This window comes from Marmota flaviventris, chromosome 14 (genome assembly GCF_047511675.1).
Source record: "Marmota flaviventris isolate mMarFla1 chromosome 14, mMarFla1.hap1, whole genome shotgun sequence".
NCBI classification, from domain to species: domain Eukaryota; kingdom Metazoa; phylum Chordata; class Mammalia; order Rodentia; family Sciuridae; genus Marmota; species Marmota flaviventris.
Window position 1 is genome coordinate 33,731,649 of NC_092511.1, and position 58,259 is coordinate 33,789,907.

Sequence of the window (58,259 nt, forward strand, 5' to 3'; positions counted from 1 at the left end):
ATTGCAGTAGCAGCACACCTGAAATTCCTGTGGCTGAGGCAGGACTGCAGGTTCAGGGCCAGCCCCAACAACTCAATGAAACACTGTCTCAAAATAAAAAATAATAATAATTAAAAAAAAAAAAAACATAGTAGCTCAGGGGTAGAGGGCTCCTAGGTTCAGTTTCCAGTACACAAAAATAAACAAAACTGCAGGGCTAGGTTTTGGTTTTGGAGATCCAGGTTTTAGCTGCAGCTCCCTCTCTTGCCCTGGGTTTCTACCCATAATAGTCAAAAGTCTGAATGAGCTGATGGCTAATGTTGCTTTAATGACCATTCCTGGTAAGCGCCCCCTCCCCCCTTTTTTTATAAATACACTTAGGTTCTCTGTTCTATCTACCATTTCCCAATCTTTCTCTCCTCCACTCCCAATAATTATAATGTGCACAATAAATTATTCATAAATCTATGACTTTTAATTTTTTGTTTCTAAATGACTTCTTTTTATCAACTGGTTGAAAAGGCAAAATTCTAGCTCATATTGTTAAAATTTAGCACTAAATGATCACCTTGCACATTATCTAGTACTAAAATTCTAGTCAGATTAATATGGTATATTACTCAATAGTCTTACAAAAAAGAGTTTTACCGTAACTGATTTACAATGGTGAAGATCAGGTCAAATAATTATGTATTCATTGCTTCTAGCTAGCTTAAAACTGACTTAGCTACTCAGCAACTAAGAGTACAGTAATGTTCCTTTTTTAATGATGACTTTGGTATCAAAAGGCTACATAAATATACTTTCATCTGGTGAGTCTCATTAAACTCATGAGGTCTGGGGGGAAAGTTAAGAGTAGAAGATGACAAATATGGGTTATAATATTGATAATATCAACTATTTCTATTTATCATTTTTATGATGGGAATATTCTTGTTTGGACATCTGAATGTTAGAACAATTATCACCTAGTAACAGCAATGAATTCTAATATTATCCAACAAAACGCTAAACAATACAAGCTCTCTTCATTCTTAAATACTTTCTTGTAGTCATTTCAGTAAAGAGATAAAGAAACCCAAAATAGAAAAGGGCGAACATACTCAAGCTTCCATGAAGCGATACGATAAGGTAAATAATAGGCATAAAAATAAAGCAGAGGATAGATAAATATGGAAAAGGTTCTCAAATAATATTCACACTTGTATCCAGCTCCATTATACAGCTTAAATTTTGGCCAAAATTTTAAAGTATTTGTTAAACAGTTCCTGCATGTGACATATGTTTCCAGGATACTTCTGACATTGATACAAGAAATTATAAAACATTTAGAAATGAAAATGTTAGTCTCAAAAAATAACACTACAAGTTCCAAGCTTCTTCAGAATTCGTTAAGATGGAGAAACATTTGAAAAATAGTACCTTTCTGTTTCAAAGTGTCCAAATAATGTACTTAAAACACACACACACACACACACACACACACAAAACAGAACTATGTAATTGTTCAAGGCAAGGAAGAGACAAATCAAAACCAAATAAATTCCTAAAGTTTGCTCTAGGATCATTGCTCTTCCTTTGCAGCCTCAATCCTATTTACTCCGTAATAAGTAAACTGTTTCATCCCTTCAGCTGGGAAGGATAATTTTTATCCTACCAAGATGATGCCAATGCCCCTGCAGTGCTCACCCAGCAAGAAACACATAAATATGAAGCAGCGTCAACTCTTTACACTTGGTTATCAAACCAAGTGTCTGCAAGAATTGATTGGCAATGCATTAATTCAGGAACTCGGCAGAGAGGCTCCTACTATATCTAGCTGATCTAAACTTGAGCTCATGATAACACTGCACAAAGCTATGATAGATGAAAGTGATAGGTAATGCCAACAGAACAATCCCACTGACAACACAAACTCCTCCAAGAATTCTTCCAGGCACTGTGATAGGATACATATCTCCATAGCCAACTGTAGTCATAGAGATAATCACCCACCAGCAGGCAGCGGGGATGCTGGCAAAGTCCTTGTTGGATGTTTCCAGGTCCAACCCATGTTCAAGAAGCTGAGAAAGTGCACTAAAGATTGCCATGGCAACACAAATGAAGACAAGTAACATAACCATCTCTCGGTAACATCGCTTGAGAGTCAAACCAAGTGTCTGAAGACCAATGAAGTGACGGGCCAGCTTAATCACCCAAAAAATCCTCATCATTCTGAGCACCCTCAAGGTGACTCCAGCCCTTTGCAGCTGAGAGTTCTCCCCTGTAAATACTGTCATTAGCACGGAGATGTAATATGGCGTGATTGCCAGTAAGTCAATGATGTTCAGGGGTCTCTTGACAAACTCACACTTGTTTCTGGAGACGATGAACCTCACGATGCACTCTGCAGTGAACCACCCTATGCAGATAGCTTCAATTATCCTGTCGAGAGAACAAAGGAAGAATTGATCATTTTATTTTTAAGCATTTTAATAGCTCTTGGATTTCTTCAGATAGTACTACACTGACATACTAATTCAGTTACTTTTCCAGAAAACATGAAGAACAGACAGCATTACCAACATCATCAGACCCACCAGGACGTAACAGAAGGACAAACAGCACAGTTCTCATGAAAACTGAACTTGATAAAGTTCTTATTTATATTAATGTTATATGTAAATACAGCATTTAAATGATGGCTTTTTACTTGCCTTTAATACCTAAAAACCTCTCGTTTCGTGGTTTGAAATTAAACTGAGCTGGCCACAGCGTAAAATGTCACTTACTCTCTGGGGACAGCAGTTCTTAACTGCGGTATCAGTTATGAGGCAGGTCAGAATGGTGTTGTTCCTACCCACAGTGGACATGCTCGCTGTCTTTTGATTATTTCTCTCTTGATAGATTAGAGCAAGTTCAAGATCATGTCCTAAAATGCCCCTCTTCCTCTCCCTCCAATAGTCTTATGCGTGCCCAAGTACCCTCAGCAGGGGAGTGTCTGCCCACAGTGCTCAGCTCAGCTCAGTAGGAAAGGGCTGAGGACTCCCACACTGGGGCAAACCACCATCAGGAATTCCCCAAAGACCACAACTACTTTTTTTTTTCCTAAATTATTTTTATGTAGCATATGTTTTAAAAATATAAGTCCACATTTTGCCTAGAGCCATATTTACCAACCTTTCCACATCACTGCACACATTGAAAATAATTAATATTTACACAGCCTACCGGAGCCAAAGGGTAGAATTCTTTAAGCAGAAACCACCATCCTGAGGGCTTTGGCCACCCTGGTCCTGACCCTGTATGCTCTAAGCCTGAGGAAATCAAATCTCAGCCTGCCAGTTAGGAAGCTCTGGCATGAAGAAAGAGGTAATTCAGGAGCAATTGTAAATTAATTAAAAATTTTTAATTGAAAATTAAATTATTACTAGCATATCATCATTCATTTTTTCCACATAATTCTTTCTTACCTAGACTTAAACACCAGAAGTCCAATGAAAAGAGAGAGAGAGCAAAAAAAAAAAAAAAAAAAAAAAAATCAGAGTAAGTAGAATAAGTCTAGGTATGGCAATACACTGAAAAGAATTACTCTAGTGCATTCTACAGAACCCAGACTGTACTGGACGTTACTCATGGAAATGAGCAAACACAACTAACCAGGTTTCCTTATCGCAGGGCTTTGCAGTGCCATAAAACTTAACTTCGTTTATTTATTAACTTTTCCTTGTTTTTTGCACAGATATTCACATTCATATTCACATTATCGGTTTCTTAAGAATTCTTCCAGGGACTGGGGTTGTAGCTCAGTGGTAGAGCACTTGCCTAGCATGTGCAAGATACTGGATTTGATCCTCAGCACCATGTGAAAATAAATAAACAATCAAATAAATGAAATAAAGGTACTGTGTCCATCTACAATGTAAAAAAAAAAAATACTTCCAGCATTATAATAAAATTGAGTGTGGAGGGTGGGGGGGATTGTTTCACTTAAGTATTGAATAAAGAGTTTCTTCATTTCTTAAATATGATAACACTATTCTATTGAATGTTTGTGTTGTGATTTATTTAACAGGCTCACTTGATAAACAGTTATGAAGTCTGTTTTTTTTTTTTTTTTTTGAGAGAGAGAGAGAGAGAGAGAATTTTTTAAATATTTATTTTTTAGTTCTTGGCGGACACAACATCTTTGTTGGTATGTGGTGCTGAGGATCGAACCCGGGCCGCACGCATGCCAGGCGAGCGCACTACCGCTTGAGCCACATCCCCAGCCCCAGTTATGTAGTTTTTAATCTCTGCGTACCAAAAACAATGGTACAATGAATATTCTTGTTTTTACATCATTTCATACATAAATTCCAGACTTTGAATAATGTACTGGGTCGAAGGAGATAATTTTGATAGATCTTGCCAAACTACCCCCACAGATGTTATATACTAAACTGCCCTCCTACCCACAAGACAGGTCAGACTTTATTTCCCACAACCTCACCAATGGAAAGTATTATTGAATTTGGTGATCTCTGCCACTCTTACAGATGAAAAATGCTATTGTATGTACCAAAGTAAATTAGTTCACTGTTGTTGTTATTTAAAAAAAAATACCCACAAGCTCGGCAGTTTAAAACAACAGAAATTTACTTTCTTACAGAAGCTGGAGTCCAGAAATACAAAATCAGTATCACTGGACTGAAATCAAGATGGCAGCTACGCCATATCTTCTTTGGAAGTTCTGGGAATTCACTCTTTACCCCTTCCAGCTTCTGGTGGCTGAAGGCATTCCTTGGCTTGGAACCACATCACTCCACTCTTTGTCACCATGGTCCCACTCTCCCCTCCTCTTCTTCTCTGTCACATCTCCGCCACCTCCTCCTTTTAAGGATACAAGCTATGATGGCACTAGTTACCGACCAGGATAATCCAGGATAACCCCAACTTCTGAAGATTAATCACATCTCTATATAATTCCTTTAGCCAAGGAGGAGTTGTGCTCCATTTGTGTCCCATGTGTCAAAATGCATTCTATAGTCATGTATAACTAATTAGAACAAATTTTAAAATAAAATAAAATTTAAAAAAAATCCTTTTGCCATATAAAGTAACACTCACCAGTTCCAGGGAATTAGGTCCTTCTTATCTTTTTGGTGGTGACGGACTAGCTAACCACACAAAGTAACCAGGAGGATGCATGCCACAGCCCAGATCATCTAACATCCTTTCTGGTAATGACGTCACAGCTGGCCCCACAATTCCTCTATCATGTTTACTGTGTGCTGCTCTGCTCATGGACTCTGTGGTTGGCAGTAGCTTCCCTGTCCTCACCAGGCTAACAAGAAAGGTCATTGCCACAATGGCCTTCATGAATATGGACGCTTAGAAAACTGGGAGAGTCATAAAACTTGGTAGACCTAAAAAACGGGAAGCTACAATTTTCCAAATTACAGTTTTAACAAGTGTTAATACCTTGCCTCACTTCTCCTGGTAAAGCTCGAATATTCCACGTATTACCCATGTTTCTAAATCCCTTGCAACCCAGTATGGTCATATGACCAGTTCTGACCAATGGGCAGTGAGCAAAATGACTTAGCATTTCTGGGCAGATGCATAGAAGAGTGGGTGTGAGTTCTTTGTCTTGCCATGGCAACCTGGAAGGCACTTATGCTACATGGCTGGCTGTAAGATGATGGGGTTCCTATCAGCCAAAGTCCATGAGTGACTGTGCAGAACAGAGCAAAGACACTTTCCACCCAATCCAGATTGGACACAATATGTGAGCAAAAGGTAAATCTTTGTTGTGTTAAGCCACGGAGACTCCTAAATTGCTTGCTACTCTAGGTGATAAACTGGTAACTACAGAGAGTAGAAAATTGTGTGCTCAGAAGGGACCACAGAAGCACACTTTACTGCAAGAAGACCATTCCCAATCTGCAAATCTAAAGTCTAAAATGTTGCAAAATCCAAAACTTTTTGAGCATTGACATGACACTATAAGTGAAAGATTCCACACTTGATGTCATGAAGCAGTCAAGAAACAGGCACACTACAAATACTGTATAAAATAACCTTCAGGTTATGTGCATAAGGTGTATATGAAACATAAATGAATTGTTTTTTCAGGTCTTGGATCCCATTCCCAAGAGATCTTATTATGTGTGTACAAATATTCCAAAAACTAAAATCTGAAATACTTCTGGCCCAAAGCATTTCAGATAAATAGTCAATAATAATAATAGCTGTCTTAGGCTAGCTTGTGATAAAATGTACCAGCTCTCTGGCTAACATACTCTTCTCTAGCCAACATGAGCAAGGAGGGGCACTGGCCTTGATGTCAAGAGGCCCTGTGTTCTTTCCCCTCTAATGGATGAGCTTTACCCATCAAGTGGCATAGTTGTGTGGGTCCTACCAGCTCTAAAATCCTAAGATTCTATTAATTACATAAGAGTAAAATTTTTTAATTGTACCAAAAATACCAGAACGCTTTCTAATTATTTCCACCAGCAGTCAAAGTTGTTCAGATTAAAAAGGAAGAAATTCAAATGATGTGGAATAATCTCTCAGAAAGGAAATTTCAAAGAAGCACATCTTTAATGAAGTCCTAGGTGTTCCTCCTGCCCATCCCTCAAGTCAGATGCAGTGTCTTCAGAATTCACACCAAAGGGATGAATCAGTGAGAAACCCCAGGCATCGCTTCCACCTAGGATTATGCCAAGGCAGTCTCCAAAAACAAACACCACTCAGCCTGCCAAACTCCCCATGTTTCCAAATGGCTCTCTTGCCAGTGCCACCAACGACTGCTGAAAGTGAGTACTGTTTACTGAGCACTGCAGAAACAATGGGGTACTCCTGAAGGTTACTTCTACAGAACACCAACAGGAAAAAAGAACTGAAGAACATAACAAGGAACACCATATTCCTTGGAAGTGCAGTCTGCTTGCTTTTGCAGTCCAAACATACAGAAGTTCCTGAATGCATGACTAATAAAAATGTTGACAATTGGGACTGGGAGTATAGCTCAGTTGGTAGAGTGCTTGTCTTGTAAGCCCAAGGCCCCGGGTTCAATCCCCAGCACTGAAAAAAGAAAAAAAAATGTTGACAACTTACTGCAACCTCTCAGTTGGGCACTAGGCGAAGCACTGTATAGACATCATTACACTGAATCCTTTTCAAGAATTCTCTGAGCCAGGTACAATGGCACACCACCTGTAATCCCAGCAACTTGGGAGACAAAGGCAGGAGGATCTCAAATTTAAGGCCAGCCTCAGCAACTTAGTGAGACCCTGTCCCAGAATAAAAAAATAAGAAGGGACTGGGGATGTAGCTCAGTGGTAAAGCATCTTTGGGTTCAATCTCCAATGCCAAAAATAATTAATAATAATAATAATTTGTGAAGTGTGCATTCCCCTAATATCTCCATGCTACAGATAACAAAACTGAGACTGACAGGTTAACCATCTTTTTCTGGCACAACTAAGAAACTGCGATGACACAGGTAATGAAACCCAGATCTACAGGCCTTGAAAACTATGGGGAACATCTGAAAATATTAATAGTTTTCATAGTGGTGTCCATTTATACTGATTGTAATGGTAAATTGTATCTGTCAATCTCTGGGTCTCCAGGGTTGATGTTAGAACAGCATTTTTCAGAATACAGATTCTTAACTCATTAGTGGATCAAAAACTTCTTTTTCAAAAATAGAAAGGGAAAATACTAGAAAAGCTTACAGGTAGAGTACTTGCCTAGCATGTGTGAGGCCCTGGGTTTGATCCCCAGTACTGCAAAAAAAGAAAATATCAGGGCACATGAAAGTACAGTTTTATGAAAGCTTCACTTCAGTTAAGTGTAACTGTGTTCTAGTTCATTACCATGGTTTGAGTGTCCCCTCCAGATATTCATGTTGAAATTTAATTGACTTTCAACAGAACTCAGAAGTGACAACTTTAAGAGGTGATCAGGAGATGAGGGCTCTGATATCACGAATGGATCAATGTGGCTCAATCCACTGAGAAAGCGGGTTAATTATCATGGAAGGGAGCTCCTTGAAATAGGGATAAATTCACTGGGCACATCTGCAATCCCAGCGACTTGGGAGGCTGAGGCAGGAGGATTCCAAGTTCAAGGCTAGCCTCAGGACATTAATGAGTCATCCCTGGTTCAATCCTCAGTAGCAAAAAAAAAAAAGGGGGGGTGATAAATTCAACTTAATTTGGGTTGAGGTTGTAGCTCAGTAGCAGAGCACTTGCCTAACATGTGCAAGACCCTAGATTCAATTCCCAGCACTGGAGGGTGGGGGAGGAATCATCCCAGTTTTCTGCCTCTCACATGTTCACTGGCCCTTCTGCCATGCCATGACACAGCATTAAGGTTGTGCCAGCTGCTGGGCTATTCCCCTGGACTTCCCACACTCAGAATCCATGAGCCAAGTAAATTGTTTATAAATTACCCATCTGGTATTCTAGTATTGCAGCAGAAAATGGACCAAGACAGATATGATACAAAAAGTGTCCCTTTCTGCAGGTCCTGGAGGACCTCAACATTGCTTGCAATCATTGGCCATTACTAATTGCTGGCTGATCCCTCAAGACATAAGACATTTCTGGGAATGACTCAGGTTTATAAACAGGCTACAGTAAGGAGCAAATGCTTTCAGATTAACCAGTATCAGTCTCCATGCTCTCCTACTACCTCCAAAAGAGGAGGCTAGGACACAAAAGGCCATTAACTATGCAGCATAAGGTAAAGATCAGGTCCTCTGGGTTCTCTTTTCATCTTCTACCCCCAACATTTTATTATGAAAACTTTCAAAGAGAATAGATTCATTAATATTTTAAATATACTGCACTTGCTTATCACCAATTGTTCTCTTTATCTGTCCATTAATCTCCTTTTTTACGCAGTTCAAAATAAATTGCAGACATCAGTGCTCTTTCCTCTAAAACTTCAGAGAGCATGTCATTAACTGGAGTTCAATAGTTTAGGTTTTTTCTCTTGATGTAAATTTTATATACAATAAAATGTATAAACCTTAAGTGTACATTTACAGAGTTTCGACAATACATAACCTGTGCCCCAAACATTTATCAAAATATAGAACATTCACATCACCCAGAAAATTCTCTGCCTGATTCATCTTTAGATGTCCTATCCTTGCTTCCCAAATCCATCAAACACTTAGCTTAGCAAGTATGCAGCAGATGTTTGCCCAGTACCTCGTAAATGACTTCAACAGAATGCAAAGGCCTAGGATGTGGGCCACAGCACAGCCATGGTGGGACTGTAAAATGGTACATCCATTATGCAAAATGGCACAGAAGCTTCCAAAAAATTAAAAATAGATATATCATATGATCTAGCAATCTCACTTCTGGGTATATAAACAATTGAAAAGCAGGGCCTTGAAGGAACATTTGTATACCCATATACATAACAGAATATTTACAATAGCCCAGATGTGGAAGCAACCCGAATGTCTATTGATGGATGAATGAATAAAGAAAATGTAATATAAACAAACAATGAAATATTATTTGGCCTTTCAAAGTTAGGGTACCTCTGGTGGCGTCCACCCACAATCCCAGTGGCTCTGGAAGCCAAGGCAGGAGGATCACAATTTCAAGGCCAGCGTCAGAAACTTAGCAAGGCCCTCAGTGAGATCCTGGGTCAAAATTAAAAAATAAAAAGGGCTAGGGATGTGGCTCGGGGCAGAGCACCCCTGGTTTCAATCCGTAGTACCACCAGAGGGCAGGGAAAGGGCAGTGATGGGATTCAAATCCACATCCTCAAGGGGATGAGACTAGAGCCTCAATCTGCCACTTCAGACTGCTCAACCACATACTCACTAGATCAAGGACAAAAAATGGTGCTGACTTTGCCATTAATTATTCTATCTTTACCTCAAAAAAGAAAAAAAAAAAGAGGCAAGGTGATTATTCTTGTCTTTAACCCCAAGCAGAATCTGATAAAATTCCATATTATGAGGACAACTAAGAAAATGATTATAAGGGTTGGGAATGTGGCTCAGCAAAGTATTTGCCAAGCATGTATAAGTTCCTGGATACGATTCCCAGCACATAAAAGAAGAAATTATAGAAATAGATAAAAGGTAAATATTTTTACTGAGTAACTGACTTTAAAAAACTAAAAGTAGCTGTGTGTGGTGATGCATACCTGTAATCTCAGCTACTTGGGAGGCTGAGGCAGGAGGATCAAGTTTGAGGACAGCCCAGGCAATTTAGTGAGAACCATTACCCTGTCTCTAAATAAAAATTTCTCTTTTCCTTCCTTCCTTTTTTTTTTTTTTTTTTTTTTTTGTTACTGGGGAGTGAACCCAGGGACACTAAACACTGAGCAGCATATCCCCAGCCCTTTCTTCTTTTTTTGAGATAGAATTTCACTAAGTTGCAGAAGCTAGTCTTGAACTTGAGATCCTCCTGTGTCAGCCTCCTGTGTCAACTGTTAGGAGCATGTGCCACCACTCCTGGCTTCTAAGTAAAATTTTAAAAGGTCTGGGCCATAGCTCAGTGGTAGAGTGTGTGCCTAGTGGGCACATGGTCCTGCATTCAATCACCAACACTGCCAAGAAGAGATACATAAACCTTAAATTACAATAGAATTCAACCTAATCATGATCACACTGTAAAGGGCCGGGGGGCGGTGGGGGGGGGGTTGGTGCTTAGAACATTGCCTGGCACATAAGTGCTCATTAAAGTGTTGCTGTCATTATTATTATTACTACAATTATTATCATAGCATTACTACAATTATTATCACTATCCCTGAGCTCATAAGAGTCATCCTTACACAAAGAAGATTAAGTTCAATGCCTTTCTGAGCACAAAGAGAAGGTGCCATGGTTTAATCGTTTGTCCCCTCAAAACCTCATGTTGAAATTTTATTGTTATTATGATGGCACTGACGTAAGACGTTAAGAGCTGTAAGAGGTGTTTAGGCCAAGAGGACTCCACCCTCACAGATGGGCTAATGCCAAGTTGCAGGACTGGGTTTGTTATTAGAGGAGTGGATTCACCCCCTGAGCGTCTCTCCCCTTCTCTTTCCTCTCATTCATGTGACACTTCTACCATGGGATGTGGCAGCAAGAACGTGCCTACCAGATACTGGTCCCTCAATCTCTGACTTCCCAGCCTCCAGAACCATTAGCCAATAGATTTCTGTTCATTATAAATTACCCAATCTGCTGGGTACAGTGGCACATGCCTGTAATCCCAACAGCTCCGTAGGCTAAGGCAGGAAGATCGCCAGTTCAAAGCCAGCCTCAGCAATGGCTGGGTAGCAACTCAGTGAGACCCTGTCTCTAAATAAAATACAAAAAAGTGCTGGGGATGTGGTTCGGTGGTTGAGTGCTCCTGATTTAATCCCCAGTACCCCAAATAAATAAATAAATAAATATCCTAATCTGTGGCATTCTGCTATAGCCACAGGAAATGGACTAAGACAGAAAGTGAGAATGAATATTCCATCTTTTCAGTCTTTCTTCTTTCAAGAATTCTGTATATACTCTTACATTTCCAACTGCAGCACAAATTGTTGAAACCACTTACAAGAGCAACCGGCAGAATCTATCAAGCTTCATACTATTCAGGAGCCCAACCATATACTCTAGAAATTTATCCTACATATGCACCCATATATTAACAAGAACATGTATGACAAGATCCATGATAATACCCAATGATAAAAACATATAAATGTCTGTCTATAGGAAATTGATTATACAAGATTGATTATATAAATGTATTTCTCAAAGGTATTTTGGGTTGAATCATACAAAATTGTCAGTTAAAGTTTAGCATTTTGGAGGGTGGTGTCCAAGTCTCTGAATGCCACCCCAGTAGCAATAGTCATATTCTCTCTTCTATTTACCATTGCAACCAATAAAGGCTGTTCTCACAATTTTTAAAAACTCAACTATTTTATATGATTCAATCTTACATTATGAAAAGGAACGTGGTACATCACTGTGCTTTGGTATGGAACATTCTTCAAGATGCATGGTTAGCAAGGTGCAAAACAGTACATATAGTATCTATAATTGTGTGCATACAGTGTGCTAAAATTGTGTGTGTACACATGAGAGATATTCAAGAAACTGTCAACACCAGCTGCCTCTAGGGAGGGAACCTCAAGCCTGATGCTAGATGGAAACTCACGTTTTTAAATTTATTCCCTTTTGTGCTGTTAAATGCTTTACCATGCACACATATTACTGTTCCAATTTAAAAAACACTTTTAAAGAAAGAGTAAAAACCCTGCCCAACCAGAAGAGCAATCATCATGATCGAGTTACCAGCAGCTTGAAATCAACCTGTAGAACCCCAGGATTACCACAAAAGGAAAAGCCAACCACAGCCCTACCCCGAGCTTTCAGACTTAAATGTGCCTGGTGTTTCCAATCACATTTCTAATAGGCAAGTACACTGTAATAATACGTAGTGTAATAAAAATTCTCAACAAACTGCACATCAACATCCACCATATTTCCTGAAGTCTCTCTGATGTCCTTATAAGAGTTTTCTCCATGACAATCAATTACATAAGGAAAAGGTAGGATCTTTTTTAAACATGATTTTTTTCTTGCATACCTTAAAGGGGGAAAAAAAGAGAACTCTATCATTTATCTATTTATCTTCCAGTCTCTACTGATGAGAATAAAGAAAAACACATATTGAGCACTTAGTCGAATGCTAGCTTTCTCTAAACTTGTATGTATTAATTCATTTCATTCTCACAACACTGTATGTGACAGGTTTTGCTATTACTCCCTCCTATAAATGAGGCAAAGAGAAGTAATATGCTCATGTACCACAGCTAATGAAGGGGAGAGTAATATGTACTCATTGATGACTATGTCATACATGAACTCCCATCTGGGATGTATTTTCTTTTTTTTGTGGGGGAGGTTTATGAGGGATTGAACTCAGGAGCACTCAACCACTGAGCCACATTCCCAGCCATTATTTGTATTTTTTTTTTTTTTTTAAGAATCAGGGTCTCACTGAGTTGCTTAACACCTCGCCATTGCTGAGGCTGGCTTTGAACTGGTGATCCTCCTGCCTCAGCCTCCAGAGCTGCTGGGATTACAAGCATGGGCCATCGCCCAGCTTGTAGGCATTTTCTTGTAGCCATAGCCAATGCGTGCTTACTCTTTTTGGTTCCTCGCTTTACATTATTTTGTTTACTCATTCCTGCTGCGTTAGTCAACTTTCAGTCACTGTAACAAATACCTGGTAACTGATGGAGAAAAAGGTTTCTTTTGTCTCAAAGTTTAGAGGTTTCCGCTTGTGGCTGGTGTGCCTTGTTTTGGGGGGGGCTTCAGCAAGGCAGCACACCATGGTGAGAAGCTCATGGCCAGGAGTTGAAAAAAACAGAGAGAGGAAGGGTTGCAGTCCCATTATCCCCTTCCAGGCCCAGCCCCAATGACCTGAAGATGTGCCACCAGGCCACACCTCTTAGGGATCCAACACTTTAACCCATGGGCCTGTGGGAGACATTTCAGATCCAAACTACCCCCTGTGTTTGGGTGGCCATTTCTTTAGGGTGCTATGGCAGGGTGAGGCTAATGGTGAGCAGAAAAGCATCCGTTGGCTGCGGCGAACTGGGCTGTTCTCCCGGAGCTTTTAAGGGGCGGCTGCGACTCTGCCGCCTCTCTTCTCCCTTTAACCGCCTCCAATGGGTTGCCCTTGTTTTTTTCACTCTCCTTTTAAACAACAGGAACATGCTGCTGTCTCCCTCCTCCAAGAATCCTGCCCAGTTTCCCCCATTGTTTTTTCTGTCCTCTGTTTTAGCCACACAAGCACCAAATCCACATTCTCTTTTACTGGTAAACAGGGACCAGGGACCCTCTATAAAGAACGACCAAGTTCTTGATTGCACATCTAAAGGCCACAGCACCTGGCCTAAGGTGTCCAAGGTCTGTGAAGACCAGGCCCACCTATCCTGCATAGATCTTCACCAAGATCAGAATGTGTCTGTGAAAAAATTACAGGCAATTAATACAAATAACCCTTTTCTTCTCTGACTCCTTGTAGTATAACCAAATCCATTTTCTGCCCAAATATATGTCAAGTGCACAGTGATTCAGCCTGAGGTAGCATCTTGCTTGAAACTCTGTGTGGCTAGGATGTCTTAGCAGAGACCCGAAAACCTCAGAAAGCAGCATTTTTTGTTTGCTTGCTACTCCCCAGCCCTATTATTTTTTTAAATTTTGAAACAGGGTCTTGCTAAGTTGCCGAGGCTGGTCTCAAACTTGTGATCCTCCATATGAAAAAATGTGCTCTATATGTGTAATAAGAATTGTAATGCATTCCGCTGTCATATATAAAAAAGAAAGAAAAAAAAAAAACAACTTGTGATTCTCCTACTTTAGCCTCCCAAGTTGCTGAGATTCCAAGCATGAGCCACCATGCTTGGCAAGAAGTGGTTTTGATACAGTCAATCGTCAACATAATAGGCTTTTTTATTTTTCAATAAACTTCTGAGGTGGAGAATAAAGACTATTCAACATACAAAGGAGACAAGCAAGCACAATGGCGCATGACTGTAATTCCAGCTATTTGGGAGGCTGAAGCAGAAGGATTTCAAGTTTGAGTGCAGCCTAGTTAATTTAGTGAGAACCTGTCTCAAAGTACAAAGGGTTGAGGATACAGCTCTGTGGTAGAGCACCCCTGGGTTCAATCCCTAGTACCCAGGAAGAAAAAAACTTTTAGGTGTATATTATTACTACCCTTCAAGGCCCACAAGTTTGTCATCACCAATGTATTATCCCTACTATACAGATGAAGTCATAGGCTAGTGGCTCGTCAGTGGCATAGTCGGGGTACTGGGACTGCAGCAAAGACATTTCTGTTGGGGGAGAGACTGAAAGGAAGCGGTCTAGTTAGGGAACTTCAAAATACTCAAAAACCAAAATAAAAGCCAAAAACCAAGCGATGCTAGTGGAAAACAAGAGGAGGGGCTGATATCAAGAAAAGCAGGGAGCACTGTGTCTCAAGATGCTCAGGAAACAGCCCCACTTGGATCACAGTGAGATGTGCAGTGGGAAGAGCGGGAGACTGGGAAAGGCAGCTGGGTGTGGACCTGGAAGCTTGCCAGCAAAGGGTTTTGAAGGTCAAGTTGCAGCTCTAAAAGCAAAGGGAGCCCATTGATGATTTGGAAATGGTGATTCATTCACTCAGTATGCATTTCCACATGTGGCTATCCATACCAGACCTGCATGTGGGAGGAGGCCACATATGCTGTGGGAATATACACGGGGCAGCAGTTTATGGGATGGCTGGAGGGTGCAGTGAGTCAGGAGGTCATGACAGATGTCAGAGAAATGGAACCCAAACTGGCAGGAGATAATGGTAACGGAATGAAATGAAATAAAGTGATGGGAGAGAGAAGCCAGAGGACTTCAACAAGACTCTGCAACTGGCTGGCTCTGGGGGTGCACAGTCTTGGCTGGGAGCATGTGAGCACAACCCAGCCTGATGGCACAGGCAGACAGTCAGCCACTACCTGTACCTCCCACAGACAGGCCCCGAGGGTCAGAAGGAGCCAGGCAGAGCTTCTCTAAATGAAAAGACAAGTGAAGAAAACAAAAACCACCCAGAAAAAAGTCTTATTTCAAGAGAAGGCCACTCTGACAATTCTCTTGATTTTCTTAACAGATAGAAAGACAGAAATCACCTTTTAGGAGCTAAATTACCTAAAGAATTTCATCCATCTAGAATCAATTAGAATGCATTGGTGTTCATGCTCATTCCCTCTAACAGAAGCCTGGGGTTGTTTGCCTTAGTCCTAGAAGGCTCTGCGTGCCTCAGGCTTGGTCAGGAGTGTTGTCTCTTTCTGACTGACCCAGATATCGGGGATGTGTCTCTTCACAGAGTTAAGGATTGAGTTTGCAGAAGACTACCATGGTCTAGGTAGGCATGTGGATAGGGAGACACAAAATCTGTGGGGGTTTTTTTGGTTTTGGTTTTGGTACCACGGATTAAACTCAGGGGCACTTAACCACTGAACCACATCCCCAGCCCTTTTTTATATTTTATTTTGAGACAAGGTTTCACTGAGTTGCTTAGGGCCTCCCTAAGTTTCTGAAGCGGGCTTTGAACTCACAATCCTCCTGCCTCAGCCTCCAACACCTCTGGGATTACAGGCATGCACCACCCTGCCTGGCTGAAACCTATGGTTCTGATTCTCATTAAACAACTTCCTAGAGGTGAGAAAAAAGAAACCCAGAGCCACCAGCACCTGGTCTCCCAGGCCCTGGTCCCCCATTCCAGGTGGCCCCCTTCACCCTACATGTGCAGCAACCTTCCTGCTTCTTCACACCACCCCAATATGCAGGCACTGACCTGAAAAATGTTGCAAGAAACTCAATCCTGTCCTGAAACTTCATTTGTTGCCACTCCATACATCACTAACAGATGGTTCTACACCATTTCCATTTAACTGGCAATTCATTCATAAGAGAATTATGAGACTAGAAGGGATATTGAGAGCCATCCCCCTCTTAAAACTAGATCATCTTATAAAAGTTGATATCAAGCCAGGGGTAGTGATGCACACCTGTAATCTTAGCTACTCCAGAGACTGAGGCAGGAGGACCACAACTTCAACATTAGCCTGGACAACTGAGTGAGACCCTGTCTGAAGATAAAAAGAGGCTGGAGGCCGGGTACAGCGGCACACTCCTGTAATCCCAGTGGCTTGAGAGGCTGAGGCAGAAGGATGGCAAGTTTGAGGCCTGCCTCAACAATTTAGGGAGACCCTCAGAACTTATTGAGATCCTTTCTCAAGATAAAAAAATAAAAAGGGTTGGAGACGTAGTTCAGTAGTAAAGCACCCCTGAGTTCAATTCCCCTACCAAAAAAGAAAAAAACAAAAACTGAGAATTTTAAAAGGATATCATTAACAATAGCAACAAAAGTTATAAGGTCCCTAAATGTAAGTCTAACAAAAGATAAAGACAAATTTTTAAAAGAAAATCATGCTGAGAGTTATTAAAGAACACTGGAGTAAATGAAATTATATACTATGCTCACGGATAGTAAGACTAATGTAAACACACCAACTGTCTCAAATTAATCCAGAGTCTTAATGCAAAAAAATTTAACATATTATAATCAAAATTCCCAAGAAGGGTTTTCATGGAAATTGATAAGCTGATTATATTATTATACTAATTAAGACAGTATGGTATTGATGCTCAAATAAAAGGAGCAGTTAGAAATGAAGAGTAAGGAACCAGTATGTTTACAGTATGATTTTCTTTTAAAAATCTGTCTATATCTTTTGTTAGATTTACACTTAAGTACTTTATAACTTTTGTCACTATGTCAATAATATCCTTTTAAACAGGATTTACATACTCACAGAAACTAGATATATGGCAGATGAAGCTCCCCCAGATTAGTGTGATTCATATTGGACTATTCTGTAGTGCTGAGGAAACTGTTAGCCATGGAGAGGGGAAAAAAACCTTTAAACCCCTCACTGAATAAATAATTAAGATCAAACTTGAAAAGTAAAAGCTAACTCAAATTTTTATAAATATATTCCCTTCCTTTCTTTCTTTTCTTCCCCAGTACTGGGAATTGAACTCAGGACTTTGAGCATGCCAGACAAGTGCTCTTCCACTGAGCTCCATCCCCAGCCTTTTAAAATTTTATTTTGAATCAGATCTTTACAATCTTGGAGACATGGGTTATTTCTTTAAATTAAAAATCACATCAGCCATAAAGGAAGATAAGGATAAGTGTGTCTATGTTAAAATCCACAGAGGCTAGTGGTGTAATAATAGAGCACATGCTCAATAATGCACAGACACCAAAAAATAAGTAAATAACTAAATAACCCCAATTTCTATACACTAAGCATCATAAACAAAGTGAAAAGTCCACCCACAATTGGGAAAAAAAGATATTTCAATACAAATAACTTTCAAATCAGTATAAAGGGTGGATAAACAACTATTAAGAAAAAGAAAAATGTTCCCAGGCACTGTGGAGCACATGGGTAATCCACCAAACTCGGTGCCTCTGGCAGGAGAATCCTAAGGATGAGGCCAGTCTGAGCAACTTGGTGAGACCCTGTCTCAAAATGAAAAATAAAAAAAGATACAGAATCAGCTCAGTGGTAGAGCATCCCTGAGTTCAAACCCCAGTACTGAAGAAAGGAAGAGGATGGGATAGAAAAAGAAGAGAAAAATGGACAAAAACTATGAACACAGTTCACAAAAAGGAAATCCAGCCAAGCACAGTGGCACATGCTTGTAATTTCAGCAACTCAGAAGGCTGAGACAAGAGGATCACAAGTTTGAGGCTAGCCTCAACAACTTAGTGAGACCCTGTCTAAAAACAGAACAAAACAATACTCTGGGCACAGTGGGGCACACTTGTAATCCCAGCAACCTGGGAGGCTAAGGTAGAAGAATGGCAAGTTCAAGATCAGCCTCAGCAATTTAGTGAGGCCCTCAGCAATTTAGTGAAACCCTGTCACAAAATAAAACAGAAAAAGGGGCTGGGGATTAGTTCAGTGGTAAAAGCACCCCAGAGTTCTATCCCTAGTACCAAAAAAAAAAAAAAAAGGATATCCGTATGGCAAAAAAGATATATGAAAAGATGCTCAACTTCACTACTAAGCAGGAAAATGCAAATTATACTTACAATGAGGTATCACTCCCACCAGATAAGCTAAAATTAAAGAGACTGATAATATTTAGTGCAGAGAGGACATGATGCAGTTGAAACTCTCATACATTGCTGGTGGGAATTTAAAATGGTACAATCACTTTGGAAGACCATATGAGTATAGTAGACCCTGGAATCTGTGAGTTCCACATCCATGGATTCAATCAACTGTACATCAAAATTATTCATAAAACAAAACATTGTATCTATCCTGACCCTACAGACTTTTTTTCTTTATCATCATTCCCTAAGCAATAGAGTATAACATCTATTTACATAGCATTTACATTGTATTAGGTATTACATAATTAATCTAGAGATGATTTAAAAGATACAAAAGAATATGCATAGGTTAAATGCAAATACCACACCATTTTATATAAGGTGCTTGAGCATCCACAAATTTTGATATATACTGGGGTCCTGGAACCAATCCCCATAATACCCAAGGCTGATGATATTTTAAAAATTAAGTGGGTATGTTGGTGCATACTTATAATCCCAGCTACTTAGGAAGACCCTGTCTCAAAATAAAAAATTTTTAAAATGGTGGGTATGTAGCTCAGAAGTAAAGGACGCCTGAGGTTCAATCTCCAGTACCCATCCCCCTCCACACCAAAAAAAAAAATATACACCTTGTGACACACACCTAAGACCACTTTCTTGGGAGGCTGAGGCAGGAGCATACCAGCCTCATTCCAGGCCAAGCCAACCTATGCAACTTAATGAGATCCTGTCTCAAAATAAAATAAAAAAGGGACGGGGATGTAGCTCAGTGATAGGATGTTTGCCTAGCAATTGCAAGGCTCTGGGCTCAATTCCCAGTACTGGAAAACAAATTGAACATGTACCTACCTATGATCCAACAATTCTACTCCTAAGTGTTTATCTAAGGGTAGGTGGTGCAGTGGAATATGTCCACAAAAACACTTGTACATAAATGCTCATAGCTCATAGCAGTTTATTCATAACTAAAAATAAGAAGCTCTTCAAATGTCCATCGATTAACAAATGATAAACTGGTAGTACATTACACAATGGAATACCATTAGAAGGAATAAACTTACATAAAAAACTTATGATTGCCATACAATCCAGCAATTCCATTACTAGGTGTCTAACCAACACAAATGAAAATGTATTCACACAAAAAAACTGGACATGAGCAGGGTAGAGTGGCATACACCTTGTAATGCCAGAAACAGGGGAGGCTGAGATAGAAGAATCCCAAGTTCAAAGCCAGTTTCAGCAATTTAGTGAGGGTCTAAGCAACTGAGAAAAGCCCTATCTCAAAAGGAAAAATAAAAAGGGCTGGGGATGTGACTCAGTGGCTAAGTACCCCTGGGTTCAAGCCTTAATAAAAAAAAAAATTGAATATGAATGTTCCTAACAGTCAAAATAGTCAAAAAATAAAAATGAATCAAATGATAAATGGATAAACAAAATATGGTATAATTATACAATAATTATTCAATCATAAAAGGAATAAAATACAACATAGTTGAATTTTTAAAGTATCATGTTAAGTGAAAAAAGCCAGAGATAAAAGGTTCCACATTGTATAACTGCATTCATATGAAACCTCCGGACTAAGCAAATCCAGAGAGGCAGAAAATAGATAAACGGCTGTCAGGGGATGGAGGGAGGGAAGGGAAAGGAAAATGACTGCTAAGAGGATCTCATGAGTCCACGAGTCTGAGACCAGCCTGGATAATACAGCAAGAAGCCTTCTCCAAAAAGCTAAAAATAAGTAAAAATAAAAATGGGGGCTGGGGTTGTGGCTCAGAAGCAGAGCACTTGCCTAGCACGTCCAAGGCCCTGGGTTTGATCCTCAGCACCACATACAAATAAATAAACAAAATAAAGGTATTGGGTATGACTAAAAATAAATAAATAAATAAATATTAAAATAAAATAAAATAAAATGCTAAAGTTTATTATGTGAATTATATCTCAATTTAAAAAAGAATAAACCAATGATACAAACAGCACATGGGTGATTTTTTTTTAAATATTTATTTTTTAGCTTTAGGTGGACACAATATCTTTATTTTATTTTTATGTTGTGCTGAGGATCAAACCCAGTGCCTCACGCATGCCAGGCGAGCACGCTACTACTTGAGCCATATCTCCAGCCCCACATGGATGATTTTTTAAAAACGTGATGCTAGCTGGACATGGTGGCACACACCTATGATCACAGCAGCTCAGGAGGCTAAGGCAAGAGGATCCCAAGTTCAAAGCCAATGTCACTAACTTAGCAAGGGCATAAACAATTTAGAAAAACCTTGTACCAAAATTAAAAATACACAGGGCTGGGAATGTGGCTCAGTGGTAAAGTGTCCCTGGGTTCAATCCCTGGTACCAAGAAAACAAAAAGACAAAACTAACCTATAGTGACAGAAATCAGTGGCTACCTAGGGCAATAAGGCAATTTTGTACCTGACTGGAATGGTAATCATATTGGTATATACACTGGTCAAATGTCACCAAACTGTAAATTTTGAAATGAGTGCAATGTATTTCAAATAAATTATGTCTCAATAAAATTAATTTAAACCATTTGTGGTGGTGCATACCTGTAATCCCAGTGACTCAGGAGGATCACAAGTTCAAGACCAGCCTCAGTAACTTAGCAAGACCCTGTCTCAAAATGAAAACTAGAAACAGCTTAGGATGTAGCTCAGATGTATGGCACCCCTCGGATCAATCCCAGTAGCATAATAATAAAAAATCATAACACATTTTAAAGAAAAAATGAGATATTATTTTACATCTATCGTATAAGCAAAGTTTTAAATTCTAGCAACACATAGAGAGAGCAAGGAAACCAGCAACAAGATTTATTCCTTACCAAAAAGAGTATAAATCAGTACAACTAACCTGGAGAACCAACTAGCAGCATCCAGGAGAAATACACATACCTTCGGATATAGCAACTCTCATCTTGAGTAGATACATTAAAGACATTCTCCTATGTGTGCACTGAAATATGAACTAAGCTATTCACTGCAGCACTACAGTAATAGCAAAATTTCTACAGACAGAAGAACAAATAAATCAATACCTTCTTATTACAGTTAAAATGAAAGGACTACAGCTATAGAAATCAACATCAGAATATAAAGCTGACCTAAAAGGACAAGCTGTAGATTCTACTGGTGATACCATTTATAAAAATGGCTGAAAGTACTAAAACGATATCATACTTTATGTGCAGATGCACTGCTGTAGTTTGGCTCTGGAATGTTCCCCAAAGACTCATGTGGTAAAGGTTTGGTTCCCAGTTTGCACTGTTGGGAGGTGATAAGAACTTTCAATGTGACGCCTAGTGGGGGATCTTTTGGGTCACTGGGGTACGAACTCAGAGGGGGTAACAGGACCCGAATCCCTTTCTCTTCCTCTCTGCTTCTCTGCCATGGGATGAACAGATTTGCTCCAGTACAGATTTCAGTCATGACCTACTGCCTCATCACAGGCCCAAAAGCAACAGGGCCAATCCCCCCAAATTAAGAGCCAAAATAAACCATTTCATTTCTCCCCACCCCCTTTCTCTTTCTCTCTCCGCCTGCCCCTCTCTTTTTCTTTGGCACTGGGGGATTGAATCCAGAGATGATCCACCACTGAGCTGCTGCAGCAGCTACAGCACTTCACTATTTTTATTCTGAGACAGGGTCTCCCTAAGTGACTAAGGCTGGCCTTGAATTTGAAATCTTCCTGCCTCAGCCTCCCAAGTAGCTGGAATTACAGGTGTGCACCACCACACCCAGCTACCTTTTCTCTTTATTAAGTTGATTATGTCAGGTATTTATTATAGTAATGGAAAGCTGAGTAACACACATATAAATGTATAGACATGCATATATTAAAATATATATATATTTTTTTTAATATTTATTTTTTTAGTTTTTTGGCAGACACAACATCTTTGCTTGTATGTGGTGCTGAGGATTGAACCCGGGCCGCATGCATGCCAGGCGAGTGCGCTACCGCTTGAGCCACATCCCCAGCCCCTTAAAATATATTTTTAATACATGGAAATAATCACATCAGAGTTAGGAGATGGCAATTTCTATGGAAAAGGAAAGTATTTTAATAAGAAAGAAACACCTCGTGGACTGTATTTTTTTTTGGGGGGGGGTTGTTTTATTTCTTCTTTTGGGTGGTACACAAATGTTCACTGTACTATAATCTGTATTTTTCACATGCCTGAAAAACTTTATAATGGCTTTTATGCATAATTTCTTCTTCTAACTTTGTAAAGCATGAGTTTCTTTCATTTCACAGATTGATTTGTTCTTCTCAAGTTTTGGGTAGTTGTATTCAAGGAAAACATTCTGATTGGCATAAGGAATTCTTCATTTTTCTAAATGCTTAAGTCTTGTTTTATTTCCAACAGTCTTTTGTATTTAAGAAAAAGTCCTCAGATCATTTACTATAATGGGCTCACCACCAACATTTAAATAAATTATGAGTTAATGGAGAAATAGGGGCAATTTGTTTCAAAAGCCCATTGTATACTGTACTGTGAACTGCTAAAATTTAGTTTTTATCTTTCTAGGGATAGGGGAAAAAATCTTTTTCATTTACTTGGTTCTTAAATGACATATATGACAATAAGTACCAATTAAATTCAATTTGGTCCTTAATTTGGTTCTTGAAATGTTGAGTCAAAATTCCCCACGCATCATTTCCACGCCCAGAGACAGGGCTGCTGCTGCACAGAAAGCGATGAAGCTTCAGCCACGCACAGCAGCTCGGGGGACCAGAACAGGCTGATCCCAACCCCCTGGCACTCTGTGGCCTGCAAGGAGTCCAACACTTGACTTCTCCATCGCCTGTGATCCTGAGATGCTCATGGTTAAACTCAGGAGGTTTTGTACACAAAAGTTACCACTGAGCACAGGGAGGGAGCTCCACCGTATTTATTCTGCTCACTCACATCTCATACATGCAGGAATTGTGCCCAAGGCAGAGGTGCTCACAGGTGTCATGCAGACAAAATTGACAATGTCTGTTCTTCCTCAAAATATATCGTATCCTACAATCAGATCCTTAGTGATCACCAAGGCAGACACAGGAGAAGCAAATGAATGAAGGGGTGGGTAAAACCCTGGCATGATCCTAGGAAGAGGAGCTGGAAATAGCCAAAAATGTGATGTCATCTTCTAGGCTTTTCAGTATCGTCTAGGGTTTGGATGCTTCTGTGACACACTGTCCTCACCCATAAAGCTAGTCATTGAACATGTCACTCAGGGAGCTGTTGTGTGATCTGACACTCTCTGGCTGACCATCCTCATCTCTTAACACTTTGTGACATTATCACAACCTATAGCAATGTGGTTCCCCAGTCTTGCCTGGGTCTAGCAAGCTGAGGCACAGTAGTCTCCAAACGTTGCTGATCCTTGAAAGAACTGAGAAAACTACGTCATTTTCAAATAGACTTTTTCACCTTGCATGTGCTAAGCAGATGCTCTACCACTGAGCTTTACCCCAACACCTCATTACGTATTTTAAAAATTTACATTTATGAACACCAGCACAAATTTCATCAGATAAGTTGCTAAGTGTTAGGAAGGCATTTCTAACTTTTTCTTGAAAGCTTGAATTTTTTTCATCAGGAACAAACACTGTCCATTATTTTCGTCAGATTCAAAGACTCATCCTGTCTGTTTTTGAGAAGATGCCTACTCTACTCTCAAGTAGGAATAAACCCAGTGTGTTAGTCATTCTTGCAATAGAAGTGAGTAGTGTGTCATGAAGAGAGCCACTAGTTCAGTTCACGACTCAGCCAACTGCACAAGTACTTTACCCGGAGAAAGTCACGATATTCCAGTATGCACAGAAGTGCTTTCTGCAATTTCCCATTTCATCACACTGATTATTATAAAAATATACACTGGAGCTGGGGTCATGGTTAGAGCACAACACTCCAAGTTCAATTCCCAGAACCACCAAAACACTTTTAATTGAAAAACAAAACAAGCAGGGCACAGTGGTGCACACCTGTAATCCCAGCCACCAGGGAGGCTGAGGCAGGAAGACTGCAAATTCAAAACCAACCTCAGCAACTCAGTGAGGCCCCCTAAGCAACTTAGTGAGATCCTATCTCTAAATAAAAAATTTAAAAAGTGGAAGTTGGGGATGTGGCTCAGTGATTAAGCATCCCTGGGTTAAATCCCCAGTACCAAAAAAAGAAAAGAAAGAAAGAAAAAGCTAGGTACATGTTGCACACCTATAATCCCAATTATTCAGGAGGCGGTGGTAGGAGAATCAAAGGTTCAAGGCCAGCCTCAGCAATTTAGTAAGATCTTCAGCAACTTAGCAAGATGCTTATTCCAAAATAAAAAATAAAAAGGGCTGAGGCTGAGGATGTAGCATAGTGCAAAATGACCATGGGTTCAATCCCCAGTACAAAAAAAAACAACATAAAACAAAATAAAAATATAACTACCCTCAGCTTTGCATCTGTACAAAGACACAGCCAGTGGGGTGACTTCACACGCAGGCTCCAGAATTCCACTGTTCTGACAACTAAGAGAGTACTAGACCAGTTGGGATCATCGTCACACCATGATGGCAGAGGCAACTTAGGTGATTCCAATATCTCCTCCCACAAAATGAACAAGGAAACCCTGGAATTCAGCTGCCTGGACCCAGGACTCAGAGGCAGTCCTCTGAGTGTCAAAGTAAAACCGGATTCTCAAAGTTTCCATGAGACGGCTAAGGAAACCACTCGGCTACCCGGCCTCCTGTTACATCCTACACACTATCCTCACGCCTGGGCCAGAGTGAGCATTATTTTTCCCCTTGGTGCTAAGGACCCAGGTCCTCACACACGTTAGTCAAGCACTCTACCAGGGAGCTACAACCCCAGCCCCTAGAGCAAGCTTTTAAAATTAAGCCAAACTGGGAGTGGTATCAGGCAGATTACAAATTGAAGGCAAATGTGGACAACAGAGAACAACCTCCCCCTCTTTCATGCCCCTTACTTCAAAAAGAGGAGGAAGCAAATTAAGTCTTTTGCTCAAAACTCACATTCAGATATACACCCAGATCTTTACTCTTTTCCCTTTTCAAAAAGAAGAGCTGGGACTAGATACGGTGGTACACATCTATAATCCCAGTGGGTCGGGAGGTGGAGGCAGGAGGATTGAAAGTTCAAGGCCAGCTTCAACAATTTAGTGAGACCCTAAGCAACTTAATAAGACCTTGTCTCAAAATTAAAAAAAAAATAAATAAAAAGAGCTTGGTGTGCAGCTCAGTGGCAAAGTGTCTCTGGGTCTCATCCCCAGAACCAATAAAAAGAAACAAAGAAAGAAAAAAAAAAAAAGAAAAAAGGATAACACACACACACACACACACAGAGAAAAAAAATTAAACCACTGGGATGAGAGATATAATTCAGTGGTAGCGAGCTTGCCTAGCATGTATGAAGACCTGGGTTTGATCCCCAGTAGCTTAAAAAAAAAAATCCTGCTTGTAGATTTTATAGGTTGAAGACAACTTGTCTTCTTACAAAAATGAAAATGCCGTTGTATCTGCGTGGTTCTTTCACACACCTCATTCAATTTAATATATATATGGGGTGCCTGCCCCTGTGTAAGGCGTTAAACCATGTGCCGCAAAGCACAGAATTTCTGTTCTCAAAGAACAGACTAAAAGGAATCTAAACCATCCAAGCAACCTCAAGACAGTAAGAAGGGGCTTAAACCTGGAAAGATAAAGCTAAGGAAGTTTACCTTCTAGTTGAGGGTTGGTCTTTATTCTCTCATTCACCCTTTCTGTGGGATATCCCAATTTACTAAATGAGTCAGCTAATTAACTGCACAGTGTGTGCCTCTGTGTCTGTCTGTCTCTGTCTCTCTCTCTCTCTCTCACACACACACACACACACACCCCTCCTGACTCTGAGCCCTGGTTCTTTCCACCACAGATTTTCCCTTTTGACATGTGTTGCCTGGGAAAGTCAAATGACTGCTTCAATTACATACTTCCCATTGCCAGTAGAGTTAAGAGCCAAGGAGTCCTCACTACTCACAAAGAGGGTCATTTAAATGTATATATTGTTCCAAACACTCCAGTAGAACCCACCAGTTGATCAATTAATTTATTCAAACACAAATGTTTTGTCTGTTACTTTCTCTGATTCATCTGCTCAGCCAAAATGCCTGGGTCCCCTCCTTAACACACTGTATCCTCCCCCAAACACACCACTAAGCCACAATGGTGAAAGCAGTACAGATGGTGACGGTTGCACAACTCGGTGAATACACTGAAAACCACTTAATTGTGCACTTTGAAGGTGAATTTGGGGACTAGGGATGTAGCTCAGCGGTAGAGCACTTGTCTCACATGTCCTGGGCCCTGGTTTCAATCCTAGAACCACATTAAAAAAAAAAAAAAAGAAGAAGAAGAAGAAGAAAGGTGAATTTGGGGACTGGGAATATAACTCGGAGCACTTGCATAGCATGCAGGAGAGCCTAAGTTCAATCCTCAGCTCTGCAAAATAAAAAATAAAAATAAATAAATAAAAGAACAGCCCTGACTTTTTATTCATACTTTAAGGGGCTGGTATCAAATCCAGGGCTTCGTGCACGCTAGGGATGTTCTACTACTAAGCTACATACCCAGTCCCTTCTATCAAAAAATGTGAATGTATAATCCTTTTAACTCAGCTATTTCTCCACTTTGGAATTTAGCTTACATATAGAATTATTCCCATTTCCAAAGAGATACGAAAAACAATGTGGTCTGCACCACTTTATAGAAATTGAGACAAATTAATCAAAATGGGAATCAGAACTAGGGCAACTCTTACCCACTCATGCGAGTCTGGACATATTAGTTAATCTATCTAAATCTTAGTCATAAAATGGTAATAAAAGCAGCATTATTTCATAGGACTGTAATGAGACTTAGATGACATAATTATGTAAAAACTTAAGTGACTAGCATATATTTAAGTATTCAATAAATATGCATTACGGCTAGGCACAGTGGTATATATCCTTATAGCCCCAGCTACTCAGGAGGCTGAGTGAGGCAGGATTTCTTGAGTCCAAGAATTCAAGACTAGCCTGGGCAATACAGCAGAAACTGTCTCAAAAATAAATACACATGGGGCTGGGGTTGCGGCTCAGTGGTAGAGTGCTTGCCTACTATATGTGAGGCACTGGGTTTGATCCCCGGCACCACATTAAAAAAATAAAATAAAATAAAGGTATTGTGTCCATCTACAACTAAAAAAAAATAAGTACAAACACATTTGTGTACATTTATACAAGCATAGATATGTATGCACATATGTGTGTGTGTGTGTGCGTGTGTGTGCGCGCGCGCTAATGGCTTTTACAACCATTACTATTATCTCCAGGACAGACACTTATTAAATGAATGATGCCCCATCCATACACTGGAATACTATTCAGATATTAAAAGAATGAGAAATATATGAACTCATATCAGAAAGAGTTCCAAGATGTACATGAAAAAGGCAAATTGCTGAATGTAATTATACAATGATCTTGCTTAAATTATATATTTTAAAAGAAAATATTTATAATATAAATATATACATATGTATGTATGTTTATATATATGTATGAAAATGTGTGCACATATGTGTTTGTGTGTGCATGTAATATCCAGAAACTGGGTGACAGGACGGAGGAGAGAGGGGCATATTAACTTTTTACATCAAAACATTTTTTTTCCCAATGAGCAAAGTTTTAACTAAAAGACAATATTATCAAAAAATGATTTGCTTACCAAAAGCACTTTGGTTAGAAGACATTAACAAAACAAAGTTTCCATTGGACTCTAAAATTGGCAGAGGATTGAAAACCCCATACATATTAAAAGAAACAAGTCTACTGTGAAAGAGCAGGATTTAACCGAGGTTCTGGGTTATGTTCAATCTTATCAGAGATCTATTAATTACTGAGTTCTGAAAATAGCCATCTTATCTGCAGAATAAAAGCACTGAGACTTTCACATTCAGTTTCAAATACTGCTTTTTATTTTTAACACACTTTAAAACCTACTTGATTTTTATAATATTGAACGAAAAGGCAATGGAAATAATACAATTGATTTTTAAATTTCCATCATCCAGCTTTTCATGTTGATTATTTAAATTTCCTTAACTTGAGCTTAAAATAACAGTGTAAGAAATTTAAACATTTAAAAATCTCCTCAAATTCTCATCACCCCAATACAAAGTAATACAAATTAAAGAACAACATTCCTACACAAAACAACTTTCAGAAAGAATTTCTGAAGATCTGATCAAAACCATCACAAGACTGCATGCTAGAGATTAAGAACTCAAATAAACTTCTACTGAGACTGTCTGAGGGGACAGAAGTCCTGAGGCAAAAGGGACCAGGCAGTGAAAGGGATAGCTTTATATCTGACCTGTCTTTCAGAGGTCATAACTTCTCAAAGGCAACAAGCAAAGAGCATCTTTTTATGAAAAAAGGTAGCAATGCTTAGTAATTTTAAAGGATGAGTTGGGTGTGGTGGGCCACACCTGTAATTCCTGAGGCTTGGGAGGCTGAGGCAGGAGGAGCCCAAGTTCAAGGCCAGCCTCAGAAATTTAGTGAGGCCCTAAGCAATTTAGCAAGATCCTGTTTCAAAATAAAAAACAAAAAAAGAGCTGGAGATGTGGTTCAGTGGCTAAGTACCCCTGGGTTTAATCCCCAGGACCAAAAAATAAAAAAAGGATGATTTGTCTATATGTCTGTATGTTAAAAGGCCAAAAAGAACATTCATCTCATCAGTGTCAGAATAATCCTCAGATGTTACTGGAAGGCAAACTGCCTGGAGAATCTAGTTTATCTTTTCAAGCGGATAAAACTTTAAGCACATCACCATTCTAAGATTAATTAGTTAGGAGGACTGTTTATCAAGGGAGGCTGTGCATACATATGACCACTAAATGAGGTGTAAAGATCTTTGACTCGGGGCTGGGGATGTGGCTCAAGCAGTAGTGCGCTCGCCTGGCATGCGTGCGGCCTGGGTTCAATCCTCAGCACCACATACAAACAAAGATGTTGTGTCCGCCGAAAACTAAAAAAAAAAATTAAAAAATTTTTAAAAAAAAGATCTTTGACTCAAGAGAAGATCTTCTCAGTGAGACGGTTTCAGGTGTACAGTAAGGAAGAGGGTCTACGATCTGTCTCCCACCAGCCCTCTGGGTATCCCTCTTCCAGAGCCTCCTCCTCACAATACCCTAAAATGGGAAGCAGACCTTATACAAGAGAGCTACTTGTGGGCCAAAGTGGTCACACCAGAGGGACCCCAACATCTGTGAGCCCTGGGGCTGCTTCACTCAACCCACAACATCTCTCATACTTTCCTAGTCCTGATGGCTGAGTCATCATAAAAATCCACCACTGACCTGGATCCAGTCGCTTCTCACCATCTCCATTGCTACATCCCCTACATCTCTTGCCTTCCAGGTCTTGCAGCATCTGCTGTTCACCTCCTGTACATTTTCTATCCAGTAGTCAGTGGTGTTTTAAAAAGACATCAGCTTATTGGGCACCGTGGCTCACACCTATAATTCCAATGACTCAGGAGGCTGAGGCAGGAGGATTGCAATGTTAAAGCCAGCCTTAGCAACTCATATCATAAAGAAATTTCTTAACATTTAAAAAAAAAAACAACTTTTAAACAGAAATTCATTGGGGATTGGGGATGTAGCTCAATGGTAAACATGCTTAGTATTTTGAGGCCCTGGTTTCAATCCCCAACATCACATTAAAAAAGAAAAAAAGGGGCTGGGGATGTGGCTCAAGCGGTATCGCGCTCGCCTGGCATGCGTGAGGCCCAGGTTCGATCCTCAGCACCACATACAAACAGAGATGTTGTGTCCTCCGAAAACTAAAAAATAAATATTAAAAATTCTCTCTCTCTCTCTCTCTAGAAAAGAAAAGAAAAAACCTTTAAGATGAATGACTTCTCTTTTTTTTTTTTTTGTATGGGGGATGGAACTCAGGGACACTCGACCACTAAGCCACCCCCTCATCTCTATTTTGTATTTTATTTAGAGACAGGATCTCACTGAGTTGCTTAGTACCTCGCTTTTGCTGAGGCTGGCTTTGAACTCGATATCCCCCAGCCTCCATGACTTCTCAATACATGTAAAGATGCATGATCTTATTCAAAATTAAACAAAACACACTTAAACTACTAGATATCATTCTTCACCTTCAGATTGTGAACATGATCTCTCATACATTGTAGGTGGGAGCATAAATTGATACCATCTTTTTGGAGTAGTTTGGAATTATCTATGAAAATTATAAGTGTACATGTCCTTTAACTCAATGATTTAACGCTCAAGAATTTATTCTAATGTACACTTGCAAATGGAACACAATAATGTCAGTCAGACACGGTAGTACTCGTCTGTAATCGGGGGGACTCAGAAGGCTGAGGGAAGAGGATCCCAAGTTCAAGGCCAGACTCAGAAATTTAGTGAAACCCTGAAACCCTCAGTAACCCTGTCTTAAAATGAGAAACAAAAAGGGTTGAGGATGTAGCTTGATGGTAGAACACCCCTGGGTTCAATCCCCAGTGCTTCAGGAGGGGGGGGGGGAAGCAAGCAAAATTATATGCATATACAGTATAATCACCAAAGCAACTCATATGGACAAGAAACAACACAGATGCCCAGCAATTACAGGACAGCCATATAAAGTAAAGAAAGCAGTGTGTACCATGAATTGGAGAGGGGAGAGACTGGACCCAGGAAGCTGCACAAGAAAATCAGGACGTTCCTGATGGAGTACACTGGCACACACCTGTAACCACAGTTACCAAGGAGGCTCAGACCAGAGGATTGCAAGTTCCAAGGTAGGCTGGACAACTTAGTGAGATGAAATCTTTTTAAAAAGGGCTGAGGATGTAGCTTCATGGTAGAAGGCTTGCCTAGCATGGGTAAGACCCTAAGTTTGATTACTATCATGGAAATTTTTTTTTTTTCTGAAGAAACCATGTTCCTTATCCCTTTTGTACAATAAGTACTTGATAAATACTGTTTCTTGATTTGATAGACTTTTTCTTACTCTAGTACAGGATCCCATCTGCCAAGAGTTCTGGCACCTGAAGTCCACTGCCTTACCCCAAACGGCTCTCCAAACTATACAACAGAAAATATATGTCTGGGGCTGGGGATGCAGTTCAGTGGTAGAGTGTTTGCTTCACGTGTGAGGCCCTGGGCACAATCTCCAGAACCACATATAATTAATATAAGGGTTGACAGAGTAATAAAAATGGTATTAAGGACAGGCATGGTGGCACACGTGTAATCCCAAGACTCAGGAGGCTGAGGTAAGAGGATTCCAAGTTCAAAACCAGCCTCAGCAACTTGGTGAGGCCCTAAGCAATTTAGCAAGAACTTATCTCAAAACAGAAAAATAAAGAAAGGGCTGGGGATACAGCTCAGTGGTAAATTGCTCCTGGATTCAGTACCCGGTACCAAAAGAAAAAAAAAATTTTTTTTCTGAAAGGTTCTATTTTGAAATATAAACAATAGATATTTATTGTACCTGAAAAGTAATTTTTTTTTCTAAAAAATGCCATAAGAAATAGCGTAAGCAAATTCACGTGCCTTCCTGGGCTGTCTAATCTAAGCTGAGCAGCTAGAACACATTAATATGAGAAAATAACTACCATGCTAGGAAGTATATATTATAGATGCTAATTAAGCAGTGCAAACAGGAATTTCTCAAGAAGTTCAGGAGGATACACAGTAAAGGCTTCAAGAGAAACAACCTGAGTTGGGCTTGATGAATGATTCAATTTCAAGAGGCCAGAGATTGCAGAGTAAAAAGACACTGAGAACCAGCAAGCAGGCCAGGGTGGACAAATGGAACCTCAAGTCCCAGGGAATACATACAGCGCCTGGAAATCCACTGAATCAGCCCCCGATTCGTGTGTCTTTCCAATATCCTGGAGTAATTCTAATTCTTCCTAGAATGTTCCAGAGTTGTCATGTATTCTCCATTCTTACGGCCACAAAGCAATCAGGTCCTCATTCCCTCCCTCTACAAAAAATCTCCACATTCTACTTACCAGGTACAATCACCACCTCCCTCCAATTCATGGTACACACCACATTCATTATATTGATTGATTGATTGATTTAGGTACCAGAAGCTGAACTTAGGGATGTTTACCACTGAGCCAAATGAAATCCTCAGTCCTTTTTATTTTTTATTTTGAGACAAGGTCTCACTGAGTTACTTAGGGCCTCACTAAGTTGCTGAGGCTGCTCTGAACTCCAATCCTCCGGCCTCAGCCTCCAGGGTTACTGGGATTACAGGCATAGCCACTGCACCTAGCTACATTCATTACTTTATATGCATAACCCACACACCACAAACCCTACAAACCAGCCAATGACTCACCATTGCAGCCAATGCCTGCAAAATAAAATTATTCTCCCTCACATCTGCTCTCTAGCCACCTTTCACTCTATCATTGAATTCTCACTCCCTGAACACATTATACAAGTTTCACACTTTTGCTGTTCCTTTCACCTGGAAGCGTCCTTATTTTGTTCCCAGGTAGAGCACAACTGGCACATGGGTTATACAGGCTGCATAAGCTAGTTTTTATATAAATGACACCCCACCAGTGTGGGACAGTGCAAAATCTCTGCAGCCTTCCAATGAAGGCTTGTTCCCTGTCCTCCCTGACTTTGAATGCCTTCTCAGAACAATCTCAAGAAATCTATGGTCTCTAAGTCCTACACATCCAACTTTTCTTTACAACACAAAGTTACAATATTTGAATCAGTGCCTTAATACAGCTTATACTGAAAAGATATTTGCAACTAATGATGGGATAAATCAAGGTTGTGATAAAATTGTCAAGAGCCTTGGGTTGTGTCAATGGTAGAGCACTGCCTAGCATGTGTGAGGCACTGGGTTCGATCCTAAGCACCACGTAAAAATAAATAAAGGTATTGTGTCTATCTACAACTAATTTTTTTTTAATTGTAGAGTCTGGAGGCCAAGAAAGGAACTTTATTTGATAAATCTCAGCTATGATCGAATGACCAGAATGATGTTTTAGAAAGACTAATTTCAGCCCAACATGGTGGTACACACCTGTAATCCCAGCGGCTCTGGAGACTGAGACAGGAGGATCTTGAGTTCAAAGCCAGCCTCAGCAACAAGGTGCTAATCAACTCAGTGAGACCCAGTCTCTAAATAAAATACAAAATAGGGCTGGGGATGTGGCTCGGTGGTGCCCCTGAGTTCATTCTCAGGTACCCCCCCCCCAAAAAAAAGGGGTTTGAAAGACTACTTGAAGGAGGCATGTGAGGGGCTTTCTCTGAAATGTGTCACATTCTCAGTCAGTCATCCTTTGGTTCATCTGTTTGGGATTGTAGATATTGGTTTGATATACCTACACTTCTAAAGGGAAGCTTAAAACTGGGCCATTAAGCCAAGAAAAACATGCATTTGCCTAAAATATCTGGTGTCTAGGAAACAGTTCTGACTTGAATAATTATATACATACATGAAATACATATATACAAATTAAGCATTACTCTTCTTCCTTCACTTCTTTTGCATCCTCCCTCTTTTCTCTCTGCCTCTTCCCCTTTTTGGTTTCTTCTGATGCTCTCCCTGAAATTACCATTCATCCCTCTCACTTCTTTCCAAATGCTGTACATTAATAATCTGCAGCCTACCTTTCCCTAAACTCCCAAAACCCCTCGGCTCCCTCGAAAAAATTATTATTCGTGTATTTCAACTGTGTTTGCTTATATATTGGTGTAGTCTACTCCCTGCGTATCTGTGCTAATAACTCAAGTCTCCTGTTTCCTTTGCTAATACAGCTCAAGTCTTCACTGATCTTAGAATTCTAGTTACTAGTGAATCATTTCAAGGCTGGCCATTTATGGTTCATTTTCCTGCAACCCTCTTTGGGGGGGGGGGGAGTCTAAATCAAGGGCTCTTATGTATTTAGATATATAAACTACTTTTATTGTTCTGTTGGAGTACCAAGTAATTCTTATCTGCAAATTGAAAACAGTTAGAACATAATAAAATAAACAAAGTAAGTTTCCTAATTTATTTATTTTCAAAGCGTGTATCTTGGATTTCATGCCAAGATGACATATCAGTAATAGACTCCATAATACTAGACAATTTTATTTACTTAGATTTATGGAGAAATCTTTGCTTCCCCAGGAAGAATATTATGTGAAAGTAATCCACTGCAAAATCAAGAAGCATGGCACCATTCCTAACATCCACGGGCCTATCAGGAAAAAAAGATCACAGGGTGCAAACTTGAATTTAAAAAGTGACTAGGAAAAAATAAAATAAAATACAAAAGTGAATGGAGGGAGAATCTTAAAAGGGTTACCAAACAAAGGTAAAACAGAATATACAACTTGATTTTTGTGCCCAAAATGGCTGTCTCCCTTGAAAGTCCAACTTTAGTATGCTTATTCCTCCCACTAAATATGCAAAATAAACTCACTTGTACTAAAAACAGAAAAGTGTTATCACCATTAAGAGGTAAGCCTCATCTTAGGAATCAGATTAAAATATTCTCCTTTCATCTAGTAAAGTGGAAAGAACAAAACAAACTACACAGATACTGTTTCTGGGTTTTAGGCAGTTTTGGTTTTTCTCTTCTCCAGAGGCAAGGGTTCTTTCCCTCCCCATTACTGAAGACCCTCTGAAAGTCACAGTGTGTTTCTTTGGTACCAGATAGACAGGAGCTTCACTAACTTCATCCCTGGTAGGGAAAGAAGGCAGAAAAGGGCACAGACATCCATTATTTAGAGTCTGTCGTTAAATTAGCCTCCTTTATCATATGGCAATTCCATTACAGCACACATTACGCCGGGGGCAGGGTGTATAGCATGTGTGGGCAGAGCACAGCAGACCACATTTCGCCAGAACAAGATTTCATCTTTTCAAACACCACCAAAAATTGGCAAATAGTTGAAACTGCTATTAAATGCTTAGGGTTAAATGACTGCATAATAACAACAAAAGTTTAGAGAAAATTAATTAGCAGGTCTCTATCTGCTCAGAAGTAAACTACAAAGATAAGAGGTTTGAGTATCTCCGTCTGCCCCTACCCAGGCCTGGGGATCTCGCCCTCAAGCTGAGTCTCTAGCAGAGGTATCAGATCTGGTCAGTGCCCAGAAAATAGGGGTGACGACGGGGCCCAACCCTTCCCTTAGTTGGCGCGCGTGGGGCCTCCCTGGGCCCTGAACCCTGCCTGGTTCATCAGGCAGACAGGACGGAGACGCGACGGACGGACGGGACGGACAGACGCTACAGGACGGACGTGCAGAGAAGCAGTGCGTCCTACCCGGAGGGCTCCCTCCCAGGGACGGCGGAGTACCTGCTCCGGTCATCCAGGCTGCGGTTGTCAGCGGCTGCTGCGCGCCAGTCGGGCAGCGTGCTGGCGCACAGCACCACCATGGACACAATCACGAACACCACGGACACGCTGGCCAGGATCTGAGCGGCCAGCGACGACGTGGGCTCCTCAAAAGTCCTCCGCATGCGCTCCAGCCAGCGCCTGGAGGGAGCCGCCTCGGCCCCGCCGGGTCGCACCTCGTCGCGGCCCAGCGCGCCCGGTTCTTCCGCAGAGTAGAAGGTGTAGGTGTCGGACATGCGGTCGTCGAGGCGGCGCTGGCAGCAGTACTCGAGGTGCGCGCCCTCCAGGCCCCAGTAGATCATCTCATTGTAGAAGGAGAGCTCGCACATCCGCGGCGCGAAGCGCAGCTTGCCGTGGCCGCGCACGTAGAGCAGGATGAAGCCGAAGGCCTCCGAGTGCCGGTCGAAAAAGTACTCGTTGCGCTCACGGTCGTAGTCGTCGCACACCTCGAGCACGTCGCGTTCCGAGCGACAGCCGTGCAGCCGACTCACACGGCGTAGCGGGAAGTCCTTGAGCAGCTCCCGAGACAGCGAGTACCGGGCGCCGCCCACGTTCAGTACCACCGAGGCCGCCCCGCTGCGCCCGAAGGTCATGGCTGGCTGCCCTGGGGACCCTCAGCTCAAGGGTCGCCCGGCCGCCGCGTGGGGCCTGCCTGCCTCGGGCAGACCGGGGAGAGCGCCGTCGGGGCCCGCTCTCCCTCGGGGCTCCTCTCTGCCCCGCACCGGCCCGGGGCCCCTCAGCTTTAACCTCCTCGGCAGCCCAGCGTCGCTGCTAGCAGCGCGCCTTCCGCGCGGCAGTACCTGCGGGTGGCCGGGGAGTCCCCTCCGGCGCCAGCGCTGAGCCCCACTGGCTGGGAATGAGTCTGTGTTGGCGCCGCCGCCCCTCGCGCCCGGGGATGCCCCCTGCGATGCCGGGGTGCCCTCTCCAAGGCGGCGGCGCCGTCCTCCCTGAGGGGCGCGGGCGCCGAAGGGAGGCGCCGTGCGGAAGACTCCAGGTCCCGGGAGGCGCTCCCGCCCGCCGCAGCTCGGGCAGCTGCCCCGCAGCCGTCCAGAGGCGAGAGGCAAAGTGAGCGGGTTCGGCGGCGGCGAGGAGCCGGCTCGGAGAGGCGGGGGCGGGGCCTCCCTCGCCGGCCTCCTCCTTGCCTGCCGGCTCCGCGCCGCTCACCTCCCTCCGCGCGCCGCCCTCCTCTGCCCGCCCGCGTCCGCCCGCACCTCCCGGGCGCGCTCGGGCTGGGATTCCCCGGTGCCCCGCCCTGGACCTCGGGCTCCCAGCCTCGTGACGCTGGCTCCCCGCTGCACTCCCGCCTGCCGCGGCCAGGAGGGGTCCGCAGGGCGGGGATGCCAGGAGCCGGGAGTCCCTGGTGTAGGGGAAGCCAAGCCCAGTGGCCAGGTTGCCTGCTGCCACATCCCACCCCTGGCCATCGGGATGACTTGGGCGTCTCCCAAGGGCCTCATTTAACAGCCCCTGAAAGGAGGAGACAGGAGGGTAAGGAGGGGTGCAGAGGTGAGGTCTGGGGTGCAGGGTCTGAAGAGAAGGGACAGACGGCGTTTGGCCAGAGCTCTTTCCAGAAATTGTCCCAGCTTCTGAGACCGCCCCAAAATGATTCCTCAGAGAAGGCACACCAGCCGATGCTTTTCCTGCAGACTTTGCGCTTCCTCTCCCCGCGCAGGGCGACCCACGTGCCGTGTGCTCGAAGGCGGCCGCACATCCCAGCCCCCGCGCGATGCCGCCCGCGGAGTGGCCCCGGCCTCCGCTCTCCCCGGCACCTGTCCTGGGAAGGCACCAACGTGTAGCGCGCCTGGACCCTCTCGTGAAGTCTCTCATAGAGTGGGGTGAAAGTCTGGGGAGGATTCCCTGGCAAAAACAGAATTTCTCGTTGCCTTCGTCGGCATCCTTTCCATAATGTCTCGATTTCCCCCGTGCACCCCGGATCCGGCTGCAGCACCGGAGCTTGAAGAGCCCCTTAAGGCTCCGCTGAGCGAACAACCCCAAGCTCTGCTGGATGCCCAGGGAATGGGTTTTACTTAGTAGGGATTATTTTGAACAGCTACCAGCAATTCACTCGACATCTGACACCGGCAGCCCAACCTGCGGAAGGCGAAACAGGTGAGTCGTAGGGCAAATTATGTTAGATGCAAAACATGCTGAAAGAAAAAATAAGGGTGGGGAAGGATGCGGTCACCTGACCATAGAGTAACCCTGCTGGTTACAGGGAAGGGTTTTACTTTGCCCTCCACTTTTCAAAATTTTGTAGGATTGTCCCTTGCCCGCTAGAGGTCACCATAAAGAATCATTTTGCTCTGGTTCTCGTGTAGATTCCTAGTGAAAAGGCAAACGCCTAAAATTTGGAGTGCTGTGTGGTTCTTAAAGAATGGAAATCTCTGTAAGTTATTTATCCCTAGACCTGGATAATTTATCTTAAAAGCACTTAACGTGATTAAAAGCTCGAAAACAAGAGGTTTTTTTTTTTTTTTTCATCTGCTAAATAGCTTCTAGACAAGGTAAACATACTCAAAGAAGTGAATCTCAAGTCCGAATAGAAGGAGGTGATGGCCCTGAACTGGCAGAAAGAAACACCAAAGGATTCCAAGTAGCAGAATCTCAGTAGGTGGAGGAGTAAAGTCTAAAGAAAGCGAATGAATTTGCCTGGCTGAAACAATGAGGAGCTCAACTGCGGTATTAAGACTTCATCCTGTAAGCAAGGGATCCCCTCAATTTTAATAACAGAAATAGCTTGATGAAAGCTTTATTTCGGGAAGAGGCCTTTGCCCTGTGGGTGAGTCTGAAGAGAAGGCCATTTCAGCAACCCAGGGATGGAAAAATGGAAAGGTCAGTCATAAGAAATGCAGATCAAGGATTTAGCAGAGTTTGTTAATGGGTTTGTTTTAGGACATGGGGATGGAGAAAAATTTGCAGGTGTCATCCAGAGATGAGGCTGGCTTCACACTAGCAATAGCCATTTCATCAGGAAGTTGTTAAAAATACTCTTTAGAAGCATCACAAGCAACAGAAGAAGAACTGTGCTGGTTATTTGCTCAAACATTACTGTATTAATTTCCTGTGTTTTCTATCCAAAAATCCCTTGACAGTCGGTGGATTGAAGTAGTTGAAGAAATGTCTCATTTTAAATTAAATTTGAGCTTAGGAAACAAATTAATTTGACGACAGTGCAATTTGTGTCTCCTAAGTATATTTTCATAAAATGTCTTACAGAAATGGGTTTAAATCATTTCACTTGTTTCAAAAGTATTATTCTTTTTTTAAATTTTTTTTTAGTTGTAGATGAACACAATACTTTTATTTTATTTTTATGTGGTGCTGAGGATTGAACCCAGTGCCTCACACATGCTAGGAAGTGCTCTACCACAGAGCCACAACCCAGTCCCAAAAGTAATATTCTTGTTGGATTTTAACATCTACCCCTGCATCGGCAGCAATATCCTAATCATTTTCTTAAACAAATAATACAGAAAGATGCAGAGATGATTGATTTGTCTCAATATAATCTTGTTTAGAAAGCATTCTTGCCATGTGAGGTGGCAAATGCCTGTAATCCCAGTGACTGAGGAGACTGAAAAGAAGGATTGAAAGTTTGAGGTCAGAGGCTAAGGCAGGAAGATTGCAAATTCAAGGTCAACCTCAGCAGTTTAGCAAGGCCCTAAGCAATTTAGCAAGATCCTCTTTCAAAATATAAAATTTAAAAAGGGCTTAAGATGTGGCTCAGTGGTTAAGTGCCCCTTGATTCAATCCCTGGTACCAAAAAAGAACAGGTCTTCTAGTTCCACACTAGTCACTTTGTCTCCAGTGCATTGACTACAGTCAAAACCTACCGGCTGGGGTTGTAAACGGCTCAGTGGTAAAGCACTTACCTCACATGTGAGGCACTGGGTTCGATTCTCAGCACTGCATATAAATAAATGAATGAAGTAAAGGCCCATCAACAACTAAAAAAAATATTTTGGAAAAAACCTTTCTACCACCTCTCTTTGCACACCAGCTTTTTCCTACCTCTGTGATCCTATATAATGCCATCAGACAGTTCTTCCTTCTATTCATTTTCATCTAAGCATTCCCCAGTTCAAAACCTAAAAGGAGCCAGGTGTGATGGTGCATCTGTAATCCTAGTGACATGGTAGGCTAAGGCAAGAGAATCTCACGTTTGAGACCAGACTTAGCAGCTTAGCAATACCCTGCCAAGAAGTTAAAAAATGAAAAGTTCTGGGGATGTAGCTCAGTAGTAGAGCCCTCCGAGGTTCAATCCCCAGTACCTGGAGACAAGGGAGGGAATTAACAAGTAAAATAAAAAGACTATATTGATCTATGAAATTATGAAATATCCATACATTAAAGTCCAAATTTGCTATTAGGACTCTCCCTAGATTCAAACCTGATTGTACAACTTATTTGCTAAGTGACCTTTGAGTAAGCTCCTTAACGTCTTTGAGCCTCAGTTCTCTCATTCATAAAGATAAGTGGCCAGGCATGGTGGCACATGCCTGTAATCCCAGCAGTTCAGAAGGCTGAGACAGGAAAATCACGAGTTCAAAGCCAGCCTCAGCAACTGCGAGGCACTAAGCAACTCAGTGAGACCCTGTCTCTAAAAAAATACAAAATAGGGCTGGGGATGTGGCTGAATTCAATCCCTGGTACCAGAGAGAGAGAGAGAGAGAGAGAGAGAGAGATAAAGATATCTTTAGCAAGGGTATGAAGCATGAAATGATGATGTGAGGTCTGTAGCTATAATCCTGCATAAGTACAGGTATATAGTTCATGGCATAACACTGGGAGAATCTCACTTTATGTATGTTTTAGCCAAACAAGCCATGCTCACTTATTTCCTGGGTTCTAAACAAGTACAAATTGGATGAGTGAATTGATTCATCTAAAAATGTGACCAGCCACAAATAAGTAATCTGAAACATGAAAAACTCATTAAAGTTGTAGCTCTTACACTGCTAACTCTGGGTGGAACATGAATTCCCCCATCACTTTGCACAGCAGACTAAATACCCTGGCAGTCCCAAAGCTTTAGAAATTGAAATTCCTTGTGGGCACTACAATTCCATGCATCTTACTTATCATCTCTGTCTGCTTTAAAAAGCCCTTGCTCTGTTGTTAATTCATATTTCCAAGTACGTGTGTTTACATCAGTTTATTTCTTGGTCTCTACAGAATCAGTACATACATTTTTTTAAAAAAGCAGTTCTTTGAATGGAAATATAACCTTAATATTTCTCCAATTATATATAAAAGAAAGACTCTAATGGCCTAGCCCATAATGCATAGTTACCCTGTATAAGGTAAAACTACCATTTTCAAGGACAAAGCTTAGATAGTACTTTCCTGAAAGAATTCTAATTTGGGCTGGGGTTGTAGCTCAGTGGTTAAGTGCTTGCCTCCCATGCTTGAGGCACTGGATTTGATCCTCAGCACCACATAAAAATAAATAAATAAATAAAACAAAGATATTGTGCCCATCTACAACTAAAAAAATATTAAAAAAAAAAAACAACAGAGAATTCTAATTTGAGTTGGGCATGGTTACACCATCCTGTAGTCTCAGCTATTCAAGACCAGTTAGGGTAACATAGCAAGACTCCACTCAAAATAAAAAATTCTGGGGCTGGGGATGTGGCTCAGGCGGTAGAGCGCTCGCCTGGCATGCGTGCGGCCCGGGTTCGATCCTCAGTACCACATACAAACAAAGATGTCCACCAAAAAAACTAAAAAATAAATATTAAAAAAAAATTATCTCTCTCTCTTTAAAAAAAAAATTTAGAAAAATAAAAAATTCTAATTTGAAGAGGTATTAACAAAGTTTTAGTTATGCAAGATGAAATAAGTCCTAGAGATCTACTATACAACATAGTGCCTACACTTTAATGTATATTTAAAAAATGTGGTCAGGTGTGGTGGCACACACCTGTGATCAAGTGTTACAGGCCAGCCTGGGCAACACAGTGAGACCCCATCTCGAACAACACAAACATAACAAAAGAACAAGAGTTTATTCACTACATCTCAGGAGAAAATCAAGGGATACTTAGGACTTTGGGCTTCTATAGCATATTAACAACAATAAATTTGTAAAGAAGTAACAAAGGAAGAGGGGCTAGACTTTTAGGGGTGACAGACTATAGAGAAGTAAATATATGGAGGAAACTAATAGAAGATAAGAATTTTATTTTTTTTAAAGATTTTTTTTTTGAGAGAATTTTTTTAATATTTATTTTTAGTTATCGGCAGACACAACATCCTTGTTTGTATGTGGTGCTGAGGATTGAACCCGGGCCGCATGCATGCCAGGCAAGCGCGCTACCACTTGAGCCACATCCTCAGCCCCAAGAATTTAGTAAGGATGTCCCAGAGATTCCTCTGGTGCCATCTCTGGGCTGATGAGAGTTTAGGGTATCTGGTATCTCAGTGACTGTATCTCCCTGTCCTTTCTGGTAGAGAGAGGAGTACACAGAGTGTGTGTGTATGTGTGTGTGTTTTGTGTGTGTGTCTGTCTGTCTGCCTGCCTGCCTGTCTGTCCTGCTTCGCATTTTGCAGCTCAAAATAATCTTAGGTCAAAGCGGCATATTTTGGGGTGGCGTATTCTGATTCCCTACATAGGTCATAGTGGCAATTAAGCATTGCCAGCCAAGCTGTCCTAGTTCAGTGGCGTCATTCCATTAACTGCCTTCTGAACCATCCCAGCACCTGGACCACATTCTTAAAGGTGAAAATCCACCAGAAAGGTATCAGCTCCATCTCTCACCAATGCCCTTGGCTTTCTCTCTGCTCCAAGACATTTTATGCTCTTATGCAAGGAAAGAAGAGACTCTCTGTCTTAATCATCCAGCTTGGAGAGCATCACTCTATAATCATTAATGGCAAAAACATTATCCCCCCAAACCTCACTCTAGTCTTCCAGAGTAGGACTGAAATAGCTCTTCTCCCACCAATCTATATCTCTTGTTTCACCTTTTTAGGTGACACCAGGCACTCAGCTTCCCACAAAAATACTCTCTTTGTTACCCTCATTTTACAGATGAGAGGGTGAGGTTAGAGGACTTGCTGGAGGGGCTGGGGATGTAGCTCAGTTTAGAGAGCTTGCCTAGCATGTGCAGGGTCCAAGGATCGATCCTCAGATGATGACTTGCCCAGGTCCCAAAGCTAGCTAGTAAGTGTTGCAGTGCAGTCTTGAAACCCCAAGATGGCAGGTTCTTTTGCCTCGAGTTCTGATTCACCACCTACTTTCCTATCTGCCAAGTATCAAACATCTCTGGGGCCCAGCACAATGATGCACACCTATAATCCCTGCTACTCAGGAGGCAGGAGGATCTCAAGTTAGAGCCCAGCCTCACCAACTTAGCCAGAACCTATCTCAAGATAAAAAGAGCTAGGGATATATCTCAGTGGTAAAGTGCCTCTAGTTTCAACTCCCAATGTCTTTTTTTTTTTTTTTTTTTTTGGTACTGGAGATTGAACTTAGGGGCACTCAACCATTAAGTCAAACCCCCAGCCCTATTTTTGTATTTTATTTAAAGACAAAGTCTCACTGAGTTTCTTAGTGTTTGCTGAGGCTAGCTTTGAACACGCAATCCTCCTGTCTCAGCCTCCCGAGCTGCTGGGATTACAGGTGTGCACCACCTCAACTGGCATTCAATTCTCAATATCTTAAAAACAAAACAAAGGCAAAAACCATATCTGGGGAGGGAGGAACAAGTTAGGTGATAACAGAGGATGTGATCAGACAAATCTAGAATATTCTACAAGATAACTAATCTTAAGAAAAATCACTTTCAGCCAGGCATGGTGGTGTACGTCTATAACCCCAGCAGTTTGGGAGGCTGAGGCAGGGCAATTGCAAGTTCAAGGCCATCCTCAGCAATTTAGCAAGGCCCTCAGCAACTTAGCAATACCCTGTCTCAAAATAAAAATAAAAGCTGGGATTGTGGCTCAGTGGTAGAGTGCTGGTCTAGCACATGTGAGACATTGGGTTTGATCCTCAGCACCATGTAAAAAATTTAAAAAATAAAATAAAGGTATTGTGTCCATCTACAACTAAAAATATTTTTTAAAAAATAATAATAATGGGGCAAGTGGGTAGACATACAGATGAAACAAGACTGGCCACAGGTCAATTGTCGAAGTTGGGTGATGAGGATTTCTTTATATTAATCACTCCAGTTTTGTGGGGGTTTTGTTTTTTGGGTTTTTTTGGGTACTGAAGATTGACTTCAGTGTTGCTTTAGCACTGAGCTTTATCCCTAGCCCAACCTTTTTTATTTTTTATTTTGAGACAAGCTCTTGCTAAATTGCCCAGGCTGGCCTCAAAATTTCCATCCTCTTGTCTCAGCCTCCTGAGTAGCTGAGATTACAGGAATGTGCCACCCAGCCTGGTCATATAGAACTGTTTCTAAACTAAACAGTTCAACAAAAAAGCCAAGATCCTAAGCTGTGGGCTAAATTATTCCCTCTTTATATGAAAAATAAATAAATAGACCAATAGATGAATGGCGAGATTTCCTTTTTGGTGCTGCTGGGGATTGAACCCAGGGCTTTGCATACATTAAGCGCATGCTCTATCATGAAGACACATCCCCAGCCCAAATGGTGAGATTTCTTAAGGGACTCATAAAATAAATTTATGGATAGTTGTTTCTTGGTCAGGAGACTGAGAATGTTAGGATAGTTATAAGACCTACTTGTTATAAAACCTTTGTCCTTTTTTAAAAAAAAAAAAATGAAAGGATATGTTTTTGATTTTTATTTTTTTAAGTAGTTTAAAAAAAATCTCAGCACAGGTTCTCTTTGCACATTACCTTTGTCCTCAGGCCCATTCTTTTTTCTCTGGTTTTTGCAGTGCTAGAGAGCAGGCCCAGGGCCCTGTGCATGCTAAAGAGGCACTCTGCCTCTAAGCTACACCCCCAGCCTTCTCTGGCCCATTTTTGCTGTATCTTGCATCTCCCTCTGCACAGTTACACCTAGGGCCTTGGCGCCTGCTACTCCCTCTGCCTGGAACATTTTGTCCCAGAGCATATGTGACTGATTCCTTCTTATCAGTCAAGTTTCAGTTCAAATGTTACTTCAGAGAAGATTTCCCTGGTCACCCATTCTAGCATATCATCCTTTTTTTTTTTTTTTTAATTCCCTTAACCCCACAAGAAAACCTAACTTGCCCAAACCCATAGAATGTCCAATACCAACTGTGAACTCTAATATGAACTATGGATTTGGAGTGATTAGGTTGTGTCCATTATCACTCTGGTGTAGATATTGGTTATGGGAGAGGCTATGCATGTATGGGGTAGAGAGTATATAGGATATTTCTGTATCTTCCTCTTAATTTTGCTGTGAACCTAAAATGGCTCTTAAAAATAAAGTTAATCTTTAAAAAATCATCTATTGTTGGGCATGGTGGCACACGCCTTTCATCCCAGTGGCTCAGGAGGCTGAGGCAGGAGGATCTCGAGTTCAAAGCCAGCCTCAGCAAAAGCGATGCACTAAGCAACTCAGTAAGACTCTGTCTCTAAATAAAATACAAAATAGGATTGGAGATGTGGCTCAGTGGTCAAGCGCCCCTGAGTTCAATCCCCAGTACCAAAAAATAATAATGATTTATTCACCTTTACTTGTTTGTCATCTGTCTCCCAACCAGACTGCTCATCTCCTTTGAAAGCTGGGACCCTGGAGCCAGTTCACACCCACCCCAACTTCTAGAACAGTGTCTGGCTCCTTAACCCAGCTCAATAACTATTTTTTGAGTAAAGGAATAAATGATGTTACCATTGATCTCAATACTGTTCTGAGTGCTGAACTGGCAGTATTTGTGTATGTATAAAATGAGGCTGGAATTGACCATCTGGGGAAATTCAGGCTTGTTTTGAAAAACCACTTCAATTTTGGCACATTGGTGGAGATCTTGGCACTGCTTTCTCCTGTATCTATGGTATCTGTCAGCTTCTGGTGTTTAAAAGCCCTGCAGAAGTCCTACACATTGAGTAGAGGTCTGTGTGTTCCCCTGTCACTCCTTACCTAGAAGATGCTCTAGTCAGAAAAGTTGTTGGGACCAGCCCCAGTTGTTTCCCGGTCTCCCTCACCCATTCTGACTGTTCCTGGAGGAAGGAGTTGGTGCAGAAGCAGACCAGGGGTGCAAGGAACAGATGTCTAACATTGAATTGAACACTTAAAATGGGCAAATTGTGGGCTTTATCTCAATAAGGCTCTTACATTACAAAAGGAAAATTATTCTATCCAAAAAGAATCAGATATGGATTCAAGAGGCTCTTTGTTACGAACTGTGGAAACTACAGAACTCGGAAACTATAGAAAATAAAAAGAGGAAAGGAAGAAAATTCAGAAGGAAATATATGAAGCTGTTGCCTCCGTAGTGGATTGACATCCCCTAGACCCAACCGCCTGCCTGGATGCTCAAGGTCAAGGGAGACACCTTCCAGCAAGGCAGTCCTTGAGCCCAGACAAGAAGGAAGTGGGAGAGCCTGGCAGGGAGAGAAGGATTCCCCCACTCTGCCCCTTATCCCATGGCAGGGCATATGCAAACAGGGAACATTCTATTCAGAAAAAAAAAATCAAAGACATTTTCAAAATGAAAGTTCTCCCGCTGTGTTCTATCCGTTCTGCAAAGAGGAGAGCTGCTTTTACCAACACAAATGAACCAAAATTAACTAGTTTAGAAGTCAGCTTCCAAAAACACCTGCTGTTCTTACCCTTCTGTCCCTCTCCCAGTCTGTTTCCAGCCCCACCATCCAGCCCGCCTCCCCCATGCCCAGTGCTATGATTTCTGTCTCAGGAAAGATTGGGGCCAGAGTTACTGAAGGGAAGCGTATGGCGTTCCTGGAAATGATCTTCCCATTGTAAATGCAACCAAAATAGCCTTGGCTCCACACTTAATAATTGATATACTCTTCAAGAGCAATTGCATTTTTCTCCAAGGTGCAGGATTTATAATACTGTTTTTATAGTATTGGATTGAAGAACCCAGTTCTTAACTGGAGATAAAATCATCCAAAAGTAGTGTGTGTGATCCTATTACCCTTCTATGTCAAAAAACCTCAGGCATTTACCTCAGTTTCCTCGGAAACACCTTAGCAAAAATAACTCTGAGGGAAGAGGTGAGAGGTACAGCCGTCTGGATTACTTACAGATGTTTTTGTTTTGTTTTGAGATGGGGTTTCCATATGTTGTCCAAGTTGACCTTTAACTCTTGGGCTCAAATGCTACTTCTGCCACAGCCTCCTCAGTGACTGGGACAGATACACTGGTGTACCCAACTGACTTGCCTTTTTTCATAGTGGTTTGGATATGGGGCATGGTGGCTCATGACTGTAATCTCAGTGGCTCTGGAGGCTGAGGCAGGAGGATCGTGAGTTCATAGCCAGCCTCAGCAACTTAGAGAGGCCCTAAGCAACTTAGTGAGACCCTATCTCAAAGTAATAATAATCATACATTTTTTTTTTTTTTTTTAAGGGCTGGGGATGTGACTCAGTAATTGAACTCTGGCTTCAATCCCTGGTACCAAAAAAAAATTGTCTTACTCATAGTGGTTTGGAGAAGATACAGTTAAGTTGCTGTGAGCTATGAACCTGTCTCAGGCCTGGGTCAGAAAAACAGAGCCTACAGCCCAGTTAAAAAAACAAACAACAAAAATAAGAGGAAATGAGAGCCTATTGTAGCTCTCCCTGCTTTCAAGACTCTTCTTCTAGAGCTGTGACCCCATGCAATTGTGTGGCCAAGTCACATCAGCTCCTGTCCCCTAAAAAAGCACCTTCCTCTGGCTACAGGACCCTGCCCTCCACTTAAGATTTGATAGTACGTAGCTGGGTGCAATGGCCCAGGACTATATGTAATTCCAGCTACTCAGGAGGCTGAAGCAGGTGGATCACAGGTTTGAGGTCATCTTGGCCAATTTAGTGTGACTCTTTCTCAAAAATAAAAATTAAGGATGGTAGCTCAGTGGTTGAGTGTTTCTGAGTTCCATTCCTAATACTGCAAGAAAAGAAAAAGCCATCCAAATAGGATTTTTCTTTCCAGAGGAAAGTAATCACAAAAATCTTTGTTAACAAAGGACACTGAGAAGCCTTTGCTACCCTTTCACTAGCTCCTATTGTGATGGATGAAACTGCAAGAACAATTAGAGCAGATGTCAGTGTAAATCTCCAAAAACAAAAAAGAAAATAGGCTTCCCAAGTTTGAGGCTGCCAAGGCATTCCCTCCTCTAGGTATGGAGCATATTTCATTTTGACAGCATCAGGGGATTAGGAAACACTCAACAACTGCACCGAGGTCTATCTCAATAGCAACAGATATTTCTAGAAAGGGAGAGAAATGTATGTAACTTCCATCGCATCAGCATTAGTCTATTCTTTCAATTTATAGTTCACTGTGCTTTCACCCTAGTAACCAACTCAAGAGTGATATTTATATTCCTTGTAGTTTAGATATTACTGAAACATCCCCTGACTTATAGGACCCTTAAGGAAACTCCAATTTTAATGATGCCAATAAAACCAAAAATTGTGAGAACTCCAGGTGTATAAGTAATATTGCCATGTCATTTGAATCAGTCCCTATAGGGTCCCCAGAAGAATGTTCCCTCTGCCCACCCTTCTACTAACTTGCTAAATCATCAGCTAGGCAAAGGAGACACTGCTCTTTCTAGCGACTCCTGCTGTGGCATATCATCTATGCTTTGACAGTGTCCTTTACGGTACTTTTTGGAATAAAATGAGAACACTTGGGATACTTGAGAAAAGCTAAGACAGTCTCTGAGCTTAGGTTGGTCGATCTCAGTTTAATAAATGTCCATAGGACTGAATATCTCAGGCACCAAAAGAGAACCTTCTCACTCAGTGATGACCCCTACAGTCAGGCTTTGCTTCCCATCTCCACACTTCTAGGTGGATTAAAAACACTACAAAAGGGGGAAAGAAATAGCAGATATTCTAAAACAGAAGTCTGCAAACTATGATGCCCCCTCCTTTTATTTTCAGTGCTGGGATTCAAACCCAGGATCTAACATATACTAAGCACATGCTCTACTACTGAACTACAATCCCAATGATCTTAGCTTTTTGTTGTTGTTGTTGTTTATTTATTTATTTAGCCATACTGGGGACTGAACTTAGGGCATTCTGCGTGCTAAACAAGCACTCTGCCACTGAGCTAAGTCACAGACCAGTTAGTTCAATTTTTTTTTTTTTTTTTTTTTTTTTTGTTCTGGGGATTGAACTCAAGGGTGCTTTACCACTGAGCTACCTCCCCAGCTCTTTTGATTTTTTTTTTTTTTTTCCAGACAGGGTCTTGCTAAGTTGCTGAGGCTGGAAGTGAACCTGTGATCCTTCTGCCTCAGCCTGCTGAGTCCCTGGGATCACAGGGATGCAACACTGTACCTAACACCGTTTCTATGCTGTGTAAATCAGAACAAAATTATGCTTTTACATTTTTCTTTTTATATACATGCCTGTGTGTGATTGTTTTCCTTGATTTGTTTTTTGGGGTGGTAGACAAGTGCTCTATCACCAAGCTACACCAACAGCCCCTGTGTTTACTTTAAAAGTTCATTCTTGGGCTGAGGTTGTGACTCAGAGGTAGAGCGCTCGCCTAGCATGTGTGAGGCACTGGGTTCGATCCTTGGCACCACATAAAAATAAAATAAAGACGTTGTGTCCACCTATAACCAAAAAATAAATTATAAAAAAATTTAAAAATAAAAAAAAAATTCATTCTGTAAAAGCTCATTGTGTGCTTATTAAACTGAAGGGGCAGGGGGTTTTGGCCATACTTTTAGGATGGCAGGAGTACAGATAAAATATAAAAAAGCACCAGAAATATTGCTGTCTTTTCCTTTGATCCGGGCTTTTCATTAGGCACCAAAGATGGACATATCTTCATAGAACTCAGGCCTTTTCTGGTGTAGGGTCCCACCTCAGCCTAGTTCCCTATGTGTCTACGGAGACTCTTGGTCACTTTCCTCAATGATGGTTTTACAAAATTCTCATGTTTACAGGTATACAAACTCAAGGAAAATGTTAAGAGTTTTATTTTACAAAATGTCCATACCCATACGTTAAGAAGGAAGGAAATGGCTGCAGGAACTTAAGTCTAGACTTGAAACAGTATATGTGGTTGAGGAAGCTGGGGTGACAACCCAAGCACATCGGTTCAGCCAAAGACTATTTAAAGAGCTTTAAATAGAGAGAGAGCTAGGCATGGTGGCACACACCTGTAATCCCAGCAGCTCAGGAGGCTGAGGCAGGAGGATTGGAAGTTCAAAGCCAGCCTCAGTAACTAAGCAAGATTGTAAGCAATCTATTGAGACCATGTCTCAAAATAAAGAATAAAAATAAATTAACAGGGAGACAAGATGAATCTCTGGTACAGAATAATTATCATCATTTATGTAAATTCTCTGCTGTCAAGGAGGTGGAGCTTAACTCCCCACTTTTTACGTGAAGGTTGTTCATAGTGACTCCTTCCAAAGACACAGTACGGAAAAGTGGGGGGAAAAAGTGTGAGATGCAGTTGTGTGCCTCTATCCCAGCTACTTAGGAGGCTGAGACAGCACAATCCACTGAGCCCAGGAGTTCAAGGTCAGACTGGGCAACATAGTGAGAATCTGTCTTAAAAAAAATAAAAGGGAGCCAGGTACAGTGGTGCCCACCTATAATTCCAGTGGTTTGGAAGGCTGAGGCAGAAGGATCACGAGTTCAAAGGCAGCCTCAGCATCTTAATGAGGCCCTAAGCAATTCAGCAAGACTCTGTCTCTAAATAAAATATAAAAAGGAGGGACTGGGGTTGTGGCTCAGTGGTAGAGTGCTTGCCTTGCACGTGTGAGGCCCTGGGTTGAATCCTCGGCAACACATATTAAAAAAAAAAAAAGGTATTTGTCCATCTACAACTAACAAAATAAATAAAATAAAATATAAAAAGGGATGGGGATGTGGCTCAGTGGTAGAACACCCCTGGATTCAATCCCCAATACCACAAATAAAATAAAATTGAAAATTAAATAATGGAAAGCCTGAGGTAGCAAAAAAGGGAGTTCTCAAGGTTAGGCAAAGCAAGAAAAAGAAGACAAGATGATGAAGAGGAGGAGGAGAAGATTATATGAATAAATTGGTTTTAGCATTATTTTTTCCCACCTATAAAGCATTTAACATTCCCACACATACAACATTGATTGATTGATAGATCGATTATCCTGGGAATTGAACCAAGTGATACTCTACCACGGAACTACCTTCCCAGCCCTTTTTTATTTTATCTTGAGACAGGATCTCCCTATGTTGCTCAAGCTGGCCTCAAAATTGCAGTCCTCCTGCCTCAGCCTCCTGAGTCACTAGGATCACAGGCAGGTACCCACACCCTGCAGACTATCACAGGGTGTTACCTCTTTCTCTTCCTCCTCCTGCCCTTCCTCTTCTTTTTTCATTTTACAAAGAAAAGAGTTTTGTTTTGGCTTACAGCTCTGGAGATTCAAGTGCAAGATCAGACAGAAGGTAGATACTGATTTGTTCTCTGAGGGTGATGGCCCTCTGGCCTGCAGAGTCCGAGACAGCCTGGGACACTGCATGGCAAGTGATGGGAGCATGTGTGCCCACCTATCCTGAGGGCTGCTCATAAACCAAAAGACTCTTCCTTGGCACAGCAGGACAACTTTTGTTCCCTGTCATTTCCTCCTTCGCCCTCATAGTTTGTGTCACCACCACATCCCAGAAGCCCCGAGCAGCTATTTCTTTCTGTGGCTAAGGATGCTATCTCTATAAGCTTCCATCATCTGGCTCTTCTTTGGGTCTAATATTTTGTGGGACTCCCCTGCGTATGCACATAATTAAAATGGTTTTGTGCCTCTTAATCTGTCCACTGTTTATTTCATAAATGCAATTATCAAACCTTCAGAGGATAGAGAGGGAGTTTTTCTTTCTCCTACATAAGGAAGGGGACATAGCAAGGCTGCACATCCTGGGCACTCTTTCAATGCACTGGTTCATCTACCAAGTTCTCACCAATGGTAAGACAGCTAAGGCCCTGAAATTAGTAGGGTCTTCTCCACAGGCTCTCCTCCTCGCTCCCTGCTGCTGGAACCTGTTGAAGGCAAAGACCAGCCTCAATGAGGGAGATACCATGAGGCCACAGGGGATAGAGGAGCCACAAAAGGAAGGAACCTGACTCCTAAATGAACTAAAAAAGCAGAGTTGTTAATTGAGAGGCTGAAGCAGGAGGATCACAAGTTCAAAGCCAGCCTCAGAACTTTAGCAAAACCCTGTCTCAAAAAATAAAAAGGGCTGGGGCTGGGCGCAGTGGTGTATGCCTGTAATCTCAGCAGCTCTGGAGTCTAAGGCAGGAGGATCGTAAGTTCGAGGCCAACCTCATCAATTTAGCAAGGCTCTAACCAATTTAGTAAGACCTTGCCTTAAAAAAAAATTTAAAAATACTGAGGATGTAGCTCAGTGGTTAAGTACCTCTAGGTTCAATCCCTAGGCCCCAAAACTAAAAATAAAATAAAAAGAGCCGGGATGTCACTCAAAGGTAAGCATCCACAAGCCAATTCACCAAAGAAAGGAAGAAACAAGGAGTTGGTCAATTTCCTTTGGTATATCACACATGCCTCATCTTTGCGGAAACTTCCATTTCTTCCCACGTTATGGCACAGAAGCCATGCTGAGGCTGGTTCCACGCTCTTGAACCTCCTTTAAAATCGTGAGCTGGGCTGGGCTTATGGCTCAGTGATAGAGCACTTGCTTAGCCCAGTGTGAGGCACTGGGTTCGATCCTCGACGCCACATAAAAATCAATAAATAAAATAAAGGCATTGTGTTTATCTATCAAAAAAAATAATAATAATGATAATAATAACTAGGAAACCCCTATCGGATCCCCTCTTGCCCTTTTCTTCTCACTTGAATAAACCCTACCCTTTAACACTCAATAAATAAATAAATAAATAAATAAATAAATAAAATTAAATCATGAGCCAAGGAGCTGGGCTGTTGCTCAGTGGTAGAATGGTTCTGTAGCATGCTAGCATGCACAAGGCCCTGAGTTTGCTTCCCAGCACTGTTTATATATATATATATATATATTTTTTTTTTTTTTTTTTTTTTTTTTTTGAAATTCTGGGAATTGAACACAGGGCCTCATGCATGCTCAGGGAACACTCTGCCACTGAGCCTTCAAAAATTGTTTTAATAAAAAATAAAAATCTATATCAAAATAAATCCTTTTTCTTTTTAAATTTTTTTTTTTAGTTTTAGGTGGACACAATATTTTTATTTTTACATTTATGTGGTGCTAAGGATCGAACCCAGTGCCTCATGCACGAGAGGCAAGCACTCTACCACTGAGCCACAACCCCAACCCCCAAATCTCTTTTCTTTTTATAAAATACCCACTCTTGGGTATTTCACTATAACAACAGAAACTAAGACAGTGAATATGGGTTTTGGAATTGGAAGCTCCTCAATCCATGGAAGACAGAAAGTAAATCCCAGGTTTTGCAGACTACTCCTTTCCTGATTCCTCTTAACCCACTGTCTCTTTGATTAGCCCCTAAGGAAGAGCTTTATGTTTACTTGGAAAGGTTGCAACCATTGTTTGGGGGAAAATGTAAAACTCTCTTCATCCCTGTCACTCTTTACATACCCTGTCCAAAAAATTCATATTAAACATAGATGCTTCCAACTTTGGGTTGGTTCTGCTCTCTCTCAGATTCTAGAAGCACCAAGACTCTAAAACCTTGTATGTTGGCCAGGTTCAGTGTACACATCTGTAATCCCAGCCACTTGGGAGACTGAGGTAGGAGGATCTCAAGTTCAAAGCCAGCCTCAGCAACTTAGTGAGGCTGTCTCAAAATGAAAAGTAAAAAGGGCTGGGGATATGGTTCAGAAGCATCCCTGGGGCTCAATGCACAGTAACAAAACAAAACAAAAACCCTTGTATTTTGGCCCTGCTGGAAGAGAAGAAGATATCTGATATAAGAAGAATAAATAAATAATAAATAAAAAATAAGAGACACGTGCAGTAAGACCACCTTCTAGACCTAACGGGCAATCTACCAGGGACCATACAATTGAATTCCAAAGCCTAAAGCACCAATGGGTCTCTTAAGAGCTGAGGCATGTCAGAGGCAGCAAGTTCTATTACTTTAGTACTCCAATTGCAACCTCTCCTTTGTCAGAGAAGAAAAAAGACTGTCCTGTCAATGCCTTCCTGAAGAACCAGAATATTCAGGAACTTGAAATGCCACTTGAACAAATGCACAGCCAGGGCTGGGGATATAGCTCAGTTGGTAGAGTGCTTGCCTCACATGCACAAGGTCCCGGGGTTCAATCCCCTGCAACACACACACACCTACACACACAGAAATGCATAGTCAGGCAACCCCACCTAGCCTTAGAAATCATCACCCAGAATCAATAGTAGCAACACTCTGATAGCCAGGAGCTGTTTCTATCACCCAGACATAGCCCCAGAGAAAGGTTGGTACAGGGTTGCTGCCATTCTTAAGAGCTGGTTGTTTACCCTTCTGAGTGAGAGGAGACATGGCTCTGCTGTGTTCCACACTTATACAGAGGTCTACAGGGTGCCGCCAAGAAGATTAAGACATTTGTCAGAACTTCTATTGACCCTGCCAACCGGCACTGTGCTCTGCCGTGGGAACTGAGACAAATGACAGGCACCCGGAAGGCAGCTGATTTCAGCCTCATCTATGGGTACCAGAAAAACAGTCAGTGATAGGACTGTGGCTAAGCCCCACCTGTATCTGGACCATGAGTTGTTTCTTTTGCCCATTCTTCCATTCAGCAACATTCATTGAGAAATTGCTATGTGTGCTAGGCACTGTTGTATTTCAGGATATAGCAATGAATAAAACCAACAAAGCCATGAAGTCTCTGTAGCTTTGGAGCTTCTATTTACTTATTTAATTTTGGTACTGGGAATTGAACCCAATTACACTTTACCACTGAGCTACATTCCCAGTCCTTTTTTTAGAGACAGAGTCTCACAAAGTTGCTGAGGCTGGCCTGGAACTTGCAATCCTCCTGCTTTAGCCTCCAGAGTCACTGGGATTACAGGTATTATTATTTTTGTCTGTGTGTTTATACTAGAGCCTAGGCCCTCAATAGATCTGCAGTGGTGGGAAAATAGAGAAACAGAGACATCTGTACAGAGAACATGAAGACTTGCCCCCAAATGAGAAGTAAAGGTACAGCATCACCCCATCAGCTTGTTTAGTGAAGACATGTTGGGAGCAGATTTCCATGGGATTTTACCCTTCACTATTACCTACCTGGAATTGATCCCATCACTGAATTCTCCAATGTACTCCAGTGCCCACCTTAAGTTACTCGATGGACCATTAGCTTCAGTGACATATTTTAGATGAAGCCCAGAATAACCATAGCATAAACAGATGGAAATTTATTTTTCTATTAAAGGTAAAAAAAAAAAAAAAAAGATTTAGAGAATAAACTTTTGTCTTGTTTTTTTTTTTTTAATTTTAACATTTATTTTTTAGTTTTCAGCGGACACAACATCTTTGTATGTGGTGCTGAGGATCGAACCTAGGCCCCAGGCATGGCAGGTGAGTGTGCTACCGCTTGAGCCACATCCCCAGCCCTGTCTTGTTTATGCTACCATTATTCTAGACCTTGTCTATAATATGCCACTGAACATAACTAGAAGTATTGTGAGGATTTCTAACAGCCATCCTGGAGCAGGGGACAGAGTAGCAAGAGGGAAGGAGCCCAGGACTTGGATGACAATGAAAATATTGGCTTATGATCTCATGGTCCCAAATGGCTATTAGAACCCCACATTACAGGCAGAAGAAGGTGAAAGAGAATAGATTCTTTCATTCCTCCCCACCTCCCACCTTCCTTCTTATAAGGAGTGTGAAAGAAATGCAAAAGTTGTCAGAATCAAAATGGAGTTCTTTTAGGGCCTATAATCCCAGTGGCTGGGCTCAGAAGGCTGAAGCAGGATTGAGAGTTCAAAGCCAGCCTCAGCAATTTAGCAAGGCCCTAAGTAACTCAGCGTGACCCTGTCTCTAAATAAAATATAAAAAAAAAGGTCTGGGGAAGTGGCACAGTGGTTATGTGCCCCTGGATTTAGTCCCCAGCACCAATTTAGGGAGACTCTCAAAATAAAATAAAAGGACCGGGGTTATAGCTCAGTGGTAGAGAGCCCCAGGATTAAACCCCTACATCACTATATAAATAAATATAAATAAATAAAGCCTTTGATAAATTGGACTTTAAATTCCTTAAGGAAACTGGCCTGAAGCTTCCCAGCAGAACCTATCTCAATGTCTGCATAGTAAGGATATTCCTTCATCAGTGAACAAATGAGATGTGCCACATCCTTTCCTCAAAAAGCAGTACCTTGGGCTGGGCATGTAGCTCAGCCACAGAGCACTTGCCTGGAATGAAGGAGGCGCTGGGTTCCATCCCCAGCAACCCCCACCACACACACAAAAGCCACACCTTCCCACCCATTCTCTCTTTGTGTTGCTTTCCTCCAAGGTAGTCGTGTGTCCATCAGCATGCTTGCCTGCTAGTGATCCAAATTGAACTCACTTAGGCAGAAAGGGGGACTTTATGGGCTGGGGATATAGCTCAGTTGATAGAGTGCTTGACTCCTATGCACAAGGCCCTGGGGGTTCAACCCCCAGCACCACAAAAACAAATACACAAACAGAAGGAGGACTTTATTGGCTCATCTAACCAAACTTCAGCATGGACAGCTGGACTCAGACACTCAAATGCCACCTTCTGTCTGATATCTGCGCTTTCCCTCCTGCCACAGAATGGCCTCTGTTCAGCTGGGACCTTCTCTGCCAGATCAGATGTTGGGCTTCTCATCTAGCTGTACCTTCCTCCCTCTCGGATAGAAATTTTAAAATGCCAGGGGAGGGCTAGGGATATACCTCAGTTGGTAGAGTGCTTGCCTTTCATGCACAAGGCCCTGGGTTCAATCCCCAGCATCATAAAAATAAAACAAAATGCCAGGGGAGAGCCCTGATTGGTCCGGAGAGCATAATCACTGCCTGATCCAGTCACCAGGGCTGAGTAGGGTGAAGGAGGAGGAGGGGTCATACTTTGAATGTACAAAATAATGCCCATTACACCCAACAGTGGGCTATTAGCTTTGTAGATAACCTTTGATATAGGTAGAAAATGTATTGACCTTGTTTTTTGTGGTACTTAGGGGCACTTACTGAGCCACATCCCCAGCCCTATTTTGTATTCTATTTAGAGACAAGGTGTCACTGAGTTGCTTAGTGCCTTGCTTTTGGTGAGGCTGGTTTTGAACTCAGGAATCTCCCTGTCTCAGCCTCCCAAGCTGTTGGGATGACAGATGTGCACCATCCTGCCCAGCTGTATTGACCTTTTGTCACAAATATTTTTACCCAGTTTGATATTTGCCTTTAATTTTAACCTGTCAATAAACTCTCTAAGCCGGGTGTGGCGGTGCACACCTGTCATCCTGGCAACTAAGGAGGCTGAGGCAGGAGGACTGTATATTTAAATCCAGCCCAGTAATTTAATCATACTATGTCCCCCATTCCACCTCCACCCCCCAAAAAAAGGTGCTGGAGATGGGGCTCACTGGTGGAGTACCTCTGGATTCAATCCCCAGTATTAGAGAGAGGAAGGGGAAAACACCCATTTTGTACTAGACTCCTGTCTGTGCTTGTCATACCCTTTCTTCAGTACTAGTCACAGTTGATTAGGTGACAGCTTTCACTAAATCCCTTTCAGTCCTAAGGATATACTCTAGCCTCTTGATAGGATTTAGGTGTCGCCTGAGTCTTCTCGGTAAAACCCATTCAAGCCTCTCCCGTGGAGGCCCTTACCCCATGGCTGATGTCAATTAGTGAGGCAACTTCCTCCTAAATAGCAGAAGCAGCTCAGACCAGCTTAGGCCAAAAGGAATACAGAACCCATGGGTTTGGGAAAAAAAAAACAGCCCTGGGAGGGATTGAAATCTAGAAATCTAAAAGGCTGTGTGGAGCCAAGGAGACAGGCAACTGTCTGGTGTGTGTGCTTTTTTCCTGGAGCAACGCAGATGCTCCCTGCTTTGCCCTGCTCCTGCTGAAGATGCGGTTGTTCTGTGCTCCTGGGAACAGCAGCAAGTGCACACATCCAAAATGTGTCTGTGCTCCCAGGTC

The 58,259-nt window shown here is 41.7% G+C and overlaps 1 protein-coding gene across 2 annotated transcripts; it reads right to left on the reverse strand.

Annotated features, from left to right (window-relative positions):
* Nucleotides 1-1,757: 1,757 nt before the first annotated feature.
* On the reverse strand, nucleotides 1,758-36,806 carry Kcng3 (potassium voltage-gated channel modifier subfamily G member 3). 2 transcript variants are annotated; one of them, XM_027934530.1, is made up of 2 exons: nucleotides 36,042-36,806; nucleotides 1,758-2,403 (listed from the first exon to the last, which is right to left on the reverse strand). In XM_027934530.1, the coding sequence occupies exons 1-2, from the start codon at nucleotides 36,671-36,673 to the stop codon at nucleotides 1,758-1,760; spliced, it is 1,278 nt and encodes a 425-aa protein (XP_027790331.1). In that variant the 5' UTR covers nucleotides 36,674-36,806. The 2 variants fall into 2 exon arrangements, with proteins under 2 accessions (XP_027790331.1, XP_027790330.1); XM_027934529.2 differs by having other exon boundaries at nucleotides 36,009-36,806.
* Between the last annotated feature and the right edge of the window lie 21,453 nt (nucleotides 36,807-58,259).

Excerpts from the sequence above, each read along its gene's own strand:
- Kcng3 (XM_027934529.2), bottom strand. The coding sequence starts at position 36,673 with ATGACCTTCGGGCGCAGCGGGGCGGCCTCGGTGGTACTGAACGTGGGC. Across the intron at positions 2,404-36,008 it reads CCTGGGAGGGAGCCCTCCGG|GATAATTGAAGCTATCTGCA; the intron begins GTAGGACGCACT and ends TTCTCTCGACAG.